This window comes from Dendropsophus ebraccatus, chromosome 2 (genome assembly GCF_027789765.1).
Source record: "Dendropsophus ebraccatus isolate aDenEbr1 chromosome 2, aDenEbr1.pat, whole genome shotgun sequence".
NCBI lineage: Eukaryota > Metazoa > Chordata > Amphibia > Anura > Hylidae > Dendropsophus > Dendropsophus ebraccatus.
In genome coordinates this window covers 23,446,968-23,519,056 of record NC_091455.1, presented here as the reverse complement: position 1 = coordinate 23,519,056, position 72,089 = coordinate 23,446,968, and the positions used below count along the sequence as shown (strand labels likewise).

At 44.0% G+C, this 72,089-nt stretch overlaps 1 protein-coding gene across 1 annotated transcript; it reads left to right on the top strand.

Annotated features, from left to right (window-relative positions):
- Window positions 1-30,064: 30,064 nt before the first annotated feature.
- MED30 (mediator complex subunit 30) lies at window positions 30,065-35,076 on the top strand. The gene is made up of 4 exons (XM_069959847.1): window positions 30,065-30,379; window positions 31,174-31,332; window positions 32,261-32,371; window positions 34,907-35,076. The coding sequence occupies exons 1-4, from the start codon at window positions 30,173-30,175 to the stop codon at window positions 35,000-35,002; spliced, it is 573 nt and encodes a 190-aa protein (XP_069815948.1). The 5' UTR covers window positions 30,065-30,172; the 3' UTR covers window positions 35,003-35,076.
- The last annotated feature ends 37,013 nt before the right edge of the window (window positions 35,077-72,089 follow it).

Here is a 72,089-nt window from a genome sequence, read left to right as displayed (position 1 = left end):
TTCCAGTACTTATCAGCTGCTGTATGTCCTGCAGGAAGTGGGTTATTCTTTCCAATCTGACACAGTGCTCTCTGCTGCCACCTCTGTCCATGTCAGGAACTGTCCAGAGCAGGAGCAATTCCCCACAGAAAACCTCTCCTGTTCTGGACAGTTCCTGACATGGACATGACTGTAGATTTTTAAAAAGAAGTAAATTGCAAATCTGAATAACTTTCTGACACCAGTTGATTTGATTTGTTTTTACCCTATGATTACTACTCACGTAGTTGAATTACTTACTGCAGACCCCTATTAAAAAAGCCCCCTCATCTGAACTCTGCTGCCACCTGCTGTTTATACTCAAGCATACCACATACACCCGAGACGCAGCACACTAAAGGGAAAAGTAAAATCGCAAAGTGATCGGGTTTTTGCCCGGTGCCCCAGATCTGCCTTCTTCAGCTGTATGTGTCATTATTAGTGGGCATCCATTACTACGTGGGAAGCACTAAGATGCATTAATGCTGAGTGTGTGTGAGGGCCAAGGGGCATTAAAGGGGAACTCCAGGTAGAGGTTAAAAAAATGAAACTTCTGCAAAAGAATATAGCATTACTTACCTATCCATTCCAGTTTCGAAACTACCAAAAATCCATTTGTTGGGGGGGGGGGGGGGGTTTGCTCTGTATTGTGTTTCTGTCCTTCCTGGTTGCGCAGTTCCCAGAATGCAATGCTTTCCCTCAGCTAATTATCACAGTCCCCCACCCATCACAATCAGTAAAATTAGTGCTGCTCCTGCTTCTGGCCGGTCAGAGATGGTGGATCACTCAGACGTTTGGGGGATCCAGCCAAGCCTCTTGTGATATCACGCCCTGCCCCCTGTCTGCATCATCAGCCTGTCCTCAGCAAACACACACAATGTGAGACAGAGGCATGTAAGATATGTCTCCTATGGTGGGAGAGCAGAGGGAGCAGGAGACAATGTGAATTGGCACAGAGGCCATTTTTCTTCACTTCCTGGATTTCTATCAGCTACCAGTGTGGCAGAACTGCACAGATACGGTAATACATTATATAGACACATCTATATAACTTTTAATGTACTTTTAATAGAAAAAAAAATTTTCTTATCCGGAGTTCCCCTTTAATACTGAATAGGGGGAGTAGGAGGCACTAAGGGGTAATGTTACACTGTTCCTTTGCACAGTGTTGTGGCCGATGCTGTGGCCGATATTGGCTGAGCCGGCAGTACACGCTCTGATGACAAACACAGAAAGTGATCTGCAATGGGAGAATGGTGGCAGCAATGAAAAGAAGGTAAGTATAACACTGGTCGTGCATTTTTAGGCACTTGTTCTTTTTTTCTGGAGTTTTTTCAGATTTTTTTTTTTTGCACTGAAATTAATGGAGAAAACACAAATGTCATTGTAACTCCACATCGCAAGCAAAAATAGGTATATACCATTGAATTCCATATGTATCAAAGGTATTCTCCAATGGAAGTATTGCTTTTAGGGGAGGCTATGGCCAGACATTAGGGAGAACCCATTAGGATGTACAGAACATGCATAGCGGTGCAGTCACCCGCAGTAAGATTCTTCTATTTTCTTCCAGACAATAAATCAATACTGCAGTTACTAACCTTAGCCACTAGATGGGGCAAGAAGCCTCCTTTTTTGCCTTTTCCGTACAGTTTCGCTCCCCGTTCGCCATTCCCCATGTCAGCTTTTTGTTAATAACTATCACTTTAATTGGTTCTGTGTGAAGTTGAGATTCTAAACAGCGAGTGTGGCAGATTTGTATCCAGATATGCCGACTCTATGAGTCATCACATGCAGATAAGTCTCGGCGCGCTAAGCATCGAATCCCAACAAATTCACTACTTGGAATTTTCAGAAACTAAATTAGATGATATCGTCGGAAAATGTGATAAGCTCAAGTCACCATGACAACCGCTAATGCTCTGTCCAACAACTGCTGGCCAAATACACCACGGCTTAGCCCGGCGGAATCACAAAAGAGACGGCCGGGCTGCTGTGTGGGAGAATGTCAGGGTGTCACCGATGGATTTATGGCAGATAATTGATACAAAAAAATGGCATAAGTGGGAAAGACGCTTAAATATTGTAAGAAATGTCAGCAAGTTGCTACCATAAATAGTCATCACTCTACATATAACCTGTGCGGAGAGATATATATATATTAACCTGTGCATGCCTCACTCTGCCTGTCTAGGTAAAACCCTATAGCATCATGTTTAGATGGACCAGGAACCAGCAGAATAAGAAAAAAATAGGGCACAGACCAAAAAAAGGAGGTGCTTGCTCACTGTGGTTGCTGACAAGTGGTTGAAAATAAGTGGAGTTTAAAGAGGAGTTGCTGGTGATTCAGTGGGTTTGGAGTGACTGATATATTGTTGTTTTTGTGCAATTGTGTGGTGTGCATTGCTGCAGCGCATAGATAGCTAGTACCATAGCTGCTTAGGCTAGGTTCACACTGCGTTTTCAGCATCCGTTTAACGGATCCGTTTTTTTTATAATGGAAGTCAATGGAAAAACGGATGCACACAAATGAATCCGTTTTTTGCAATCCGTTTTTCATGCGTTTTTTGCAAAAAACGGATGCGTTAAACGGATGCTGAAAACGCAGTGTGAACCTAGCCTTAGTTAAACAGGTTCAACAGTTTTTTTTTTCCTCTGGTCTGCTCTGCACCTGGGGGTGGGGTTAATTGATCTCAGGTGCTTAAATCAAGGCTCAGCACTCACTGTGCTTGCTGACAAGTGGTTGAAAATAAGTAGAGTTTAAAGAGGAGTTAAAAGAAGGAGTTTCAAGTTCTGGTAAGTGCTAAATCTTTCTTTTTCACAGTTTTTTTGCACTGAGGATGATGGCTAGTGAGATGGAAGGATTCATTCAGTGCACAGTCTGCCGCATGTACGCACAACTGGAGCAGGTGTTCCAGGGTGAGTACCGCTGTGACAGATGTGAGCATGTTGCCCATCTAGAAGCTCAAGTTAGAGATCTGGAGAAGCATATTGCAACACTGAGGGAACTTGGCCACCTTGAGAGGGAACTTCGGCTCACTGAGCAGGAAGTTAGTGGCGTAGTGATGGAGGGTGGTGATATAGATGAGGAGGCCCAAGTAAGTAGCTGGGTTACTAGCTACTGTATGCCCAAGCAAAATTGCCAAGTTAGGTGATGATGCGAGGGCATCCGTGTCAGAAATGGCAGCTCTAGTGGAACCTGTTCTCCCTAACAGCCAGGGGAACCGTCCAACTAGTAGTGGGCGGGATGGTATTGTAGGTAGGCCTAGACAGTTAGTGGTTGTAGGGGATTCTATAATCAGGAAGACGGATAGAATAATTTGTCGCCAAGACCGCCTCAACCGAATGGTTTGCTGTCTCCCTGGTGCCAGGGTTCGGCATGTGGTGGAAAGGGTGGATAAATTACACAATCCTGGATACCTGTTTTAACCACTAGGGGCAGCATACGAAAGACTTATTATATGGTTTGATGGGAGCTTTTAAAAACGGCATGCCTTGAGCTCCCTCTAGTGGAGACTGGCGGCAGCTATAACTTTATTATTTTGGACTAGGGAGCTAGGGTTCCCAGCATACAGAAGGTGAATATTTTTGTACATGCCACATGATGTACAAGTACAAAATCAAATACAAATCCAAGTAGCATGGTCAAGGTACAATAAGCCAGATCGGAAAACGAGATAGTAGACAGAGAGAAAAACACAAGATATACAGCTTTACAAAGAAAGACTAACAGCTTGCAAAGGGTTAACCGTAAGGGTATATATAAAAGGTCAGGGGTCCGGTCCAGCACGTGATTGGACCAGAGACTCAGACGTAGCACGTATTAGGGTGCCTTTACACAGACAGATTTATCTGACAGATTTTTGAAGCCAAAGCCAGGAATGGATGTGAGAAGAGGAGAAATTTTACTCTTTCCTTTGTGATCTGTTCTCTGTAAATAGTCTGTTCCTGGCTTTGGCTTAAAGGGGTAGTGCGGCGGTAAAGAATTATTCACAGAATAACACACATTACAAAGTTATACAACTTTGTAATGTATGTTATGTCTGTGAATCGCCCCCCTTCCCTGTGTTCCACCACCCCCACCCGTGTACCCGGAAGTGTTGGTGCATTATACATTACCTGATCCGTGTCGCGCATGTCCTCCATCTTGTGCCAAACGTCATCTTCAGCCGGCCAGCCGAATCGCTGCAGCCGCCCCCCCTCCGCCGCGTCATAACTGTGCTCAGCCACGATTGGCTGAGCACAGTTATGCTCAGCCAATCGCAGCTGAGCATCGGACGACGCTGCAGAGGGCGGCCGGCATTCGGGACAGTCGGACAGCCGTCCGAAGAAGATGTCACTGACTGAAGATCGGAGACGGGGGTCAGCACGTGACAGGTATGTATAGCGCACCACACTTCTGGGTACACGGGTGGGGGTGGTGGGACACAGGGAAGGGGGCCATTCACAGACATAACATACATTACAAAGTTGTATAACTTTGTAATGTGTGTTATTCTGTGAATAATTCTTTACCGCCGCACTACCCCTTTTAACAAATCAGTCTGATAAATATCTGTCTAAACACACAAGCAGTGGAAAGACAAGATGTTGATCACCTAGGCAAAACAGAGGTGAACTGTGAAGTGGCCAGAAGGAACTTAGCAGAGAAGAGACGGGTGTAGCAGACAGATCAATCAGCACAACAGAAGGAGTAGGACATTGTTCAGACAGAGCTCAGACAAATGCACTATATACATTTGTGGAGAGATTTATTAAAACCTTAAAGGGGTATTACCCTCAAAACTTTTATTCCTTAATAAAATGTAGCCGCATACTTACCTGCTTTCTGTAATATGCTTCCAGTTATGTTTTTTGCTTGCCTCAGCTTGCCATGCTGATTCCCCCCCTCAGATGAAAAAAAAATCATCTTCTATCTAGGTCCCTTCTGACATGTTCCTCCAAGATGGGATCATATGATCAGTGGGCGGGGTGGGCGGATCAGTGGCCGGACCTCTGCCGGACCAAAGAAAGCGATTCCTCCTGCAGCTGCTGGTGAGTATGATACATGCCCCCTTAGCCATCCAGGCCCCCCACCCCCCTGCTTTCATGAGCTCCGGACCCCCACCACCGCAAACCTCTCCCCCCACACCTCAGCCACCAGCCGCCACAGTCCCTCACCTCATCAGCCAGCCACAACCCCCCCTTACATTAGCCACCAGCCGACAATGACCATTACCCCCCCCACACACACACACGTCTGCCACCGCACCCCTTCCTCAACCTCATCAGCCACCAGCCCTAAACCCCCCGACAACCCTCTCCACACCACAGTCACCGACTGCAGCCGCATCCCCCCCCCCATACAGGTCTCAGATCTCACAGATGTAATGAAACATTCATCCTAGGGATATGTGCACTCCATTGCAGACTATTAAATCCACCCATGTAGTTCTCGAAAAACTGGAATGGAAGCCAAGATGAGTAAGCCATATTCTCTTAAAGTGGACATGTATTATTTATCCACAGGACAGGTAGTAAATGTGTGAGTATTGGGCGCCATCCACTTATCTATGTTTTGATATTTCATTCAATATCTATGGGACTCGTTTAATACCTATAGATATAAGACCCATAGATATCGATTGGAGCAGCAGGATGCATGGTTGACCACCACGCCAGGTGGTGAGGACATGGGACCCCCATTCTTATGATAGGTCATAGTAATAGGAACAAACTTATCACCCATCTTGTCTATACATATAGGAAAAAGTTGATTCTAGTAGGAAAATCTCTTTAAAACCAAACTTCTCTCCGCACATGTAACTAAGCAGCCATGTAGAAGATTTAGGATGTCGAGTAATGTCCGCAATCCTCAACCACAATAGGGGAAATCAAATCCAATTATATGTAAGAAAGCCGTGACAAAGAGAATTCAATTTCCTCCGGCATAGAAGGCGCAGGAAGCGCTGCCCTCCTGTCCGCATTAAGAAGATCAATACCGCCAATCTCCATGTTTATTTTACCTGATTGTCAATTCCATAGGAAGCCCCGGCCCTATCTGTAATGATGTACTCCATTAAAATCCTCCTGCAGACATCCCTCTGTATCGAATACTGATCCTGATTAATTAATGAATTGCTGTAGCTTATTGGTTTTATTGATCGTAATTAATTTATGAATTGCAGCAACTTATCGATCTCTCTGGTCATCATGACTAATTTATAAATTGCTTGATCCAACACTGGAATTGATTTTGGTAGCGGTATGTAATAAGGCAGGACATTGATTTTTTTTTTTAACGCGTTGTTGTTGTTATGCAATAGCAATCGGGGTCACTATGGAAGTAAATATACATGTGGTCTATCTGGGGTCGTGTGGCTTTGGGTCAGGGTCTCTACATTTTGGCAGTAAGGGTCTGTTTATCTGGGGCTTGGATATGGCCTATGAATCCCAGTGCTCAAAAAGTAGTCAAAAAGTAAATTTTTTCTGTCGAATACTCTAATAGCCTAAAATCGTTTAAGTTCTAACAATGCAATTTTCAAAAAAAAAATTTTTAAAATTGGTCCACCAGAATTTTCTGAAAAAAAATTCTCATTCTGAAAAAAAAACTACAAAAAAAAAAAGAGGGATACGTCCTCTTCTATTCCAATTGTACCTGTTCCCTTCTGGTCAACACAGGAAATCAATGGTGGCAGCAGGGACCCACCCCTGTCCCTAATTGGCTTGGCCGAATGGGCTTTATTATTTCTGTTGAGACATAAACCAAGAAATCAAAATCAAATTTCTAGACGTCAACAGCGGTAAAGTTTTCTGTTTGGCTGCTTAGCAGTCAGCAGCCTTTCAACAAACTTTGGTTCAGGGAAGAAACAGAGTGCTGCACCTCACACCTATGGCTGACACTAGTGCCGCTAGGCTAAATAAAAAACACATCAGAATTTTGTGTATGAATTGATCAAGCCATACTGCCCCATGTACCTCGTGCCGGTATCTGATACACATGGGTCCCTACACTAAATCCACACTGTGGCGGTCAGTGGCCACCAACCCCGCAGGCGTGCATAGCCAGGGAACGGGGGCCATGGGACGGCCCTGCGACCCCCATGCCACAGGACCAGACCCACAAACACCACTCCAGAACCCGGCCAGCACCGCCGGCGGAGAAGGTCGCCCCCAAACAGCACAAGTCTGGATGAGGTATTGCGCTCACCATAGCTGCAGCAAACAGAATGGGAAAAACAGGAGGGATTAAAACCATGTGCACTCAGGTGTCTCCTGCTAATTGCGGTCATGTGGGTCTCTCAACAAACTTTATTACTATGATGAAACACAGATTTGTGCCCAGAAATCCTTGACAGTCTGGGTCCGCTCATCACTAGTAGAGACAGAACTAGATCAGCACAGAGCTGACTGGTCCGATGACATTCTACACTGGGCCCCTGACACCATAGATTGAGCATAGTTTAGGGCAGATGGACAGATGGAGGAAGTGGAGCGCCGGGGAGCAGAAGAGGAAGAACCTTTTCTATTTTCTGGATAATCCCTTAAACCTTACATTCTAAAAAGTGTTGGATTATCAGAAAATTTCAGTTAGCAAATTACATAAAAGATTCTTGTAGGAGTAGAGCCACCCCAAAGCAGGACAGCCCAAAATAACATTCCGATGCTAAATCTGGTACCATGACTCAGAGGAGACTTTATATTAGCACAATCTTCTACTTTTTCTGATTCTCTTCTTATTAGACTACAAGATTCCGGAATAACAGCATTAGCTTGGATTTGTCAAATTTTATGTAGAATTTTAATTTATCGAATAACATACAGCTAGGATAAGATTCGTGGTGGTACAACCGCTAGGACTTTTCACTAATCCTATGATTGCAAACCCTCAAGGGCCGCATCCGCTCTATGTACCAGTTTGTTATATTATTTATGTTGTTTTCTTGCTTTTTTTGTTACATACTGTATGTTAACCCCTTATTATATGTAGAGTGCTCTGGAATCAAGGGCTTTTTAAAAAATAATAATAATAATGGGGGGGGCACAGCTCTCCTTTCATGCTGCATCCCCCTTCAAAGTTTTCCAGGACAGGATTTTCCCAGGGTGCTCCCATCGCCCATACAGTCCATTATATTGTACCAAAGCCTTGTTTACTTGAATAATAACGGATGCAGTTTTCTGCACAGACAGGTGGCCCATCGTTGTACCTAGAAAAACAGAAAAGAGTACTAATCCAGGATCCTCCCCATATACCCTTACTTTATAACATAGGAATAAGTCTTTAAACCTTGCCCTTGTTTTTTCCGCAGCAAATCTTTTTTTCTCCAGTTGTCCTACTAAATCTCTGACTGCACGGTAGTATATTAGCTCTTCTCATGTTAAATTGCCCTCGGAGGTTACTCTCCACCTTTTGTCATTCACGCCAGACAGCTCCCCTGTTAGATCACATTGTCGGTGCCCTTGACTTGCCACTCTTCTACTGTCACATCAATACTTACCCTCATCTTCTACAGTCTCATCCCAAGACCTACAACCGCGGCGTAATCATTTATTTTGACTTTTGTTCAATATGGCAGAGAACAATGACTGCGCGTAAGAGGAGATGATGAGCAGTATTCATCATGGTGTCCTGGCCGTCCTCATCATAAGTCTACTTCACAGCTGATTATATATCTTCCCAATTACCTGTTGTCCTATATCTCCTCGCTAGATGTGCTTGTGATTACTCTACCCCGCCGCTCGCTATTTGCAGGGAATATTTGCATGGTTTCCATCATAGGTTTTATTCCGTTGGAACATTGTTATTCTGAACGACACAGTGGGGACTGCGCCTTTTTTTTTTCTTCTGCAACGCAATGTACGATATAAATCATGTCACCAAAATCCACGACTCACTGAGCCAAAATAGAAAACAAGTTTCCATTTTAAAATGGTTCCTAATGACTTTTTGTCACCAGTCAGAAGACGGCCGCGATGCAACGCCGGGAGATGCTATACATCATTTGACAAGAATTGCACCCGGAACGTTAAATCATTTACATTTACGGAAGAGATTGTGAAGGTGAAAAGGAGCTGTATACAGTAGCACAATTAACCGGCTGAATCCTAATGCAGCTACGAAACACTAAGAGGAAGAACGGGGAGAAAGCCGAGATGTAGATTCCTTTGTGTGCCTTCCACTATGAACATCAATGAGTTTCACCAAGAGAGCCGATCGCCTTGGTCTAGATTCTGTAATCCCCGGAGATCAGCCGATTCTGTTTTGTCTTCTGGCTTGAGGTGTTTGTACATTAATCTTTTGAGTTACTGTATATCTATGTCTTATTCTTTTATGACTTTTTGTATATTCTGTAGTACAACTACTTCTTTTGATTTGTCAATCTAGTTATATGCTGCCTCAGCCAAAGTTCGGTCCATTGTTTTCTTCTTGTGAGTTATAACCTGTGGGAATCCGGTAATGAAGTCCGGAACAGCTTGCAGAGTTTAGGTGTGACAATAGAGGCCTAGTCTGCCCCAATCTGAAGTTGACACAAATGGCTCCACATGTAACGGAGTGATAATCGGCCGAATCAGACAATTAGCGCTCTGTGTTATAGACACAATGATCAGCCGATGAAACGATCATTGGCTGATTGTTCCTTTAGGTCCAGACCTAACATCTTCGATGGTCAACTGTACATCGATACATGTGATAACCATTAAATAAACTGTTTATACATTACCTCTCCACATTCCCAATCCCCTCCTGCCTTCTGCTCACTTCCCGGCACCATGCGCTGCAGCTTCTCTAAGCTGACAGGCCTCTTAGCCAATCACTGATTGCAACCGCCTCGGCCAGTGACTGGCTGAGCAGCCTGTCAGCCCAGAGAAGCTGCAGCGCATGGTGCCGGGAAGTGAGCAGAAGGCAGGAGGGGATTGGGAGAGGTAATGTATGAACAGTTTAGGGCAAGGGCTGCATGGACATAATTAACGATGTTTGTGCAGCACTTGCTTAACAATAATCAAGTGCAGTAAACGAGTGCCAATCTAGAATATTGTGCGCGTTTACATTATTGATTGGAATCTCATCGTCCCCTGTAATAAAGCCGTTAGATAAAGATTTTCTAATGTGATCTGCGTCTTTAGTTCATTTTCTTGTATTCAATCTCAGTCGCTGTTATTGGTAGCTCCTAGTAAACGACCTAGTACAAGATATCACAAAATGTTCCCGAATCTCTCATACTGTTGAGTTCTCGCTCTACTGCATCGGTGCCGTTCAGAAGATTGTTGGGACAAAAAGACCCCCTGGGCCTTGGGACTAGGGATGGTCCGAACCTGCCGAGGTTCGGGTTCGGATGAACCCGAACGCTCGGCATCGGATTCCCGCTGTCTGCCCGCTCCGTGCAGCGGGCGGATCCAGCGGGAAGACCGCCTGGAAAAATGGGATACAGCCTATGGCTATGGCTGTATCCCATTTTTCCAGGCGGTCCTCCCGCTGGATCCGCCCACTGCACGGAGCGGGCAGACAGCGGGATTCATTACCGAGGGTTCGGGTTCGTACGAACCCGATCCGAACTCGGTTCGGACCATCCCTACTTGGGACCTTACTACAGGCCCTGGGCTGCAATGACAGCGGATGAGCTTTATGTAATCATATTGTAGGGAGTTGATGTTTGACTATATCACAAGTGACGCCCATTTACTGTGTTTAAATGCCATTGTCAGTTTTGACAGAGGCATCTAAACACTCAATAACCCACTCCGAGCGATCCGTTCATGCAGGATGATAGCGGCTCCTCAACCCACTTCATACATCCTTAATGGCTTCATGACGTATTGATAAGGGTCCTATTAGACAAAGTGATTTTTACTGATTACCAATCACAAACGATACTGTTTATCATTAACCTGATATCGTTCACCATATTACACAGAAGGATAGTTGTTAGTTATGATCGTTACTACAATTGTTTGCTCCATCTGACCCCAGCATATGAAGGAACGATGAGGAATTACAGTGAACGATTAGTGAAGTATTGCGGAATTACACTGAACGATTAGCAATGATTTGGGTGTCAGCACCAAACAAACGATGAAGGATTTCTCGTTGGTCGTTTGATCGTTGCCTGCATTTTCACAAAACGATTATTGTTTAAATTTGAACAGGTTAAAAGGGGGATAAAAAGGGGTTAAAAGTTGCAGAATGTAAATCGATGTAACTTTAGTTTTTAAAAGTTAGAATTATTAACTGAGGCACAAAACCTTAATGGTTACATTCACACTAGGTGACACAATGCTTAACCCTTTAGTGACCACCTATATGCCTCTTTACATTCAGTGTATATGAAGCTGTACACACGCTGCAGTTGATGTCTGTCTATTACAGCCAACCTTTGCCTGTAACTGATGGGAAAAGGCAGTTTAACCCTTTAATTGCTATGATCAATACCGATCCCGACATTAAAAAGACTAAATGACAGGTGCCGCCCCTATTAGGGTCCCCTGCCGTGCAATTGTAAGGTGCTTATTAGTTATCTGAAAGCCTCCAGTGTTTTTCTATAAAGTCTTCTAATAGATTCCGCCTCAGGCAGACTTTGCTAGCCGTGTGCTAAGATGACAGATCAATGCAATACAGCAGTATTGCATCAATGTGTGTAAGCAATCGAATGATTACTTATGAAAGTCCCTAGGGAGGACTATAAGAGTGTAAATAAATAAATAAATAAATAAATAAAATATGTTTTTCAAATGTAAAATTTCCACTACAATTAAAATTCCAACCATTTATGTAAATTAAAAAAATAAACATTTGGTATCACTGTCAAACTATTACTATATAACATCAAAAATGATAATATCTGTGCATATCACAGACCTACAGATCATGGAGCAAAAATGAAAAAATAAAATAAAATAAATAAATAATAATAATAATAATAATCATAGAGGTAGATTTGCTACTCAAAACTGTCCTGACCTACTGCCTGTTACCTGTGATGACTATACTCTGCCTGTCCCAATCAATTGCTTGTTACTTGGGATAACTGAACTGTCCTGTTACCTGAAATAACTGACCTCTGCCTGTCCTGACCTATTGCCTATTAGCTTGAATAACGGAACTCTGCCTGTCCTCCTGCTTGTTACCTAGGATAATGGAACTCTGGCTTTTACCCATTTCAAATTAACTCTGCCTGCCCCAACCTACTGCCTGTCACCTGGGATAACGGAACTGTGCCTGCCCTCTCCTCCTGCTTGTTACCTAGGATAACGGAACTCTGCCCGTCCTGACCTACTGCTTGTTACCTAGGATAACGGAACTCTGCCCGTCCTGACCTACTGCTTGTTACCTAGGATACCGGAACTGTGCCTGCCCTCTCCCCCTGCTTGTTACCTAGGATAACGGAACTCTGCCCGTCCTGACCTACTGCTTGTTACCTAGGATAACGGAACTCTGCCCGTCCTGACCTACTGCTTGTTACCTAGGATAACAGAACTCTGCCCGTCCTGACCTACTGCTTGTTACCTAGGATAACGGAACTCTGCCCGTCCTGACCTACTGCTTGTTACCTAGGATAAAAGAACTCTGCCCGTCCTGACCTACTGCTTGTTACCTATGATAAAAGAACTCTGCCTGTCCTGACCTACTGCTTGTTACCTAGGATAAAAGAACTCTGCCCGTCCTGACCTACTGCTTGTTACCTAGGATAAAAGAACTCTGCCCGTCCTGGCCTACTGTCTGTTACCTGGGATAATTGAACTCTGCCTGTTAACCATTTTGAATTACCCTGACCTACTGCCTGTTATCTGAAATATCTGAACTCTCCCTGCCTCGACCTACTGCCTGTCACCCGTGACAACTAAACTCCACCTGCCCCGACCTCTGCTTGCACGTCTACATCTTCTGCCTACTCCTTCACTCTCCATCATAGATTATGCTGCGCATAGTACACTGTAAGAAAGTCCCCGACTCCTTCCAGGTGTTCAAGATTGAAAATCCGAACATTCTCTTAGACTTCACTCTCTGACATGACACTATGCCAAATCTAACGCCAATCAGCCTTTGTCAAGTAGGCCTTGTGTGAACAGTGTCCTAATGCGCACATGGGTTTTGTACTGTGAGTATGAGAGTATACTGTAGGTATCCAGTCCTCATATTCACTTTGCGCCATGGTACTTCAGTCAAGTACTTAAGTAACAAACTGCACAAGGCGACCAGTTAGTGGCTGCACTATAGCAGGATCGGAATGGCCTCTTAATAGACATTGCTAAAGACATGAATTGAATTTTCCTCTCTGCTGCGTCGCTCATTTATTATTTACAAAGTGAAACCGAGAATGTTTTGGTTGAACACACCAATTAACGGAATATAATTATAGGAGGAAACGGTATGTAGGAAGACCTCGCGGAGGAGCGCTAAAGGACCGCCGCATCTTCCATCCTCCGTTATGATAATCTAATTAGACTTTTATGAGGTCCTGAATTTCATATTCTATTCTGTGACTTGTTTCCGAAAGTGCGTTCACCAATCAGCCTTTCAGTGGTTTTGCTGAATGAGCTAATAATGTACGTCTTTCATCACTCACTTCCATCTGATAGACACGGGCATTGAACCCACGGGCCCTGGTAGAAAGAAGCCCATTCATTTACAAGATAGATTCAATTATGCTTAACACCGCGCTTTTTGCATTTTCTAATTCCTTATTAACTCCCCGGTGACCAGTTTTTATGCTAAACTGTAAAGTTGGAGATACAGTGAAAGAATCAAAAAGTTTAAAAGAATCAAAAAGTTTTTTAGAAGTTGTCTCGCGAACACAAAGTCAGCGTCATATACTGGAGATACGACTTTTCAGGTATGCTCGTTCAGTCAATGATGGATATAGAAGTTGGGGTGAGTATAGTGGCATTGCTAAAGGAAGGGAGCTCCTTTTTACTGCTAAACTTGGGACCCTAGACCTAATAAATGTTCTTAAGGGTATATTCACACGGACGGGCGCGCAGCGAGATTCTCGCTGCGAGCCCGGCAGGTCCTGGCAGTTCCCATACACTACATACTTGCTGCGGTCTAAACGACCGCAGCGAGTATGTAATTATACCGCCCTTAACCCCTTCTGCTCCCGCCCGGCTCCCCCGCTGTAAGCCTACTTTACCTGTCCTTGCTGCACGGGTCCGGCGTCCTGCTCTCCTGTCCGGCCAATCAGTGTGTTGCCCAGCCGCAGCCACTGATTGGCCGGGCGGGAGAGCAGGACGCCGGACCCGTGCAGCAAGGACAGGTAAAGTATGCTTACAGCGGGGGAGCAGAAGGGGTTAAGGGCGGTATAATTACATACTCGCTGCGGTCGTTTAGACCGCAGCAAGTATGTAGTGTATGGGAACTGCCAGGACCTGCCGGGCTCGCAGCGAGAATCTCGCTGCGAGCCCGTTCGTGTGAATATACCCTTAAGGAGTACTCAAAAATGTTTTTAAATCAACTGGTGTCAGAAAGGTACACAGTTTTGTAAATGTCCTCTGTTTAAAATTCTCCTGTCTTCCAATACTTATCAACTGCTGTATGTCCTGCAGGAAGTGGTGTATTCTTTCCAGTCTGACACAGTGCTCTCTGCTGCCCCCTCTGTCCATGTCAGGCACTGTCCAGGGCAGCAGCAAATACACATAGAAAACCTTGACACAGACAGAGGTGGCAGCAGAGAGCACTGTGTCAGACTGGAAAGAGTACACCAAAGTTTACGCCACCCCATTCCGCATTTTACATTAAAATTATGTAAAAAAAAAAATTTATAATCAGAAAAATAATTATAAAAAGCTATCAGAAAAATAAAAGTGTTATAGATCTTAGAAGGCGTGGAGGAGAACACTGCTTCATTATGACCTGGACATCCGTGCATCAAAGACCTTTGGTCATGAAGGGGTTAAAACACAACATGATGGGTGTTTCGGTTTTTAGAGATTTTTGTGACGCATGATGTCAATCTGGTAAAGCCATTATGTATAGAAAATTTATACCATACAAAAATGCGTGGAAAATGGAGACGTCAATAAAAAAATAAAGACAAAAGAATAATGAATAAATAAATGTGTATATGTTGCCTTTTCGGTATGATGCCTCTATATGTCTTGTATAGAGACATAGCATGGCAGCACACAGGGTGCCCATCGACGTCCCCTTATATCCTTATTTCATACTCGTAACTTCATACTGTACATTACATGTAGAGATAAATGTAAGGTGGAAATTGTTTGGTGTCATTTTCTTCCCCCTCTTAGTAAATTCACTTTCCAGGCTTTTTACATTACTCCTGTTGGTCGGGTCTGCCAGTACGTCTCTATGATGAATGGGACTCTACTATGAATAACCCCATAAGCCCCTGCAGGCAAGTCCTGGGAGAGCCAGCACCACTGACCACCAGGGCTTTGCCCTCCAGACAAGGCATGATGGATGTGCGGCTCCTGCACTCTAGGAAACTCTGCATACAAATCATGTTGCTGGTGTTGGCTTTTTCTGATCTTTTTATAATACAGATTTTCTTTCAGAAATGTGAAAAGATGGACTTATCAGTTGTGATAATTTGTGATGTTTTTTCGTGCTAATTCTCCATTGAACTGCCTATTTTATTGCAGTTTGTATTCTCACCACTAGGCCTAACACTAAGCTGAGACTACCTGTTCTATTTGTGATGATAAGGAGGAGGCTGCTGTAACGTGATCTGTTCAGTATTACACCAAAAGGTGACACCTGGATATAGAGCAGATAATTGCTTGTACTCTTTCCCTATGGAACATTTTTACAAACACAAATGGTATATACATAAAGTATGAGCACATAATGGACGTCCAAATAGACTTGTCACCATTGTCATGTGGCTGGCAACAAGGCGCTCTATAGATTTATTCATAGCCAAGGGGGAAAGTGGCGTTCTTTGTTTTCTAGCGCTCCAGCGGTTTTTTTTTTAAGGGGTGGCCGCTACCCACACAGGGACCACATTTGTTTAGGAACCTAATGTCCTCTAGCCACAGAAGTCCAGCTTCCACCTTCAGGAGCAGAGTAAGGAAGGGTGGAGACCTAGAGGGCACTAAGACTCCACTTCCTGCCGTGGCCCCAAGTCCAATCGGTCAGGTAACACTGCGGGTCCACATATTTTTTCGATTACAGGTACAATGTTATCCAGATCCTGAACATAATGTAGGCCAATACCTAATCTACACCTATACTCCATGGGGGAGATTTATCAAACATGGTGTAAAGTGAAACTGGCTCAGTTGCCCCTAGCAACCAATCAGATTCCACCTTTCATTCCTCACAGACTCTTTGGAAAATGAAAGGTGGAATCTGATTGGTTGCTAGGGGCAACTAAGCCAGTTTTACTTTACACCATGTCTGATAAATCTCCCCCCATGCGTTTTGTGATAAAACTGTGATACTCCTCATTGGCAATCAATGACACTATGAGAACTTACACCCACGAGCTGCTGACGGTACAGGTACATCAGGTTATTACACTGTTGCTTTTATTACATGATGGTTTATCAGGATTTCTTAACAGATTTGTAAATTTTTCTTATATACACCAATATAAATATGTGACCATAAAGCATAATGATAATATAGGAGAGATAAAAGGAAACCGGATGTCACCAGTCTAAACACACACAATGGATGTAGCGGAAAGAACAATCAGCAATATGAGAACATTGCTCCTTGTAAAGAGAGTCATTCTGATAATAAGAACATGAAGGCGGCTTCTGCCATGTAAAGTGATACTTGTCGTGTGCCGAGATAAGAGCAGTATTGATCAGGAGCAGGACAACTTGACTTCTCTATGTCTTCTGGGATCTCCTTATAACACAATAATAGGCTAATATGGGAGATGCTGACAATGCTGTAATACTGAGGTCTAGATACAATTTACAGGGGTTATCCAGGATTAAAAAAATAATATAGCTGCTTTCTACAAAAACAGCGCCACCCCTGTCCCCGGGTTGTGAATGGTATTACACCTGGACTCCATTCATTTCATTGAGATGCAGTACCATGGCACTGGTACTGTTTCTGGAAGGAGCAGCTATGTGTTATTTTATCCTGGATAACCCCTTCAGGCTGGGTTCACACTACGTATATTTCAGTCAATATTGTGGTCCTCATATTGCAACCAAAACAAGGAGTGGATTAAAAACACAGAAAGGATCTGTTCACACAATGTTGAAATTGAGTAGATGGCCGCCATTTAATGGCAAATATTTGCTGTTATTTTAAAACAACGGCCGTTATATTGAAATAATGGCCGTTATTTACTGTTATATGGCGACCATCCACTCAATTTCACCATTGTGTGAACAGATCCTTTCTGTGTTTTTAATCCACTCCTGGTTTTGGTTGCAATATGAGGACCACAATACTGACTGAAATATACGTAGTGTGAACACAACCTTAAGCTGGACCATACATATTGGACATATGCCAGCTGGACCTGCTAATGTCGATGGACGGGCTGACGATCTCATGTGTATGGGGGTCTTCTTGCTGAAATCTAATATGGTCACTGCTGCTTTTCCCTTATACTAGTCATAGGGGTGGTGACTCCCATACACACCAGATGGTCAACCCCATATAAATAAGTGGGTTCTGCCAACATTTACCTAATGCGTATGGCACCTTTAGACCTTGTACACCACTGTGCTGGCTCCAGGTTTAGGGGCCCCTTATGCCTTTATTACAGAAAAGTATACAGGAACTGATCTTCAGTATTATAGGATACTATTTTTCGACATCACGCGGGCACAATTAGGAAGTACTACTGGGACAATACATACTACATGGCGACATACACTCCCGAAAGTTATCCCTAGAAACTTCATAAGTTTATTTTAGTCCATGTTAAAAACAAGAAATCCCAGGCAGACCCATGGCTAGATGTGTAGACATGTGCTGGACATATAATTGTTGTTGGATGTATAGGGGTATATGTCCAAAACTTGTCTACATATCTAGTGTAAGGTTTTCTTGTTATGAAAGTTATAAAGGTTTAGGGGACTACCAGTAGAGATAGGTAGAGCATGCTCGAGTCTGATCATTCTTAGAGCTGCGGTCCATTTTTTTCCAGCTTTGGCGCTGTTTACGAGTCAGATCATTCGGCATTTGATTACCGGTGGCTGGAGATGCAGCCCTAGGGAGTCAGGGAAAACATGGACACAGCCTATGACCTATATATCCATGTTTTCCAGGACTTCCTAGGGCTGCATCCAACTTCTTCAAACACCAGCAATCAAATGCCAAATGATTGAACTCGTAAACAGCGCCAAAGCTGGAAAATAAATGGATCGCAGCTCTAAGAACGATCACACTTGAGGATGCTCAAATTGTACTGATCTCTAACTACTGGATCTGCACTTGGATCGATCACTGAAGTACCGGCATATATGGGAGGTAAGTTCACCTTCTTGTTTTACTTATGCATGTTTTACTTATGTAGTGTTTTGGTGCATTATCTCGGCACTATATGGCGGTATTATGGAATTGTGGCGCTGCGGAATCTGTTGGCATTGTATTTAAATAAAAATTATTATTAATACTGTGGCAATAGGGGGGACCTTACTTTGCGTCTTCTGTAAAACTCTATCTGTATACTGACTAGAAAAGAGGGAGATCTGCCAGTAACCTCATAGATGTATTTCCCAGCAGAACAGAGGACAAAGCAAGTTGAAATCTCCCATTAAGAGGACAGCCAGGACGCCCCATACCCATTAGGTAGACGATCGCTCCCTGCGGGATTGCGGCAGTGGCATTTTCTGCCGTATTTGTTCTCGTCTTCTAGTCATTTCCACCGTACAAGTGCGAGAAGAATAAATAAGATTTAAGGTGCAGATCCCCTCCAGAGCAGTGAATGTTAATGCAGACAGAAGCCGATTGTCCTTAGTTTCATGTAGGGCGTTCTGGATTCCGGAGTGGAGATAACTTATTTGTACTTATTATCCGCAGTTACCTTCCTGCTGTTCCCTCTGTGAGGACCGGACCCACCGCAGAGCTGCAGCCTGTCACCTGTTTATAGGTTGGAAACCCTGTTCCTTAAAGGGGCTGCAGACCGAGCAGACTGGAATACACGAAACACTTTGCTGCAATTTAAGAATATGTGATGAAATGCCATCCGACGTGATTGCCACGCTTCTTCCATCTGAATGCCTCTGATTAGCGCCACGCTCATTATCTGCTTCATGCCTGATCTCCGCCTCGCAGTGTGTTGTTTCTCTGCTTTTTATATACTGATACTTTGCAATTTTACTAAAAACAAAGAAAAAAAAAACCCAGGAGTCTAAAGCGGCGGTACAAGTTCACTGACAGCTATCGCGCCCATTTACCCCATATACAAACAGGCATGGTTCAATGTGAATGTGTTTTTCATGGAACGCAAGCATTGATACGCATAGATTGTATCCATGTTTTCCAGGCAGCCCTAGGACGGCATCCATCTTCTCCGGCCGCCTGGACTTTTTAGGGTTTTGTGATCCCGAATGTACTGTAAATTCACTAATCTTTACTTATGTTACTAAAAACTTTTTGTTTGTTTTTGATTGGGCAATTGAAATCCAACTGCCTGATTCCTATCTCTGCTGGGGGAGAGCCGGAGAACCACCCCATATACAGACAGAAAGCCCCCATATACCAAAGGATTTGGCAACTGAAATCCCACTTCCTAATCCTTATCTCTGCTGGGGGGTTGGAAGGCCATGCCATAAACAAAAAGCCCCCATATACAAAAGGATTGGGCAACTGAAATCCAGGTACATGATCCCCACCTTCAACTCTGTCGGGGAAATGCTGAAAGACCTCCCCTGTGTACAGAAGGTCCCAATAACAGAACCATTGGGCAACTCAATTTCAATTGCCTGATCCCTATCTTGCCCTCTGATGGGTACAGTTAAAAGGCCCCAACATTGAGTTAGAAGGCCCCCCCGATATACAAAAGGATTGGGTAACTGATATACCAAGGGCACCTTTATACAAAAGTATTGGACAATTGAAATCCAACTCCGTGGTCCTTATCTTGCCCTCTGCTGGGGAGGGTTAGAAGGCCCCCGATATACAGAAGGTACTCACATACAAAAGGATTGGGTTACTCAGATTCAAATGCATGATGCCCACCTCCAACTCTGTCGATGGGAAAGATGAAAGGCCTATCCTGTATACAGAAGGTCCCTAATAACAAAAGGAATTGTCAACTTAAATCTAATTGCCTGATCCCTATATCCCCCTTAGCTATACAGAAAGTATGTCACCTATATAAAAAAAATTGGGCAGCTGAAATCCAACTGCCTGATTCCTATCTTCTCCTCTCCTAGGGGAGAGTTACAATGCCCTCAATACACAGAAGGCCCCCATATACAAAAGGATTGGGTAAGTGAAATCCAATTGCTTAATCCCAACCTCCAACTCTGCTGAGGAAACGTTGGAAGGCCTCCCCCCCAATAAGAAAAGGCACCTATGTACAAAAGAATTGGGGAATCCAACTACCTGATCCCTATCTCCCCCTCTGCCAGGGTAGAGTTGGAAGACCCATGATATACAGAAGACCAGCAAATACAGTACCATTAGGTGCATCGCTACACTATTTTTCTTACCCTAATTGATCGGCATTGGCTGGTGGCCCACTCCTTCTTCTGAATTACTTTCCGGTTCCCATGCTCAGCGAGGGTCTTTTCCCCAGCACCGGCCTGGAGCACTGGGGGAAACATGCCACCTCCCTGTGTTACGAAACCCCCTACCCTCTGTGACGTGGTGCCATTAAAATCAATGGAGCCACATCACAGAGGGGATTTTGCCTTACTGGGGAGAGGCTGGCCTGTCCCCAGTGCTCTGGGACAGTGCTAGGAAAAGACCGCCGCCGAGCATGGGAACCGGGAAGTAATGCTGATGAAGCAGAGGGCCACCAGCATCCCTTCACCAATGCCGATTAATTAAGATAATTGGTACATTTGCTTTACGCCAATCCCACTTAAATCGTGAAATTTGGCCAACACTTATCTTATGTGTAAGTTCCATTTTACAAAAACAAGAATTGGGAAACCATCTGCCTATGTATCGTGAATCTCCGATCCTGGTCATGCATCTGTATAAAGGCTTACTGAATTATAACATGCAAATTCTCCTCCTCTCTGACTTGTCCTCCAGCGTTACAAAATCCATCAGATAGGTGAAGGAATTTATTCCTAGAACATACACTACAATAGCTGTAATGATGAAAGGGCCATCTTATGATCATAACGGGAGGCGCTAATGTCCTGTACGGAAATTGTAAGGTGTCAATGGACCATAAGACATGGCTGAGGCTACCGGAGGCAATTCTCAATCTGAATAAGGAAGAGATTGGCCTTTCCTCTGGCAATAAAAGGAACGACTTTGAAGTGACATTTCACAGTTCTCCTCAGTGTACTGTATGTTTCCAGTTATAACTACAGTCCGGGGCAAAGGCTACACAAAGGCTGAGGGATTGTAAAATAACAAAAAAAAGCGAGATCAAGGCGCCGTCCGTGGCTGCAGGATGAAACTTTTCTACAAACTATAAAAAAAAGAAAAACTGGTATGAAGTTAAAGAGTTCCCAGGGCTACTTTTTTTATGAAGGATAAGAAGGTATTACAAATCCATGTTCTTAAAGGGGAACTAGGGACATGGGACATTGAGGAGGTAGGTATGTCTGTTATGGTATGTCTCCGCTCCGGAGCACCCTTAGGAGCACTGCTGCGTCATCCGGCCTGCCCCTTCATTGATTATCATTAGAAAGAGCGGATTGGATGATACGGCAGTGCGCCTAACAGTCACCGGAGTGAAGATTACTCTGAACAACAGCACAGGACTGGCGCCAAGGAGGAAGGTAAGACACACCTTCTTCCTCATCGTCCCTGGCGCTATAGGGGGCTATCAGCAGATTATATTTGTCTAACGTGCTGATAGCTCCCTAGTGGGCAGGGGGGTGCTGAGAATAAAGGTAAAAGACACACCTTCATCCTCAGCGCCTTAAAGCCCACTAGGGAGCTATCAGCAAGTTAGATTTGTCTGACCTGCCGATAGATCCCCTTTAAAAAAAAACAAAACCTTTTGAATACACTTTTGTGTAAGTACAATAGACATCAGGTTGCAGATAGTATTTGTTTCATATTTGTGCCATCCGTTGTGTGACAAACAGTCCTGATCGGTCTTATTAGACAGAAAATATAACATCCACTTATTGCATTACCTGGTCGCTGACCAAAAAGTTTTCAATCTCTAATTTTAGCCTCTTGTATATTATAGTCGGAGTGTTATAATTCACGGCAGAATTTGTGTTCTCATTAACCTTTAAGCCAGAAGCATTGAATAGTATTGTGTAGCTGAACGATCTGCCCTTTAGTACACTGAATATTGGTAAATAACATTTCTTTTTCCCCTTCAGGAATACATTGTGCTCGGTCTCCGGTGTGCGTCAGACTGGAGTCATCTTGGGCGCACACAATTAGAGAGTCACATTTATAATATGGCTGGCGTGGATAATACGCTACCAGCTGAGATCCACGACAACGAAAATCTTTTCACTAATCCTCAGCAATTACGCTGGTGAAGCTAAAAAATAAAAAAAGTTAATAATAATAATTAAAGATAATTAAAACGGGAACAGTTTCGATAAGAAAATGTCCTTCTGCGATAGGAAATAAGAAATAAAATCGTTGCAATAAAGTTATTAGCACCCAGAACACTATGTGCAGCATATTCGGGCCTACACAGCCATATGATTAAGAGCACAGCGACAATATCAATGCCAGGAGGGTGCACAGAAAGCCGCCCTGGTTTTCTGATGGTCATTGGTGTGTTCTGTAATTGGTTCGCAGGTGCTATGATATACATAGTATTTTATTATGTGGATGAAGCATAGTCCCTGGCAACGGTGCCTAATAATATAGGGATGGATACCCCTGCTGCATCTGTCATCTGTATAGTGTCATACAGCTCGCTATGCAGATCGCTGCTATATAAGGATGATGCACTAATGAGAAATATAGTAGTTAGTGCTTGCAACGCTGGGGTCCTTAGTTCGAATCTGAACATCTGTCTGGCGTTTCTGATTTTCCTTTGTTTGCATGTAATTAGTCTAATGTACCTTATCTATGCATGTGTGTGAGTATCTGTGAATGTGTGTGTATCTATGTGTTTATATATATGTAGTGTGTGCGTGTGTGTATATATGTATTTATATAGTGTGTATCTATGTATGAGTGTATGTGCGTGTGTATGTATCTAGCTGTGAGTGTATATGTATGTAGTGTGTGTATGTCTATGTATGTGTATCTTTGTATGTACTGTATGTGTGTGTGTGTATATGTATGTATACATGTGTGTATCTATGTATGTGTGTGTATCTTCGTATGTAATGTATGTGCATGTGTATGTAATGTATGTGTGTGTGTATGCATCTAGCTGTGACTGTATATGTATGTAGTGTGTGTATGTCTATGTATGTGTATCTTTGTATGTACTGTATGTGTGTGTATATGTATGTATACATGTGTGTATCTATGTATGTGTGTGTATCTTCGTATGTAATGTATGTGCATGTGTATGTAATGTATGTGTGTGTATGCATCTAGCTATGAGTGTATATGTATGTAGTGTGTATGTCTATGTATGTGTATCTTTGTATGTACTGTATGTGTGTGTGTATATGTATGTATACATGTGTGTATCTATGTATGTGTGTGTATCTTTGTACGTAATGTATGTGTGTGTGTATCTTTGTATGTATGTATGTGTGTGTGCACTAAAGAAAGGAGCCGCATTAGATGGAGGAGAAGCTCTAAAGCAATAGAAAATTCTGAAAAATAGCACTAAAGAAGGGAGCTATGCTTAAAAAATGAAGCAGTACTATATAGAGGAGAAGTTCTTGTGGAGTAAAAAAAAAAAACAGAGAAATTCCCTGGCTGCTTCCATGTTAGAGGGCACCTGGGAGATGATGTGCCGGGGCCGCTCAGCCAGTTAGCGGCCGTAGTGGAGTCCCACCTTGGCTGCTGACTCACTGAGTGAGCCTGGCAAATCTCTTCCCATGTCCTATTTCTAGCCAGGAAGCGGCCGGGGACCAGGGGCAGGATACCGGCATCAGCGCTGGAGCGGAGAAGGTAAGTCCATGTTATTTCTTTCATCCTCCCCCTCCCCGGCACTTTGCGAGAAATCCCCCCAGCCCGGAATTCTCCTTTAAGTAAAATATATGTTCATTACTGCCCCCTTCTGGAGACTAACAATCTGCGCAATACTTGTTATTACCTTATGAGTCTCCTTCTGAGTCTGCTCCTTCCTGCTCTCCTTCCCAATCTAAACACCCTCTTCCCCCCACCCTTCCCCTCCTTTCAGAGACACTCATGTCAAGAACGTCCCTGGCTGGCTGTCTCCGCACTCTCCGATACCGACTGTCCCCCTCTGAGGTCAAGTTGCTGGCAAACTCACTGCAAATAACCTTCCAGAAGTGGCCAGCCGACTTCACAGAGTTCAGAGACAGACAGCCAGGGACGTTCTTTACATGAGTGTCTCTGAAGAGAGGGGGAAAGATGGAGTTCACAGCAGGACAGAGAGGAATAAGCAGACACTGTTTTCTGGGCCATGAGCAGAAGGTAGCAGACTCAGAAGTCAGGAAAGGAGACTGACAAAGTAATAAAAAGTATTGAGCAGATTGCTTTAGTCTCCAGGTGGGGGGAATTACTCAACATTTTTTTTACTTAATGGGTATACCCCTTTAAACTAGTTGCAACACTGCAAAAGTGTATTGGTATTGACCTGATATCCCGCTACCGTCCTACATGTAACCTCCGATCCTCCAATGACTCCCGTCTGTCCTGCACACTATGGAATCCCAGTGGATCACCCGCCGCGGATTCCGCAGCTGGCCCCCTCTCGCGGACACTGGCAGATGCGCGCATCTCCACTGGTCACATGGGCTTTTTTCTATGGTTTGCCAGATTCCGCCGTCCGCCAGAAGAATGAGCGGGTTCATCCTTCTGGTTTTGGAGTCTTCTCTTCATTCTGCTTGCATTGTCCAGCGTTGTGAGCGGCTGTTTTTTTGTGTGCTTATCCCACCTGTTTCCCATACGTATTCACCAGTGAAGAACAACAGGAAATAGAATGGAGGTAAAATATGCACAGAGGGCTGTTTGGACTATCTCGGTGAAGGTGGCACACCCATACGTAAGCCAAACGCTAAGTAGACCTGGATGGTTTCTCCTACACAGCAGCCTAACTTGCTAAACATGCAGAGTGGAAGAGAATGAGATTCCAGGATCTGGCATTGAAGATCGTCCTTGTGCCAGTTAGACCCAAATGACCTTGTTAAAAAAAAGTGGGGTCCCTGCCATTACAAGTTGTTAAGTTATATTCTTGTCATCTCCTGTTAAAAGTTAAGGTTAAAGCACACCCTGCCGGATTATTACATTATAGCAAATGTTCCACATGGGCTGGCATTTTTTATGGGGGTGTGGTCTGTCCTTGGGGGAGGGGTTTGTAAAGCTTAGTTGAGGTTTCGTAATGACCGCCTGAATAGTATATTTCACTTCTTTAATAACCTCACATCCCCTTGTACACTAACTAACCCTTCTCCTACAATGCAAAGCAAGGGGTCCCCAACCTGCAGCTCTCCTGCTTGATGCAAAACTACAGAATTTGGATGCAGCTCTTGGGAGTCCAGGAAAACATGGATACAGTCTATGTCAGTGCTTCCCAACCTTTTCCACCTCGGGGCACCCCTTGGGAAAAAAAAATTCCCTCGGGGCACCCCTACTAAATAATGTTCTACAAAATAAGAAAACCATCATACATTGACTCACAGGTGATGTCTTCTTTGATCTGAGGCGTCACTTTCCCTTTTCCTCTCCATCCAGTCCAGTCCTCCAGTCCGGTGCCACCATGAGCTAATAATGCCCCCAGAGGTGCCCCCATATACTAATAATGCCCCCAGAGGTGCCCCTATGAACTAATAATGCCCCCATATACTAATAATGCCCCCTGCTCTGCCCCTAAAAAAACAAAACATCCTACTCATCTAATCCGCGCTGTGGCTGAAGCTCTCCTCCTCCTCTTCTAGCTCTATCTTGCGAGCCGCGGGGTCGCATCATCACGCCTGCCGGAGAGGTCACGTCCCGGCCTCCCATAGGCAGTGTGACTGCAGGGGTCTCGATCGGTAAACTGGACCGCCGGAGGTCTCTCACCTGCCTCCGTGCGGTCCGATCGGCGCTCTGGTCACTCAGCCTGCACAGGCAGGCTCAATGAGCAGAGCGCCGATAACACTGATCAATGCTATGCCTATGGCATAGCAATGATCAGTGTATTAAATGAAAGTAATCAATGTACAAGTCCCCCAAAGGGACTTAAAATGTATAAATAAAAAAAAAGTTAAAATCACTAACACACTACCCCAAAACCCCTCCCCCAATAAAAGTCTAAATCACCCCCCTTTCCCATTATATAAATAAAACATATAAAAATAAATAAATAAACATATAATATACCGTAGCGTGTGTAATTGTCCGATTTATTAAAATATAACAAGCGTTATTGCGAACGGTGAACAGCGTACACGAAAAGAGGGAAAAAAGTGCGCAGATTACCGATTTGATGCTACATTATATATAAAAAAAAGTAATAAAAAGTGATCAAAACGTCCGATCTTCACAAATATGTTATTAATAAAAACTAGAGGTCATGGCGGGAAAAATGACGCCCCATACAGCCCTGTAGTGAAAAAATAAAACCGTTATAAGCGTCACAATAGGCCCATTTTATTAATAACTAATTGCAAAAAAAAAAAGGATTTCATTAAAAAAATATATAACATTAGAGAATCTGTGTAACCTGCATGTGGTTGTGTTCGGACTGACCTATAGAATAATGGTATCATCTCGCTTTTACCATATAGTGCATTACGTAGACACAGGAACCCCCAAACGTTACCATATTGCATTCTTTCTTACGATTTCACCAATTTATATCTTCATAAATAATATATTTGGGATTCCATCATACATGTTATGGTAAAATGAAAGACGCCATTACAAAGTACAACTATTCCTGTAAAAAACAAGCACTTACATGGCTTGTAGATAGAAAACTGAGAGTGCTAGAGCTCTTAGAAGGGGAGGAGGGAAAAACAAAAGCGCAAAGATCAAAATTTGCGTGGGCCACTGGGTCATTTTGGGCCTGGTCCTCAAAGGGTTAAACTCCTAATAACACAGAAACAGCGCAGAGGATGAAAGTAAGAAAATAAGCTTCATCCTCAGCGCCCTGTGGGCTATAGCAACATACCAGCAGGTTAGATGACACTAATGTAAATCATAGCGTTAGGACATACCTCCCAACTGTCCCGGATTCCGCGGGACAGTCCCGTTTTTGGGGTGCTGTCCCGCGGTCCCGGAACGGCCCCCCGTGTCCCGCATTATACGTGGCCCCAGCTAAAAAAAACATAAACCAGTAACTCACCTGTCCTCCGGTCCCAGCAGCTCCTCTCCCGGCAGAGCGCGCACTCCCGTCATCCTCCGGGGCGGGCAGCGGGGTATACAGACACTGACTGTGCCGGAAGTGACCTGCAGCCTCTGTCATGAATCACTTCCGGCACAGTCAGTGTCTGTATACCCCGCTGCCCGCCCCGGAGGATGACGGGAGTGCGCGCTCTGCCGGGAGAGGAGCTGCTGGGACCGGTGGACAGGTGAGTTACTGATTTATGGTTTTTTTTAGCTGGGGCGGGGCCACACTAATGGGGGGATTGGCTACTATGTGGGGCGCTATATGGGGGATTGGCAACTATGTGGGGCGCTATATGGGGGATTGGCAACTATGTGGGGCGCTATATGGGGGATTGGCAACTATGTGGGGCGCTAGATGGGGGCATATATGTGCGCATTGTCTACTATGTGGGGCATATATGGGGGCATTGGCTACTATGGAGGGCACTATATGGGGATTGGATAATATGTGGGGCACTGTATGGGGGCATAGGCTACTATGTGGGGCACTATGTGATTGGCTACTATGTGGGCACTATATGGGGATTGGCTACTATGTGGGGCACTATATGGGGATTGGCTACTATGTGGGGCACTATATGGGGATTGGCTACTATGTGGGGCACTATATGGGGGGATTGGCTACTATGTGGGGCTCTATATGGGGGGATTGGCTACTATGTGGGGCACTATATGGGGGGATTGGCTACTATGTGGGGCACTATATGGGGGCATTGGCTACTATGTGGGGCGCTATATGGGGGCATTGGCTACTATGTGGGGCGCTATATGGGGGATTGGCAACTATGTGGGGCGCTATATGGGGGCATATATGTGCACATTGTCTACTATGTGGGGCACTATGTGATTGGCTACTATGTGGGCACTATATGGGGATTGGCTACTATGTGGGGCACTATATGGGGATTGGCTACTATGTGGGGCACTATATGGGGATTGGCTACTATGTGGGGCACTATATGGGGGGATTGGCTACTATGTGGGGCTCTATATGGGGGGATTGGCTACTATGTGGGGCACTATATGGGGGGATTGGCTACTATGTGGGGCACTATATGGGGGAATTGGCTACTATGTGGGGCACTATATGGGGGGATTGGCTACTATGAGGGGCATTGGCTACTATGTGGGGCATATTTGGGGGCATTGGTTACTATGTGGGGCACTATATGGGGGCAGTGGCTACTATGTGGGCACTATATGGGGGCATTGGCTACTATGTGGGGCACTATGTGGAGGGATTGGCTACTATGTGGGGCACTATATGGGGATTGGCTACTATGTGGGGCACTATATGGGGGGATTGGCTACTATGTGGGGCGCTATATGAGGCATTGGCTACTATGTGGGGCACTTTATGGGGGCATTGGCAACTATGTGGGCATATATGGGGGCATTGGCAACTATGTGGGGCACTATATGGGGATTGGCTACTATGTGGGGCACTATATGGGGATTGGCTACTATGTGGGGCATTATATGGGGATTGGCTACTATGTGGGGCACTATATGGGGATTGGCTATTATGTGGGGCACTATATGGGGGGATTGGCTACTATGTGGGGCGCTATATGAGGCATTGGCTACTATGTGGGGCACTTTATGGGGGCATTGGCTACTATGTGGGCATATATGGGGGCATTGGCTACTATGTGGGGCACTATATGGGGATTGGCTACTATGTGGGGCACTATATGGGGGGATTGGCTACTATGTGGGGCACTATATGAGGCATTGGCTACTATGTGGGGCACTATATGGGGATTGGCTACTATGTGGGGCACTATATGGGGATTGGCTACTATGTGGGGCACTATATGGGGATTGGCTACTATGTGGGGCACTATGTGCGGGATTGGATACTATGTGGGGCATATATGGGGGAATTGGCTACTATGTGGGGCACTATATGGGGCATTGGATACTATATAGGGCATTTTTGGGGGGATTGGATACTGTATAGGGCACTATTCAGTCAGCAGCATGTGGTGACTGTAGGGGCGTGGCTATGGAGGGTTACTATGGGGGCGTGGCTATGGAGGGTTACTATGGGGGTGTGGCTATGGAGGGTCGCTATGGGGACCGCGGCGCACATGTCCCTCTTTGCTCTTTGCAAAAGTTGGGAGGTATGCGTTAGGACGTTATCTGACCCTCAGCGTTCGGGGAATGATGAGGGTTGAAGTTTTGCAATCGCCAAAGACTGAAGGAGAACTAAAGTCAAACAGAGAGCAAAAAGTGATGTGAGCCTCCGCTTGGCTGGGATACAATATCACATGACCACAATCTATCTGTATCATTTCTAAACATTCAAAAAAAAAATCATATTGCTTTAAGAAAAATAAAACTTTATTAAAGTGTATTGAAAAAGACAGAGATGCTATAAGAGGTATAAGCAGACCATCAATTATAATAATAAATAATAATAATAAAAAAACTCTTTAAATTAATTTACGTCCAGTTGCTATTTTACACTCCTTACTTCCGGTTTCAGGCGGCGCCATATTGTGGCTGTCAGAGGCGCCGTCATGTGACTGATTCGCGCAATGGTCGCCATCTTGGAGGTGGCAAAACAATAAGACAAGTCATAGAAGGCCGCCATATTGGGAAGGTCACTGAGCGGTTCCGTAGCTGCGGTTGTATCCGGTACCGGTAGTGCTGCTGATCGCTAGTGTAATCACCATGTCCACGCCGCCGTTATCCGGAGCAGGGATGCCCGGAGCTGCCGCAGCCGCCGGTGGGTTCCCCGGTCCTCCGCCCCCTGCAGCAGCCGCCGCGGCCGCCACCCGGGAGGTGAACACGGCGTCCCTGTGCCGGATCGGGCAGGAGACCGTGCAGGACATCGTGTTCAGGACCATGGAGATCTTCCAGCTGCTCCGCAACATGCAGGTGCCCGGATCTATCGTCTAACCGGTCCCGTGCGGCCCCCGGGATCTATAGCTGCTGCAGAACTACAACTCCCAGCATGCCTAGACGGTCACGGCTATAGGGTTGGCTGGCAAGGCATGATGGGAGTTGTAGTTCTGTAACAGCTGGAGGACTTGCACTCCTCCTACCTCTCCTTGCTGTCTATGAATCCTGAGCTGCAGTTTCTGTAGATTTTGGGGCCACCATTAACCCCTTCCTTGCCTGTAACCCCTTCCTTGCCTGTAACCCCTTCCTTGCCTGTAAACTCGGTGACCATCTTTTCACTTACTCATCCCGCTTATTTTTTTTTATTTTTCAACCTGTATTAAAAATATTACTGCAGCGTTCCTATGAGTATGCTAGGAATGGCGGCAATAATTTTATTTAGTGCGATGGCGGCCGATACCCAGGATGTAGGTTTACTTATGTGTTTTTGTTTACTTAAAGGGGTAATGATTTCAAATCAGTTGGTGCCGGAAATTTATATAGATTTGTAATTTACTTCTATTTAAAAAAAAATCTCAAGTCTTCCAGTCCTTATCAGCTGCTGTATGTCCTGCAGGAAGTGGTGTATTCTTTCTAGTCTTTCTGACAAATGAGACTGTGACAACCTGCTAAGCCAATCAGTGATGGAGGCGGGACAATGCTGTAGCCAGTGATTGGCTGACTGGGCTGTTCTCTTCTATGTCTGGTAGTGATGGGAATGGTGGTGCGCCCGCTGGCAGTGTGATGTCTCACCGGATCTCATTAGTGATCAGACATGCTTTCTCTTACAGCTTCCGAATGGCGTCACCTATCACATGGGAACCTACCAGGACCGGCTGGGGAAGCTACAGGAACACCTGCGGCAGCTCTCTATACTCTTCCGTAAGCTGAGGCTGGTGTACGACAAGTGCAACGAGAACTGCGCTGGACTGGAGCCCGTGTCTGTGGAGGTGCGAGCCCCAAAGGAGGAGGAGGCATAGACCAGAAGGCCAGGTGGTGGGGAAGGGTCCTCCTCGATAGATAGATAGGAGATAGATAGGAAATAGAGATAGAGAGAGAGATAGATAGAAAGAAAGAGATAGATAGAAAGAGATAGATAGATAATAGATAGGAGATAGAGAGAGAGAGATAGATATATAGATAGGAGATAGACATCGCATCAGGTCATGTATATACATTGGTAGACATCGCATCAGGTCATGTATATACATTGGTAGACATCACACCAGGGCATGTATATACATTGGTAGACATTGCACCAGCTCATGTATATACATTGGTAGACATTGCACCAGCTCATGTATATACATTGGTAGACATTGCACCAGCTCATGTATATACATTGGTGGACATCACACCAGGTCATATATATACATTGGTAGACATTGCACCAGCTCATGTATATGCATTGGTGGACATCGCACCAGGTCATGTATATACATTGGTGGACATCGCACCAGGTCATGTATATACATTGGTGGACATCGCACCAGGTCATGTATATACATTGGTGGACATCGCACCAGGTCATGTATATACATTGGTGGACATCGCACCAGGTCATGTATATACATTGGTAGACATCGCACCAGGTCATGTATATACATTGGTGGACATCGCACCAGGTCATGTATATACATTGGTGGACATCGCACCAGGTCATGTATATACATTGGTGGACATTGCACCAGCTCATGTATATAGATTGGTAGACATCGCACCAGGTCATGTATATACATTGGTAGACATCGCACCAGGTCATGTATATACATTGGTGGACATCGCACCAGGTCATGTATATACATTGGTAGACATCGCACCAGGTCATGTATATACATTGGTGGACATCACACCATATCTTATATCTTTTCTTTTCAGCAACTCATTCCGTACATAGAAGACGACTACTGGAAAAATGACGACCGCGGGCCGGCCAGTCAGCTCCGGTACGCCAGCGAAGAACGGAGGGAAATTCTGGAAGTAAATAAGGTAAAGTATAGAATGTGGAGCTGAGGAGTGTGTGGTGTTATTCTTAAAGGGATTATCCATGTTTAAAACCCCTCTGATGCCAAGGTGTCCTAGTGTGTGTGGGTGTCCTGGTCTTTCTATTCTAGCGACCATCATGGGACCGCCGCAACCAATCATTGGCCTCAGTGATCACATACCATAATACTGGATACTGACATCACCACACAGCAGCGGGAGCCATGATGGAGAAACTAACCAGATGAAATCTATTTGTTCCTAGCCTTACACACATTAGATGAGAGCCCATTAGATCTAGGAAGACTCTCAGTAAAATAGATAGAAGCTCTTGATCGATGCCCTTACAGGTTTAGACCCTGAGAGCTTAGGGGAACAGGGAAATATTTAAAGGGGTTATCCAGAATTAGGAAAAGCACAGTTTTTTTTTTTTTGTTTTTTTTTAAACAAGGCCACCACTGTCTTCAGGTTGTGTGTGGTATTACAGTTCAGCTGCATTGACATCAGTGGTACTGAGCTGCAATATCACACACAAACTAAGGACAGGAGAGGAGCTGTTTCTAGAAGAAAGCAGCCATGTTTTTGTAACCCTGGATAACCCCTTTATTCCTTTAACCCCTATGCAGCAGTTCCCAGCTCTCTTTACTATCATGGGGTGTAATACTCTGACTTTACTGTCAGGATTGGAAATAAATCAGATTCTGGCAGCTCATCAGGTTCTGGCAGTCACAACGCCACCTATGGGCCCACCAGGGCTAGCTGCCAGCTGTTGTTGCCATGGCATCTGGGCCCCTGCCATAGCTGCCTGCCTGATATCTCCTGCCAGAGTCACAATTAATAGACGGTTATATTTTTTATATTACACAATATTTTTCTATTGCTACCCAGTAATATTGGACATGGAAACTATATATTATTGTAATGGATTATCCAACAACCTCTGGTTAGACATCCATCATCTTATTCTTTCAAATTTTTATTAGATTAGATTTTTATTTATTACAGTCTTTGGGGGAGATTTATCAAACATGGTGTAAAGTGAAACTGTCTCAGTTGCCCCTAGCAACCAATCAGATTCCACCTTTCATTCCTCACAGACGTTTTGGAAAATGAAAGATGGAATCTGATTGGTTGCTAGGGGCAACTGAGCCAGTTTCACTTTACACCATGCTTGATAAATCTCCCCTTTTATATATAAAATGTAATGCGTTGGGTCCTGGTGCAATGTAAATTAAATGGCGTATAACAGGTATATACTATTATGTGGGTACAGACAGCAGTTTCCATTGGGGTATGGTGGATATGTATGTTTACTTTAAGGGGCAGTGTTGTCAGAAAATGACTTATTGTTTAAATGTTTTTATGTTTAACATATTTTTTAAACATTTTTGGTGACCACATTTTTTATTTTCCATTGTCTATCTATATTATAAAATAATCCTGATATCTTGCTGTTTTCATTCTTACCACTGGGGCTAAAAATAAGCTGAGACTTCCTGTTGTGTCTGTGGGGATAAGAGGAGGCTTTTGTAAAGTGATCTGTACAGCATTGCAGCGTCATGTGACACCAGTAGATAGAGGAGACAATAGCGGCTCCCTGTGGAATGACCTCTTCGCGGGTCACAGAGGATGCTCAATGATGTTTTACATTCATCTCAAAGAGACAAACTCTTATCTATTGTCATCTTTGTCCATGAGGCTTGCTGTAAAGCATGTCAATAAATGCTGTTAAGAACAGCTCAGGCAATATGGCAGCCCCCATAACAATGTTCAAATAATAACATTAAAAAAAAATTACAGTCAGAACATAGAAACAGAGGAGAATAAAAGAACAAGTTTTAGTATCTGACTCTAATAAGTAAAAGAAAATTTAGGTGACACATTCTCTTTAATAGGTTGCCTGTCAATACTACTTTGTTATACTGAGTGTACAAAAGTATTATGTAAGTGGTCAGATGATCACATTGTGACGTCTCCTTAAAGGGACTAAAAAATAAAAAATAAAAACACTAAAGCACAAGAATGTAATAAACCACTTTCTAATAACTGGGATCAGGGTTCCAGATTCCCATCAGCAGCTTCTGGCACTGAGCTGATCAAACCGGCGAAAATACACCTAAATTCATTACACATAATAAGTCCTTTGATTACAGTAGCTTCTGCACTCATTCAAGCAGTATGTAGGAGGAAGAAGGGCAAACAGCCAAGCTATAGAGCAGGGATGGGGGAACCTTTGGCTCTTAAGCTTTTGCAAAACTGCAATTCCAATCATGGCTGGGCAGCCAAAGCATTGGCATTGGCTTTCCAAGCATGATGGAAATTGTAATTTTGCAATAACTGTATGGCTGCAGGCTCCCCATCCGTGCTCTATAGCTTGGCTGTTTGCCCTGCTTCTCTGCACAAGGCTTGATAAATCGACTCCCCTGACTTCTATCATGACAGTCGTTCTATATGTCTTTTAGGTGAATCTTGTTACGTTAGGGTCATCCTTTTCTTATTGTTATTATACTTTTGCCGCTTTTTATTATTTTTCCCCTGCAGAAGTTAAAACAGAAAAATCAACAACTGAAACAGATTATGGACCAGTTACGGAATCTGATCTGGGATATTAACGCCATGTTAGCCATGAGGAACTAAGCCGGGGCGCTGATGATTTGTATTTAATGTTATATAGAGTGCGGTTTTTCTGTGTAATAAATGTTTTTCATAAACCTGGTCTAGAGATTTATTATTCCGAGCTGTTCTGCATCAGGAAGAGAGGATAACCCAGTCTGTCATCCAGGACAACACCCTATAAAAGGGTTATTCATTATTAAAAAAATATATAGCGCCACTGCTGTCCTAAGGTTCTGTGAGGTATTACATCTTGGCTCCTTTCCCATCAGTAGAACAGAGTTGCAGTACCATACACATCCTACAGAAAAGAGTGGTGCTGTTTCTCTAATCCTGGATAACCCCCTTTAGGTGTCTGCCCACAAGTGTTACTGTGATGTAGTCAAAGGCCCATCCCATGCTGTAATTTTAACCTCATGTCCTGACCACTAAATATATTATTCTACGGTAAGAGAAGGTCATAGTATGTAGCACACCCAGTTTTGCTGCAAGATAATGGAACCATTTTCACAGGAATGTGAACCACGACCGCTATTGAGCCAAATGGCAACAGAAACGTAAGTTAAAGAGGTACTCCTGTGCCTTTTTTTTTTCAAATCAACTGGTGTCAGAAAGTTATACAGATTTCTAATTTACTTCTATTTAAAAATCTCAAGTTTTCCAGTACTTATCAGCTGCTGTAGGTCCTGCAGGAAGGTGTATTCTTTCCAGTCTGACACAGTGCTCTCTACTGCCACCTCTGTCCATGTCAGGAACTGTCCAGAACAGTAGCAAATCCCCATAGAAAGCCTCTCCTGCTCTGGACAGTTCCTGATATGGACAGAGGTGGCAGCAGAGTAAAAGAATACATCACTTCAAACAGGACATACAGCAGCTGATAAGTACTGGAAGAATGGACTATTTTAAGTAGAAGTAATTTACAAATCTATATATATAACTGTCTGACACCAGTTGACCAGTACCCGTTTAAATATATGGTTTTGCCATGGTTCTGGTATTGCAGTGGCTTTCTGTAAGAGAATTTCCAAGTCATCTGTAAATATTGTTCAGACCCATGATCCTAATGTGTACTGGTTTCTAGAAATCTATTGGATGATCCTGTTCAGCTACCTTGATGATGTGATCAGTGGTGATTGTGGCATCTAGGCCGCCCCATCATGTGATCACGCCAAGCCTTGACCAAGACCCACATGCCATTTACTGTACTTCACCTTGTTGCTTTAAAGAAGATTGGTTGATTGGAACGTCCTACTCTATGCCATAGAACTATGTCAGCAGTTTGGATCAGTCAGAGTCTTGGTGCTGGGACCCCCACAATCCCTCGAAGGACCTGGGAGAAGAGCTCAGCTAAGCGCTTTTCTCCCAATCTCTCTTCTCGCTACAGGGGACGAGCTCCATAGCCTTACTATAGAATTAGAGATGCGCGAACTTGGATTCCGTCGTAGGGAGTCCTGAAAAACACGGATACAGCCATTGGCTGTATACATAATTTCCTGGCAGCCCTAGGGCTCAGAGCGTTTGTGTTCAGAGAACGTTGCTGAACCCGAACAGTTCTGCAAGTCAGCAAAACAGTTTCACAAAAAGTTTTAAAAAATTCCGTATTGTCCCGGTGTCCATTCAACTCATTTGATAGATCAGTCTTTGAATGGATCTTAAAGGGGTTATCCAGCGCTACAAAAACATGGCCACTTTTCCCCCTCTTGTCTCCAGTTCAGGTAGGGTTTGCAGTTAAGCCCCATTTACTTCAATGGAACTGAGTTTGAAACCCCACCCAAACTGGAGACAAGAGAGGGGGAAAAGTGGCCATGGTTTTGTAGCACTGGATAACCCTTTAAATCAATCATTGATTATGGAGTCCGACAAGTTTCTGTCAGTTTTTGTTTGGAGGTCATGCATCTAATTGTGAGAGTGTTGGGACCAAGCAAGGTGTCCGTAGTCCATGAGGAGAGTGATGCCGGTTCCGATGCGATTCACTCTCACGGGTTGGAAAGAAAATCTAAACTCGGGAAAAGCTTCACAGCTGGCACCTGTTAGAAAATCATTTTGTAAATCATCTGTGCTATTACGTGCTCGGCGCTCCCACGGGGAACCATGTGTCAGACGCACTCGCGTTCTGCGGGATGGAACATTTCTTCTCTTCAGGGACCTCCATGTGTTCGTCTTACCATTTTGCCAAGAGAACAAGGAGGAAGAACAAAGTAAAGTCCATTGTGCAAATGCTCAGTCCAGATCTTTACTTTTTTTTTTTTTTATTCCGAAATGATTGTTTTTTCATTTAATTATTTTTTATTAATTTTTTTTATCTTAAAAACAGTTGTCTGAAATTTTTTAAAATTGCGTAAGGACAAATACAGATTTTACCCACTAGATCTGGCAGATAACTAGACAGCGTGTCCATAGTATAAAACCTGCAACATCTTATGGCTGCATTGGTAGTAGTAATGATATATGGTTTTATTTCTAGATGGAGGACTTTATTCCTCTCCAATAGTCAGATTCCCCCTATAAGGACCTTTACAAAAGGGTGTTTATTGGCCAAACAGGCCAACAAGAATAGTGTTGAGCGGACCTGTCAAACTGTTTGGGTTCGGCAGCATTCTCTGATGCTGAACATCCGGCATTTAAAGGGGTTATCCAGCGCTACAAAAACATGGCCACTTTCTTCCAGAGACAGCTTCACTCTTGTCTCCAGCTTGGGCTGGTTTTTGCTGCTTAGTTCCATTGAAGTGAATGGAGCTTAATTGCAAACTGCACCTGAACTGGAGACTGGAGTTGTGTTGTCTCAGAAAGAAAGTGGCCATGTTTTTGTTACACTGGATAACCCTTTTAATTCCAGGCATTTGGAGATGTTGGATGCAATCTTAGGGAGGCCTAGAAAACATGGATACAGCTATAGGATGTATCCATGTTTTCCTGGCAGCCTTAGGGCAGCATCTAACTTCTGCAGCTAATCAAATGCCGAACGTTCAGGCTCGGAGAACGTTGCTGAACCTGAACAGTTTGACAGGTCCACTCGATACTGCTTAAGATCATTGATGAATGGCCACACATTTTCCATTATAAACATTGGACATGCAGTCAACAATGATGAAAGTGAAGGTATCCACAAATGGCCCCTGGCTACACAATCATTGGGCCATGTAAATAAGCGCTAGCTTTCTAGATGCTTCTAGACCAGAGATGGGGAACCTTCGGCCCTCCAGCTGTTGCAAAACTATAATTCCCATCATGCCTGGACAGCCGAAGCGAAAGCTTCGGCTGTCCAGGCATGATGGGAATTGTAGTTTTGCAACAGCTGAAGGGTCGGAGGTTCTCCATCCCTGTTCTAAATGCTTTTAGGTGCTTGTATCAGACACAGACCTGTTTGTCTAAACTCTTAAACAGAAACTAAACCAATATATCATTGTAGGAATGCTACTATCCAAGGCAGCCCTAAGATGTAGCTGCAACACAGCAGCTCTGACTCCGGAAGTCTTGTTTCTGCATTCATCTCTCCACCCGCTGCAAACACGCCTCCTACCTGATTGACAGCTGATGTCACAGCAGGGAGGGCCATCAATCAACAGGAGGTGTGCTTGCAGCAGGTGGAGGTGAATGCAGAGGGATGACTACTTGGCTCCAATGACTCAAGATTCATCATTTACAAGCAGAATAGTTTAAAATCTGAAAACACCACTCAGAAACTGTACAACTATTTATGTTAGTAAGGACTGTCTGTCTGGGAGCTTCTAGAGGAATCTGCAACATCTAAAAAAAAAACCAAAATAGAGCACGAGGACGGCACTCCAGTAGTGTATAGTGAAGATTTATTCACCCAATCACAAATAGCGACGTTTCGACTCTAACATGAGTCTTTCTCAAGCAAGTACAAAGTGGTATCATGGTGATATTTATATGAGGGGGAACACCCCCAAGGTGTGTATCTCAATTAGTGACATCATAATGTAAACATAGGTATAGAAGTGTTAATCTACTCATCAGTGCCAAAATATACAATGATCATATATCATACTTATTACATAGTGTATATACATTTCAGTGCATAACAAGTGCATATGAAATTCCTCCCCGAATCCATATATAATCACTAAAACATATTCTTCCTTCTAATCAATGGTTAAGATGGAGGTCGGACCTGACTCACCCTCCGTCCGTTCAGCCAATCCCACTGTGTTGAAGGCATGCCGCATATCGCTTGTAAACAGAGCATCTGCGCATATCCGGATGTAGGCATGTCATGTGACCTGTCATCTGCTCACAGTCCGGTAGCGATCACGTGATAAATTATGCGCATGCGCAAATAATCCATGTAATACAGCGGGCGCCATCTTAGGAGAGGTAACAACACCTTCCAGCGCGCGCATGTGCAGAATGTCCGTGTGATACATCGGGCGCCATCTTGGGAAAGGTAACAGCACCTTACATCGCCCATACCTCCTACAAATGTCAAAGAGGTATACTGCAGGACTAGTAGGAAAAGGGGGGAAGAAAAAATGCTCACAAAATGGAGTTTGTCATAAACGAGGTGTCTAAAGCAGTCACAGCAGTGCCACACTCTTCATGGTGAATTCATCACTCTCCTGAGCGCACGGGCTCTGCCAGATTCAAAGACTGCCAAATTACCTTATATGACTACTCTTCTTAGAGCGACCTCCCCTAGATTCCTACAAATTTTGTCCCACATTAGCTTCACACGGACCCAAAGGTGGTTGAGATAAAAACTGGATAACGGTTTGGATAAGGATTTGAAGAAAATTCAGTCGGAAAGGTGAGTATAAGGTCCTCGCTCCATCTGTGTAGATAAACAGAAGAAAAAAAACCACATTACTCACAAGTATACATAGGACTGCCAGCGGTTCACTACGATAAAGCTGCTGACAGGTTCCCTTTAACTGATGGTGGCAGCTCGGCCTTCATTGCCTGATGTTCAGTTGTTATTGCTGGGGGGAGCAGCTTCTACTTGAGAATTTCCCTGCAGCCATAGCATTGCAGATCACATAATATATAGATGTTCTGGCACATAGAGGAGGGTCTGATATGAGACAACCCCATTTGTGATGACTATATGCCATCTGGCTTCCTATAGATCTCCCTAGAAAGAGTCTGGTACCGACTGATACCAGGATCACATTAGTTTTTGTTTTTTTTAACTAATATCATTCAATGACATGTATGTCATGTTAGTTTGTTATTAGAAACAAACACTAAAGTAAAAAAAAGTTTTTTTTGTTATTTTTGTACATAGTTTTTATCTAAACTATACACATAAAAATGGATCATAACATATTGCAGTTTCCATACTGGCCACTAGATGTCAGTCCACATTAGAAAAGCATCTCATTTTACAGTCTGCTGTGAAATCGAATCTTAGTATCCCAGTTCAGATCCTAGTATCTAAAGTCATCAAATGACCAGAAAGAAAGGAGCTGCTGGGTGTCTTAGTGTGGACAGTCATGCTGGTGGTCTTTTGGCCATCCTATTTGTTGTCTTAAGAGAGCTTAATGTTCCCCTTTTTTCTGTATCAGCAATGTTGCCACTGGTTAATTTCCTCTTTTTTTGCGCAGTATACGATATGACGTACCTAAGATGCACTAATAGGAATATTAACCAGGAAATTTCAGAGCATACTGTATCCCAGCTATAGTGAGGGGTCGTTCACTGGAGAAACTCAATTCTTCTCTTCAATATCTCCTATCTCTATATCTTTGCATAAGAAAAAGCCTATAAGGGAATGGATCCTTCCTTAAGTCACGTACGGCTAGAACCACGCCGATACAAGAAGCAATGAGCACTTATTTTGGTAGAAATCAATGGAGCAAACTAAAATAAGTGGTTCCTTTTTTTACACGTACATGTTTTTTTTTTTTTTTTTGGGGGGGAGCACCCCAATACCATGGCAAAACACATGGGGGGACATTTACCAATCAGTGCACGGCAGCACTGATTGGCTGAGCGGGACCGAAGCCGGGAGCCTCACATGCAGCCACGTCGCCGAGCAGGTAAGGTATGCTCTCGGCGGCGGGGGGTTAACTCACATACTCACAGCGGGATGTCAATCTCACTGCGAGTATGTGCTCTCGTAGGCACTGGATCCGCAGCTGGTCTCGCTACGAATCCGCAGAGTGAAATCGGATCCGGTAGGTGTGAAGGCACCCATATAATAGATTCTTTGTGTTGCCCATAGCAACAAATCACAGCTCAACTTTCATTTTACCAGCGCAATGTGAGAAATAAAAGGTGAGCTGTGATTGGTTGCTATGGTAAATGGAACTGGTTGCCCTAGGAGGTTCCCATAGAGGTTCTGCACTCGGCTTTACAGGCTGGGTGCTGTAAAACAAAAGAAAGAAAACACAAAAAAAATAGTTATGGGCAAATGTGCTGAATGTTCGGGTTCGTCTGAACCTGGAGAAGTTGGATGCAGCCCTAGGGAGTCCTATGGCTATGACTGAACTCATGTTTTCCAGGACTCCCTAGGGCTGCATCCCACTTCTCAAGGCAGCAGGAGTTTACTGTTCAGTGTTTGGGTTAGGGCAAACCCGAACATTCGGTTTGCTCATCACTACCACTAACCCCATATCATTCAACATGGCCACTTCAGTCACTTTCAAAAGCAACCGACGACTGAGGCTGAGCATTCCCCCTCCACAATAAAGTCATTGTGGCAGCCGCACATTAAGCAGCGTAACTCGTGATAAATGTGACAGGAATCCACAATCCAGTTTAACATGAATCCGGCAAAACCGTCACAGGGAAGCGCCGTCCATGCTTTGCTGGTTTCAGTAGTTAACAAACCATTTCCTCCTATACTGTAGCCGGCAGATTCCCATTTAGCAACAATAAGAAAAATATCCCTCCAGAGTCAAAGAGTACATAAAATATATAAAATACGCCAGTAATGCCGGGTTACAGCAATGCGGTCACAGAGCAGATGATAAACGTTCACCGCGCCGCCACTTTATGCTTAACTATAAATTAATTGAGAATTATATAGCGGAACAAGCTGCGAGGCTTTAGCGCTGCGAATCTCAGCAGACGCGGGAAGTACTGCAATATAATAAGGTCAGATCTGAGCAACCCACCGGGCCGGAGGCTTCGGGGGCTTACACCGATGTGCGCTCGGTTATGCTCACAGTTTTCTTTCTTTCTGGATTCGGATGGAAATAGAAATTATAGATATTTTAGTTTCCTATCATTTTCTATTCTGTTTTTTTTTTCCTTTTTTATCCATTACAATCAGAGATGAGAAAATCAATGCGCCAACGTACTTGCCCGCAAGGTGCCCAATTCACCAACCTGTAGACTGTCGTAGAATAATCACCAATTATTTTTCTAAAGTTTGCAGAAAGAAAACCGACTAGGCCATATCGAATGGAGAGAAAGCATTGGCTGAATGAGTCTTTGGCTAATAGACCAAGGCATATTATTTTGGGGAAAATACCACCAGAAATCTGTGCGTTCTGATTGGTTGTTATAGGTATCAATTTAGTATACAGCTGCGATGAAAACCTATGTGTCTCCATGGTTACAGACTACCAGTTGAACCTAGGTCACAGCCTAACCGTAAGAATGTGGGGCTAGGGGAGGAGACCACCAAACTGTCCTATGGAGTCTATCGGGCAATGCAATCTTCCATGGGAAAAACTAAGCAAAGTAGAAGGATATGGAAAAGAACTACTTTGCTCTACAAAGCCCCCTATTGGAGGTAGTGTACTTAACAAGAAATGTCTGATCCTTAAAGGGAATCTCTCACTAGGTTTATGCTACCTTAACCCTTAAAGGACCGGGCCAATTTCAATTTTTTCGTTTTCGTTTTTTCCCTCCTTACGCTTAAAAGGCCATAGCAGTTGCATTTTTTCACCTAGAAACCCACATGAGCTCTTATTTTTCGCGCCACTAATTCTTCTCTGCAATGACAGGCTGAATTTTTCCATAAAGTACACTGCAAAACCAGAAAAAAAATTCAATGTGTGGTGGAATTGAAAAAAAAACAAAAAAAAAAAAACAAACGCATTTTTTTTTATTTGGAGGGTATTTTTTACGCAGTTTGCCCTGGGGTAAAACTGACTTATTATATATGTCCCTCAAGTTGTTACGATTGCAACGATATGTAACATGTATAACTTTATATTATCTGATGGCCTGTAAAAAATTCAAACCATTGTTAACAAATATATGTTCCTTATAATCGCTCCATTCCCAGGCTTATAGCGCTTTAATCCTTTGGTCTATGGGGCTGTATTCAGGTGTCATTTTTTGCGCCATGATGTGTTCTTTCTATCGGTACCTTGATTGCGCATATACGACTTTTTGATCGCTTTTTATTACAATTTTTCTGGATTTGATGCGACCAAAAATGTGCAATTTTGCACTTTGAGATTTTTTTGCGCTGACGCCGTTTACCGTGTGAGATCAGGAATGTGATCAATTAATAGTTCGGGCGATTACGCGCACGGCGATACCAAATATGTTTATTTATTTATTTATTTACTTTTATTTAAAACCTGGGAAAAGGGGGGTGATTCAAACTTTTATTAGGGGAGGGGGCTTTTTATTAATAATAACACTTTTTTTTTTACACTTATACTAGAAGCCCCCCTGGGGTTAGGGTTATTCCCCCTGGGGTTAGGGTTATTCCCCCCGGGGTTAGGGTTATTCCCCCCTGGGGTTAGGGTTATTCCCCCTGGGGTTAGGGTTATTCCCCCCTGGGGTTAGGGTTATTCCCCCCTGGGGTTTGGGGTTAGGGTTATTCCCCCCGGGGGTTAGGGTTATCCCCCAGTGGTTAGGGTTATTCCCCCCTGGGGTTAGGGTTATTCCCCCCTGGGGTTAGGGTTATTCCCCCTGGGGTTAGGGTTATTCCCCCCGGGGGTTAGGGTTATCCCCCAGTGGTTAGGGTTATTCCCCCCTGGGGTTAGGGTTATTCCCCCCTGGGGTTAGGGTTATTCCCCCTGGGGTTAGGGTTATTCCCCCTGGGGGACTTCTAGTATAAGCACACTGATCTCTCATTAAGATCTATGCTGTATAGTTAGACCACGGCCTGAGCCGGAGGGTGGAGCAATTCACCCCACTAGACACCAGGGAAGGGCCCCGCTCTGGATGCCCGTAGGCAGCCCTGAACGTACCTGTACGTCCAGGGTCGTCTAGGGGTTAAATGAAGGCAGCATAAACTAGTGACAGAAATGCTGAGCAGCACAGTGTATCACATCATTCTATGAAGCCGTTCTCCTGATATGCAGAACAGGCTTTGTGCCACACTACTCCCTCCGACTGCTAATTGACAACGCTCTGCCTATAGTCAGCATAGATAGACAACTGCTAATCAGTGACTGTGTGCTGGTGCTCATGAATATTCAGGACCACAGAGCACATGCTTGTTATTTAGGAGGATATCTCTGAATCAGCTGCTCAGAGCAATGTAAGTGATACATCATTCTGTTCAGTTTCTGTCACTATCTTGTTCTACCCTCAGATAGGACAGCATAAATTTAGTCAGAGCCTTAAAACATGATTAGGGATTATATGCCAAACCAGAATCTCCTCTAAAAGGGAGGGTTACCTCTCGTTAGGATGTTGGCTGCAAGGTGAGAGGCAGCGCATGACGAGGGTAGTGGTGCACCAAACTGAACCCAAGATCCCTGAAACAGCGGCCTACAGATGGGTAACTCCCCCTTAGGAAGAAGAGTCTGGCTTAACATATAATCCCTGATCATATTTTAAGGCTCCTTAAAAGGGTACTCCGGAGAAAAAAAGTGTTTTTAAATCAACTGGTACCAGAAGGTTATCTAGATTTGTAAATTACTTCTATTTGAGAATCTCAAGTCCCTATAGAAAACCTCTCTTGCTCTAGACAGTTCCTGACATGAAAGAGAGCAGTGTGTCAGCCTGGAAAGAATACACCACTTCCTGCAGGACATACAGCAGCTGATAAGTACTTTAAGTAGTTTTAATAGAAGTTATTTACAAATCTATATAACTTTCTGATACCAGCTGGTTTAAAAACTTTTCCCCCCCTCCAGATTACCCCTTTAAGGGCCAGTTATTGATTGTAGGGAAAGTTACCCCCCCTGTAGGTGGCACTGTGGAGCAAGTTAACTAACTAGGCCTGCATAGACATGGGATAATTTTAGTTGGTATAGCGGTAGTTGCAGAGTCCTGGAGCCTAGGAGTTACTCAGGCTTCAGAGCTGTATACACAAAATGATAGACAATTTTCAATCAAACTTCTTTGCAAACAAACCTGTTTTTTTTTGAGTGATAGAAAAATGTTGCAATATCATCTATAAAGCCTTCAGTTATTTTTTGTTTTCTAGTCTTCCCATACTTATCAGTTGCTGTATATCCTGCATTAAGTGATGTATCCTTTACAGTCTGACACAGTGCTCTCTGCTGCCACCTCTGTCCATGTCAGGAACTGTCCAGAGCAGGAGAGGTTTTCTATGAGGATTTGCTGCTGCTCTGGACAGTTCCTGACATGGACAGAGGTGGCAGCAGAGAGCACTGTGTCAGACTGGAAAGAATACACCACTTCATGCAGGACATACAGCGGCTGATAATTACTGGAAAACTGGATTTTTTTTTTTTAAAAAAGAAGTAAATTACAAATCTGTATAACTTTCTGACACCAGTGGATTTGAAAAAAAAAGATTTTTGCTGGAGTACCCCCTTAACAAGCAGCAAAAAGAAATCTTTTGGGTTGAAAGTTAGTAATCTCAAGCAAGCATCGGGGGAAATCTGCCCGAAATCCTCTGGAGTCTCCTTATCCTGTCTCCGCGCTGCGAATTTCCCCGGTTCAATCACCTTTCTCACCGGGCTTTAAACAGGTGGAGAACTTGATAACCTCATTTTCCTCTCCGGTTAATTACTACTGTAAAACTTTCTCACTTTTCTTGACCTAGACGAAGGATTAAGAGCGAAAATCTTGAATTTTAAAAAAATCACGAACTGGGAAAAAAAAAAAGAGAGAGAGGAATAAACTCTGAGATTCGCGGCAATGACCTTAAACAAGAGAAGTTGATTGCGGCAATAGCCATTCGGTAATTACCGGAAGAGATTAAGTTTTTACCAGGATTCCATAAAGTCTCCATTAACAACTGGGCCAACGGGTGGGGGAGGGGCGGAAGCATCCGGATCCTGTTTTATTGTAAATAATTGTATAATGAAGAAGCGGTGGTGCCTATAGCTGAAGGTATAAGATGATATCTACACAAATTATAATTGCTCTCAAGGCAACAAAGCAGCCGTAACGTATCTTAATGAGCGCTGGAATCAATTTCTACGATACCCTTAGGTGGCAGCATAAAGCAGAGAAGAGGCCTGGAAATAGGTTACGGCACACAACCCGACTCATCTGTAATAGGAATCAGCCTACTAATTGGTTTTTTGAGGTGCACCCATTGTTTGATCGCCTCCATTTATTAAATCAAAGCCCGGCGCTCATTTACAACCCATGATATATTGGACATTATCTGGACGCGGGAAAGGCTATTTTTATATTTATGCCGAATGCTAAATGACTGGAATGGACAGAAAAGCTTAATATTATGCGGCTGGCGGGGGGAGGGGGGGTATAGGCGTACGTCTGTCTATAGGCTACATGTATCGTGAGATTATTCACGGCTCTACTCTATAGATCATTCCGCCGTTCCCTGCCGTATAATGAAGTCCGCTATTAGCATTTTAGTTATAAAAATGTTAAGGATTCTTGGCAGCGTGCTGCTACGTCGCACTCAGATCTCCACTGCATATAGGAAGGGGGTGGAAATATTCTGCCTGGCTGGGGACGGACTCTGCGCGGGTCTGATGATGGAGGGGGCGACGGTGGTTTTTTTTATACAACCACCATGAAGCTGAATAATATATAGTGGTATCCGGCTATCTTCACATTGGTAAATTTTGGGTATTCTTATTCTTTCATGTACCTGAGTAGGAGGGGGTTAACCCTCAAAATGCGTTTTGTTCCTAATTTTACCAAAACATTAACCCACCTAAAGCCCATGGGGGAGATTTATAAAACATGGTGTAAAGTGAAACTAGCTCAGTTGCCCCTAGCAACCAATCAGATTCCACCTTTCATTCCTCACAGACTCTTTGAAAATCAGATTCTCTTTGGAATCTGATTGGTTGCTAGGGGCAACTGAGCCAGTTTCACTTTACACCAGTTTGATAAATGACTCCCCATACGTGTATTCCTGAAGATTTTAGGATCCATCTTCTATCGCACTATGAAATTCCATCTTTTTCCTCTTCCAGCCAAAGCAAATCCTGCACCGCATCTTCCTACCATTTGAGATTGAGAATCTGGACAGGTGGAGGCAGCAACCTGACAATTCCATTCTAATACTGGCAGTGCCGTGTCGGGCTCCAGGAGTTCTCCTTTAGTACTAGTAAAATCCACCTGGTACCCTGACATTACGGCACAGATAGCGCCCTTTGGTGTGCTTCCACTAATACAGATTCATTGGTACTATAGACTAATAGATCTCTTGATGAGCGACCCTTAAGTGCTCGGGTCTGTCCAAACCCGAACTCTTAGCATTTGAATACCGGTGGCTGAAGAAGTTGGATGGAGACCCAGGGAGTCCGGGAAACCATGTATACAGCCATAGGCCATAGGCATATCCATGTTTCAACTTCTTCAGCCACAGCTATTCAAATGCAGAGAGTTCGGGTTTGGACAGACCCAAACGTACTCGACATTCGCTCATCTCTAATCTTTTCCTGTTGGAGTATTTTTTTTATCAATAAAAAATGAATGCCCTGATGACTTGTGGTTTGAGCAGCATGAAAGTGACGACAGATTCCCTTTAAAAAATGTTATAAACTTTTTACTTTTCAGCCCTACTAGGGAAACGGGACCACTTAGAGATGTTTGCTAGAAGAATTAATCACTGTATGGCGGTGTATGGGGCTTTAAAGGGGTTATCCAGCACTACAAACACATGGCCACTTTCCCCCTCTCTTGTCCCCAGTTCAGGTGTGGTTTGCAGTTAAGCTCCATTTACTTCAATGGAACTGAGTTTAAAACCCCACCCAATCTGGAGACAAGAGAGGGGGGAAAGTGGGCATGTTTTTGTAGCGCTGGATAACCCCCTTTAAATGCAATTCTATCACATTCTGCTTCTGCCAGGGTATAATAAGAGGTAAATGGTAATGCCATCTTGGGAATTAATGCCCTGTCCCCAGTATCCACTATAGAATTTCAGGGGGGTCAAACCACGGTGGCCCACCATGATCGTATTATTACCCCTAACATCTCTGCCAGATGGAGCTGTGGACTGCATATTTGTGCTAACTAGAGATGAGCAAACCGGGTTCAGGTTCGAGTCCATCCGAACCCGAACGTTCGGTATTTGATTAGCTGGGGCTGCTGAACTTGGATAAAGCTCTAAGGTTGTCTGGAAAACATGGATACAGCCAATGATTGTATCCATGTTTTCCACATAGCCTTAGGGCTTTATCCAAGTTTAGCAGCCACCGCTAATCAAATGCCGAAAGTTCGGGTTCGGATGGACTCGAGCATGCTCCAGGTTCGCTTCATTCTCTATGGAGCCACCGGAGATAGATGAATGCAGCTTTTGGCTATCTTGGTGACTCGTAGAGAATGAATGGAGCAGTAAGACCCCTACAATCTCTTAGGCTGCATTCACACGTTCCGGGAAGTTGTCCGTGCTCACGGATCCGTGCGCACGGACAATTTTACAGCCCATTGCTTTCTATTGGGCTATTCAGATGCTCCGTAATTTCACGGATCCGTGATCCGTTCCGTTAAAAAATAGGACATGTCATTACTCGGAACGGATGCACGGAAAGGATTCCCCATAGAAGTCAATGAGATCCGTGTTTTTCACGGATGTACACGGATGTGACATCCGTGTTCATCCGTGAAAAACACGGATGTGATGTAATCAATGTAATTTAAAATGCTTTAACACAGATCCATAAAAAAACGGATGCAAATCGGATGAAAAACTGACTGTTTTGCACGGATCACGGAGGTAGCTGCCGGACCACAATCACAGACCGGGAAAAACACTGAACGTGTGAATGCAGCCTTAGTTATGTCCTATCCTGTGAATACTGTGTATAAGACATTTGTCAAAATGGGAATACCTCTTTAATGACTACAGCATTTTAGTAGTTTAATGGCTGGGATCTGAGTCATCTCTGATTCTAGCCACTGCCAGCATGTGTCAGCTGTACTATACAGCCAGCACCCACCGGGTATAGAGCAGATTTAGCTCCTGAACCTATTCTGTATTCACCTATGTGACATCCTGACATGTCAAAGGGGTAATTTTATTGCTTATAAGTCAACTAGTGTCATAAAGTTATATAGATATGTAATTTACTTCTATTTAAAAATCTCCAGTCTTCCAGTACTTTTCAGCTGCTGTATGTCCTGCGGGAAGTGGTGTATTCTTTCCAGTCTGAAACAGTGCTCTGTGCTGCCACCTCTGTCCATGTCAGGAACTGTTCAGAGCAGGAGAGGTTTTCTATGGGATTTGCTACTGCTCAGGAGAGAAATGGAAGATAATAGCGGTAGGGACTGTAGGCCTCTCGATATTAGAAGTTTGAAAGTTTCTCCGTTCCCGTCCTATAGAATATAATTGACGCTTTTAGCCACCACCACTTCCTGAAAGCCTCTCCACTTTGATGAGCCTCAATGCGTCTCTCCAAGAGGTTATACAGCAGAACTGTCCGGCAGAGATAAATGGCCGCCTGCCTTCCCAGACATCATTAGCATTAGAGGGCCGACGTTCCTTCTGCCGTTAGATCGGAGCATTACAAAGATAGATTTCCCTTTTGTAAACAAAATAAGCGGCATGTCTGGCTGTGATAAGAGACACATGGAGATGGTGCTCTTCTATATTACCATAAAATGGACTTAACAGCGCTGAATATTCTATTTGCAAAAAACCCAGTAGGTTCTTATGGTGTTTTAATGAAGTGAACAATCAAAAAACATTAACCGCAGCGTCTGCGCAGCCCGGGGACTTATAGAGCTTATAGAGTCCCGTATAGACCCAGCATAGATAGCAGATATTATTGGTGAGACTGCAGTTCTATGGGGTCCTCCTGGTTGGTAGCAGGCAGAGGGTGGGCATATAGCAAAAAAACTACCCTGCCTGGACAATCCCTTTAATGCCTTTAAGAAGGTCTTTGCATGGTCAAAAGTCTTTAAAAGAGGTACTACAGCGCATATATATATATATATATATATATATATATATATATATATATACATACACATATATATATTTACTTCTATTTAAAAATCTCCAGTCTACCCATACTTATCAGCTGCTTTATGTCCTGCAGGAAGTGGTGTATTCTTTGTAGTCTGACACAGTGCTCTCTGCTGCCACCACTGTCCATGTCAGGAACTGTCCAGAGCAGTAGAAAATCCCCACAGAAAACCTCTCCTGCTGTTTACACGTTGTAAGAGACCGGCCATTCTCTGAAAAGACCATCCCGGCCGGTACTGCAGTACCGGACGGATGATCTTTTTGTCCGCAGAGTTCTCATACGGGCGCATCCTTGCGCATACGCATCAGAACTCCTCATAGCACACTATGGAGCGAGCAGCCGGAGCCGCTCGCTCTATAGTGTGCACTGACATGGTTTTGTACGGCCGCTATTTAATGAATAGCGGCCACAGAAAACTGGCATGTCAGTTATTTGTGGCGCCGCTAGGGATAGAAGGAAAGGTAACATATATCCCATAGAAGGAAAGGTAACATGTATCTCTGTAATTGTAATCTGTGTTGTACAACGGCCGTGATTTTACGAAAATTTACGTTGTGTGAACATAGCCTCAGACTGGAAAGAATACACCACTTCCTGCAGGACATACAGCAGCTAATAAGTACTGGAAGACTTGAAATTTTTTTAAAGGAAGTATTTTACTAATCTATATAACTTCCTACCACCATTTTTTTTCTCTTGGGTCCCTTTTTATTACCTCGACACATGAAGACGGCTCAATGACTTTTTACTAGTCATTTTTTGCTCTTTACCGTCTTCATTTATTATGTTCCTGTATGGCACATGAATTAACCAGTTACAGTAATTGCTCTAAACAGACCTCTCCTCACAGTGTGTCATTGAGTTTCCCTTCCACCCAGAATACATATTCCATCTGCAAATGATTACATTCCCATTCATTCCGAATGCAGATAAGACGTACCCCATAAATGTCACCAAATGTCACTCTTTGGTTTTTACACCTCGGTTATGATAAATGCTCAATACCTCGTAATGGGCAAAAGCCACGAAAGGTCTTAAATGAGGTTTTGTTTACTTCGCCTTTTTTGTTATATACGGCTCTCGCCTCCGATACGCATCTACATTTACCTTCGTATAGATTTTTAACTTCAAAATGAAAATAAAATTTGCAATTCAAAACAGGGCGACAATGCGCAGCGGCTGCACGGGAAATGCAGATTTCTAGATTTACAATCTGGAACTTTTAATCTGCTCAGCTAAAGAGCAACTAATATCTGGAAAGGGAAAAGGTCATCTTACTTAGAGGGATTTTTTAAAAATTTTACATTAGACATAAAAATGTATCCGCAGCTGTCAAACGCATGAAGATTTCGGTAAAAATGGTGCTGTAGCTGTAGTATCCTATGTACTATGTTATGGGCTGAATCCTTGGAGCAGAATGTAAAAAAAACCCAAAATGACTGATAAAGCCTCTTAGGGTTTTGTTTTTACAAACTTCTCCATGTGGGATAAAGGGCATGTTCATTTTATTCTATGATATATTATGATGATGATAAGGTAAGAGTGCAACTGGAGCATGCTCACGTCCAATCATTTGGCATTTGAATACCGGTGTCTGAAGAAGTTGGATGCCGCCCTAGGAAGTCCTGGAAAACCTAGATACAGCCATTGCCTGAACAGAAGAACCCGGCACTCAAGTCAAACAAAGTCAATTTGCTTGTTTATTCACAATGTAACATGCATGGGTATATACAGGACACGTTTCGGCTAATGGTGGCCTTTGTCAGCTTAGCTCATGGTGAAGGCCACCATTTGCCGAAACGCGTCCTGTATATACCCATGCTTGTTGCATTGTGAATAAACAAGACAATTGACTTTGGTGAGTGACGGGTTCTTCTCTTTTACCCCTTCCTTCCATCGACCACGAGCACCACCTACTACCGGAGTGCCATCCTTCTACCGTCCCTACATAGCCATGGCCGTAGACTGTATCTGTAAGATACTTACCTGACAGCACACCAGCGATGCCCTCTTCTGCTGCTTGAGTGCCGCCCCTGTTCTTCCAGACGCTTGCAGGGGGATGACATCATGGAGACCTGAAGGCGTCCCCGGCAGGAGTTTTGAATCTCTCTGACTGGCAGGTCTCCCTGCCAGTCCTTTATGTTTAAACCTGTCCTATTGTAAGGATCATGGGCCTGGTCAAATTACCTCCTGGACCAGACCCCTGGCCTCCTATACAACCTCCCCAGCCAGTTAACCATTCACTAGCTTTTGGACTAGGTTCTTAGCATGCTAAGCCTCCCTGGACTGTTTCCCTGTGTTTATTTCTGGCTTTTTTGACCCTTGTTTGTTATCTGACTATTCCTTGTTATCTGGCTCCCCTGACCTTGGTTATTGTGACCCGGCTATTCTTGAGGATTCTGATTGTGTACTTTGTTGCCTGTTTGGTTCTGACCTGGTTTTCTGACTACTCTTTATTGTTTGTTTGTCTAGTCCATGTTCTGTGTTTCACGTATTCACGTCAGGGACTGCCACCCAGTTGCCCGCAGTCATTTAGGGCTATCCAAGGCAAATAGGCAGGGACAGTGGGTGGGGGCAAGTTTAGAGTTTACAATCTTTGTCCTCCCCATCCCTTCTCTGACCGAATACCATCAGCAGTTCTGTGACAGTATCCATGTTTTCCAGGACTCCCTAGGGCTGCATGCAACTTCCTGAGCTGCCTGCATTTAAATGCTGAATGATCGGACTCGAGCATGCTCCAGTTGGGCTCTGCTCATCTCTAGTTCTGACATGGGACCCAGCTCATTCCAAACACACCCTCCTGACTTACATAAATGGGCACTATCGTGTTCTAGAGACGTGTCAATGGCTTTGATTGTTGGGGTTGTAGAGATTTAGGCCTTAAGTGATCATTAGAAAGAGCCAGAAGTATGTGCCAAACACGTTCAACAAAGATGGACGCCCAATGTCCCCATGGGACTATCTGGTGTTGCCCAAAGAACAGGGCATCTCTTCCCATTTATTCCAATGATCGTTTAGGGTCTGAACTCTTAACCCCGACTGATCAAAAACTTTCGATTTCTCCACAACATGGTGACATTTTTTTTTAACTTGACCTGAACCTAACCTAACCTGACTTCAAGCAGTAATATCAACTACAGTATGTTTAATTTGTTTTTAATATTGTACATAGGAAGCACAGGAGGTAGCTGCAGGTTAGAACCAGAAGGGAACATAAAACCAGAAACCAGGGGTGCAGTTCACTGCCTATACACAGCATGGATAGATAACTGCCAATCAGCAGCTGGTGGGCCGAGTTTTCTGCTTCTCATAAATATCCAGGACTACTGGGCTCATGCACATAATGGAGAGGACTACTTATTGTCCAGGTTATTCAGGAGGATATCTCCGAATCAGCTACACACAATAATGTGATATATCATTGTGTTTAGCTTCTCTGTCACTACTTTATGCTACCCTGAGATAGGACACCATACACCTACTGACAGAGTCTCTTCAAATCTGGGTCCACCAGGTACAGTGGGATGCTGGCATGAAGCCTGATTGGCACAGCATCTGAGCTTCCTAATAGTATAAACAGCCCAAATGTGATCGGGGCAGGTCACTCGCGGAAAAAAGTGGGGTCACTAGCACCGTAAGAATGAGGAAACTGGAACCGCCACTGCGCAAGGTGAACTACCATGTTAAATGATTGGCACCCCATGATCACATCATAGACAGGCAAAAGGGTGACAGAGAGACCCCCATCTAAAGCTATAGACCAGGGCATCTAAATGGTTATATGGTTGGGACTGGAACTATCTCTGATCTCTTAAGCCAGTACCCACCAATGCTGATCCACCTCCATACTCTTCCGCCTATGCTGTATCCATGTTTTTCAGGAAGTCCTCGGGCTGCATCTGCCTTCTCCAGGCAGTGAAATTCAAATAAATGCCAATTGTTTAGGTTCATGCAAACCTGAACTTTTAGCGATTTCGCTCATCTCTAGTGGCCTTTCATGTACATGAGGAGAAGCCAGGAGAGGTGTGTGCCCAACATGTTCTCTCCATGTGCCGAGATGGACTCCCAATATCCCTATGGGACTATCCCAGCCATTGCACTTGTTGGGTTTGGGTTAATAATTTTTGTGCATTCTGTGTCTTACTCCCATATTATTACAGGCACTATAATGATAGACATCTCCGGGTGGACGTAGTAGACGGATACATTGTTACTTGGTTCCACACCAGTAAATCTCTGTGTACAATATTAAAGAAATTAAAAACAAACCTTCATTTATGTCGAGATTTTGTTTCCAGCTGAACCGATGCGTTGGCAAGCGTGGTGTTATTTTTGCGCACGCAATTGATCCTTATGGGTCTAAAGCCATGCACAGTACAAACAGCCAAGGAGATGTTCACAGAGGTGGAAAACTCCCCCATTAAGTTTTCCTTTTGAAATGTAATGTAGTGTAAAAACATGAACAATGCGGGGGAATGTAGAGGGGTCCGATGGATGACCCAGGTTCTACGATGCTGACTATCTCCAGTTCCAATATCTGTATGCTTGTTTATTTCCATCCCTATACATCTCAGATGATGTCCATTGGCTATTGTAAACTAAAAGAAAATCCGGTGTAAATCAGGATAAATCTGGTGCGGGAGGAGGCCCACCTTGCCACTCTCCCCCTGCCGGCACATCAGGTGAGCGGGGTATATGGTAGGCAAACACCAGGTAGAAGAGGTCAATCTACGCCTTCTCCCTGGCGTACACTGGGGGGCAGCTTTTGTAAATGCCCCCCCTTTGACTCCCCCTAGGAAAAGTGCAGGGCAACATTATGGACCAAATTGCTAATGGTTTTCCTTGAGGTGAGCACCATAAAGAAGTGTGGAAACTTACAGGCCTTTCATGCTCCACTGAGAATTTTGAGGTGAAAGATATACAAATTAGCGTACAGTATACTTTTTGCCTAATTCTTAGGAAAGCATAAAAGGCCTGTAAGTCTCCACTAGAGATGAGCGAGTATACTATTCACACGAGTATCGGGGGATTCCAAAGTACTCCATACTATAACCAGTACCGCATGATACTGGTGTAAAATATCAAGTCTCATGATGTCCAGAAGCACTTCCCCAGAAGCACCAAACATCACCGTGTAACACAAAATACTTCCCCAGAAGCACCAAACATCACCGTGTAACACAAAATACTTCCCCAGAAGCACCAAACATCACCGTGTAACACAAAATACTTCCCCAGAAGCACCAAACATCACCGTGTAACACAAAATACTTCCCCAGAAGCACCAAACATCATCGTGTAACACAAAATACTTCCCCAGAAGCACCAAACATCACCGTTTTATTGTGTTATATACTATATGGGAGGGGGAGCACACAGGGGTCTGTTTAACTGGGGGAGTGCACATCGGGGTCTATATAAATGGGGGGAGTACACAGGGGGGCTATATAACAGGGGGAACACACAGGGGGGCTATAGACTACTGGGGCTTCACAGAGGGGTCTACATACTACTGGGGGCAGCACACAGGGGGTCTATATACTACTTGGGGCTATATACTACTTGGGGCAGCAGAATGGGGTCTATATACAACTTTGAGAGCACACAGGAGGTCTATATCCAAGTGGGGAGCACACAGGGGGGCTATATACTACTGGGGGAGCACACAGGGGTCTATATACTACTGGTGGGGCACACAGGGGGTCTATATATTACTGGGGGAACATACAGGGGGTCTATATACTACTTGTGAGGCACACAGGTGGTCTATATATAACTGGGGGAGCACACAGGGGTCTGTATACTACTGGGGCAGCACACAAGGGGTCTATATAATACTGGTGGGGCACACAGGGGGTCTATATACTACTGGGGGAACCACACAGGGGGTTTATATACTACTGGTGGAACACACAGGGGTCTATATCCAAGTGGGGGAGCACACAGGAGGTCTATATCCAAGTGGGGGAGCACACAGGGGGGCTAAATACCCCTGAGGGAGCACACAGGGGGGCCTATATACTAGTGGGGGAGCACACAGGGGGTATATACAACTGGGGGCAGCACAGAGGGGGTCTATATACAACTAGGGCAGCACACAGGAGGTCTATATACTTCTGGGGGAGCACACGGGGGGCTATATATAACTGGGGGAACACACAGGGGTCTATATACTACTGGGGAAGCAAACAAGGGGTATATACTACTGGGGGCAGGACACAAGGGGTATATACTATTGGGGGCAGCACACAAGGAGTATATATTACTGGCGGTAGCGCACAAGGGGTATATACTACTGGGGGCAACACACAGCGGTCTATTGTTTTGGAACAAGTGTCGAGGGGGGGGCCCCAGACATAACTTCACTTGGGGCCCCAGAAATGCCAAGACCGCCCCTGCCCAGAAGCACCAAACACCACCGTGTAACACAAAATACTTCCCCACAAGCACCAAACATCACCGTGTAACACAAAATACTTCCCCAGAAGCACCAAACACCACTGTGTAACACAAACTACTTCCCCAGAAGCATCAAACACACTGTTTAACACAGAATACTTCCCCAAAAGCAACAAACATCACTGTGCAACACAAAATACTTCCCCAGAAGCAACAACACCACAGCACAATACAAAATGCTTCCCCACTGCACTAGACTGTATGCAAGCCCTTTAACTCAAAGAGAGCATAAGGCTGGGTTTACACTGCATTTCTGCTGTTTGTTTAATGGAAAAAAACGTTAAAAAAAGCGTATGAAGAAAAAATTGATTATTTTTCAAATAATAAAAGTCAATAAAAAAAGTTATCAAAACAGATGCATCAGTTTTTTCAATAAAACGGACAGCAGAAATGCAGAGTGAACACAGCCATAGGCTGGGTTCACACTACGTTTTTACCATCTGTTTAACGTATATGTTTTATGCAAGAAACGAATGCAATTGCGTGTCATACGTTTGGATCCGTTTTTCCATCGACTTCCGTTGACTTAAAAAGAAACGGATCGAAACGGGTGCATTTTTTTTTGACGTACACAAAAATAGTGTTGGCTACGTTTTTCTGTCTGTTAAAGTAACCAATGAAAAGCGTATATGTTGAACAGATAGGAAAAACGTAGTGTGAACACAGTCTTAGGCTGGGTTCACACTGCATTTTTGCAATCCATTTTTTTTTTTACATAAAACGGATAAAAAATGGAAGCATTTGTGTTCATCAGAAATCAGCATCAGAACTCAGCAGCGCTAGAGATCATCCGGCCAGTACTGCAGGGATGATCTTTTCTGAGACTGGCCGTTCCGTTACCGGTTCACGGAATGGGCGGTCTCATAATAGGTGTGAACATAGCCTTATAATGGAAGTCAATGGAAAAACGGATAAAAACGGATGCACACAAATGCATCTGTTTTTTCATCCTAACGTGTAAACATAAATCTTTTAGTAAATTCAGAGCTGATTGGATCCCTCCTGCATGAATTTATGATGAGACCAAGTATTTTACACCGGAGGTATCACTGACTCTGAAAATCCTTATCTCCTATGACAAAATTAACAGGCGCCAAAAAATTTAATTTTTTTCTTTGCAACAACAGATAAGCAGGTAATGTGTCTGTTATCCGGGCAGTCATCTCCTGGCTGGCAGCTTTGTTCCTTGTGATGAGGATCTTCTTTTGTGCCATAAATCCGTCCTGCAGGAGGCTGTCGGCGGTATGTAAAATCATATGGCGTTGTTTGCATTGAAATGCGTCTGCTTCTTTGAAGTCCCTATTCCCTTCTGTTCTGTGGATTATCACAGCTACAATAATTCCGGCTTCATGTCATTTGTTTTTATTTGAAAAAGCTGCACTTGGGACGGATAGTGAAAGCCAACATTTTGTTTGCATTTCTGTCAGATACATCATATTGACAGCGCAGTCACATACCGAATGGCCGTAACAAACCACAAGAGGGATACAACAAGCAAGATCAACAATATCTGGAATTTTCATTTCATTGTGTTGATTTTCCAGGCGGTACGTCCAGGGGCGGCAGCTTGTCATGTTTGCCTTTGAACGGTTACAGATTTCTCTTTGAGTTTCAATCTCGCTATTTGCCATGAAACGAAAATACCCTTTCTAGGGGCTATTAAGGGGTCAGACGCTCGTGGATAATGCTCCGCATCAGATGCCCTTTAAGAGACTCGTGCCAGAATAGCTGAAGCTCGTTCTCAGCCTAGGAGGATGGAAAACACTTTAAGGCTAACTAGTGTGTCTTGAATTGTATGGTAGAACGTTCATGTCAGCTTCTAAACATGGTGGACATAGATAAACCTGCCATATGGTGGATGGAATAGAATAGCGTACTAGACTGGAACGTTCCTGTACGGCTCCTTCTTACTCTATGTAAATTCCTATATTAACTCTATAACAGCGCCAATTATGTAGTGCCCATATTACCACCATCATTGCCAACCAAATGCCAGAGTGCACATAATATCTCCTAACAACACCAGCAGCACAGTATACCTCCCCAGCTGTGCCAAACACTATAGAGCAGCACAGTATACCTCCCCAGATGTGCCAAACACTATACAGCAGCACAGTATACCTCCCCAGATGTGCCAAACACTATAGAGCAGCACAGTATACCTCCCCAGATGTGCCAAACACAATAGAGCAGCACAGTATACCTCCCCAGATGTACAGAACATTATAGAGCAGCACAGTATACCTCCCCAGATGTGTCCAACACTAAACAGCAGCACAGTATACCTCCCCAGCTGTGCCAAACATTATAGGGCAGCACAGTATACCTCCCCAGATGTGTCAAACACTAAACAGCAGCACAGTATACCTCCCCAGCTGTGCCAAACACTATAGAGCAGCACAGTATACCTCCCCAGATGTGCCAAACATTATAGGGCAGCACAGTATACCTCCCCAGCTGTGCCAAACACTATAGAGCAGCACAGTATACCTCCCCAGATGTGCTAGACACTATAGAGCAGCACAGTATACCTCCCCAGATGTGCCAAACACTATAGAGCAGCACAGTATACCTCCCCAGATGTGCCAAACATTATAGAGCAGCACTGTATACCTCCCCAGATGTGCCAAACACTATAGAGCAGCACAGTATACCTCCCCAGATGTGCCAAACATTATAGGGCAGCACTGTATACCTCCCCAGATGTGCCAAACATTATAGAGCAGCACAGTATACCTCCCCAGCTGTGCCAAACACTATAGAGCAGCACAGTATACCTCCCCAGATGTACAGAACATTATAGAGCAACACAGTATACCTCCCCAGCTGTGCCAAACACTATAGAGCAGCACAGTATACCTCCCCAGATGTGCCAAACACTATAGAGCAGCACAGTATACCTCCCCAGCTGTGCCAAACACTATAGAGCAGCACAGTATACCTCCCCAGCTGTGCCAAACACTATAGAGCAGCACAGTATACCTCCCCAGATGTACAGAACATTATAGAGCAACACAGTATACCTCCCCAGATGTGCAGAACATTATAGAGCAACACAGTATACCTCCCCAGCTGTGCCAAACACTATAGAGCAGCACTGTATACCTCCCCAGATGTGCAGAACACTATAGAGCAGCACAGTATACCTCCCCAGATGTGCCAAACACTATAGAGCAGCACAGTATACCTCCCCAGCTGTGCCAAACACTATAGAGCAGCACAGTATACCTCCCCAGATGTGCAGAACACTATAGAGCAGCACAGTATACCTCCCCAGATGTGCCAAACACTATAGAGCAGCACAGTATACCTCCCCAGCTGTGCCAAACACTATAGAGCAGCACAGTATACCTCCCCAGATGTGCCAAACACTATAGAGCAGCACAGTATACCTCCCCAGATGTGCCAAACACTATAGAGCAGCATAGTATACCTCCCCAGCTGTGCCAAACACTATAGAGCAGCACTGTATACCTCCCCAGATGTGCAGAACACTATACAGCAGCACAGTATAACTCCCCAGATGTGCAAAACACTATAGGGCAGCACAGTATACCTCCCCAGATGTGCCAAACACTATACAGCAGCACAGTATACCTCCCCAGCTGTGCCAAACACTATACAGCAGCACAGTATAACTCCCCAGATGTGCCAAACACTATACAGCAGCACAGTATACCTCCCCAGCTGTGCCAGACACTATAGAGCAGCACAGTATACCTCTTCAGATGTGCAGAGCACTATACAGCAGCACAGTATACCTCCCCAGCTGTGCCAAACACTATACAGCAGCACAGTATACCTCCCCACATGTGCTAAACACTATAGAGCAGCACAGTATAACTTCCCAGATGTGCCAAACACTATAGAGCAGCACAGTATACCTCCCCAGAAGTGGAAAACACTACAATGAAATACATAATATCTCCTCAAAAGCAGCAAGCTATACTGTATAATATAAGAATCTTCCCTAGAAGCACCAGATCTCAAGGGTACAGATTCTGTCTGTTGTCCTCTATGACCATGAGCATGTCACCAAATGCTGTTAAGAACAGCTCAGGCAATATAGTTGCCAGTATAACAATGTACAAATAGTGAAATGAATAAAAATTTATGTCAGGAAATAGAAACAGATTAGAATAAAAGAACAAGCTTTAGTATCTGACGCTAATCAGTAAAAGAAAATGTAGGTGCCCCATGTTCTTTAGGATCTGTTGTGTGATCTCGGACTCTTGATACCCTGCCTCCACCTCCCTCGTCTTCTCTTTACTGCCCGGTTTTAATGATGTTTACTGATTAACTGATGTTTGTTTCAGCCAATTACTCTTTTATTAGTAGTTTACGCTGGGATCCTCTCTATTACTACCATGATCAATGGTTATTAGTGTCACTATTATAGCTAGCTACATTGAGGATTCATTTACACGCTGGTTATTTGTAGATCATTATTTAATGGTCCTGTAGTAGTAGCCGCTTCCCAATCTCACTAAACTCATTGCTTCAAAAAAATAATCGAGGACGTTCCCTATATAGGACCCTCATCTATTATCCAGAGCAATAAAAGGCTACAAAGAGAGTCTCTTGGCCTGGGGGTCGCAACACATCAGTGCTAAACATGGACAGCCTGCTCATTTAAAGTGATATTGTCACCCCCTTTCCACATAAGCAGTTCTCAGCACCATTATTAAAGGGGTACTCTGGCAAAGATATATATATGCCTATATATATATATATATATATATATATATATATATATATATATATATAATTTTATTTTATTTTTTTCAAATCAGCTAGTGTCAGAAAGTTATAAAGAGATTTGTATTTGACTTCTATTTAAAAAATCTCCAGTCATCCCATACTTATCAGCTGCTGCATATCCTGCAGGAAGTGGTGTATTCCTTCAAGTCTGACACACTGCTCTCTGCTGCCACCTCTGTCCATGTCAGGAACTGTCCAGAGCAGCAGCAAATCTCCATAGAAAACCTCTCTTGCTCTGGACAGTTCCTGACATGGACAGAGGTGGCAGCAGAGAGAACTGTGTCAGGGTTTAGGCTATGTTCACACAACAAAAATGTTCGTTGTTTGATATTAACGGCCATAAATTATGTTCAAGAACATCCCTGACCTGCTTAAAAGCTGGGTTCACACACAGTATATTTCAGGCTGTATTTGGTCCTCATGTCAGGTCCTCATGGCAACCAAAACCAGGAGTGGATTAAAAACACAGAAAGGCTATGTTCACACAATGGTGAAATTGAGTGGATGGCCGTCATATAACAGTAAATAACGGCCATTATTTAAATACAGCAGCCGTTGTTTTAAAATAACAGCAAATATTTGCCATTAAATGGCGGCCATCCACTCAATTTCAACATTATGTCATCGGAGCCTTTCTGTGTTTTCAATCCACTCCTGGTTTTGGTTGCAATGAGGACCTGACATCAGGACCAAATACAGCCTGAAATATACTGTGTGTGAACCCAGCCTTATAAAGGTGTATAGTGGTTCCTCTTGTGTAATGTTCTTCTTTGGTTAGAGCTCATTCTTCTTCTCTCTCACTTTCTGGCACCAGTTGATTTGAAAGATAAAGGGGGAGATTTATCAAACATGGTGTAAAGGTAAACTGGCTCAGTTGCCCCTAGCAACCAATCAGATTCCACCTTTCATTTCTTACAGACCCTTTGGAAAATAAAAGATGGAATCTGATTGGTTGCTAGGGGCAACTGAGCCAGTGTCACTTTACACCATGTTTGATAAATCTCCCCCCAAATTTTTGGGGTGAACAACCCCTTTAACTGTTCACACAGTGCCATCTGCTGTTAGTTCAGTATACTCACTCTAGCATATAGTAAGTCTGCAGCTGTTGCTGCTATTTCAGCCCCAGCAAGACCATAACAGCCATATGCCTACTTTGTTAGAGCCTCTTCCATTTCATTGATCATCTACTATGTTGTTTGTTAAAGGGGTTATCCAGCGCTACAAAAACATGGCCACTTTTCCCCCTCTCTTGTCTCCAGTTTGGGCGGGGTTTGGAACTCAGTTCCATTGAAGTAAATGGAGCTTAACTGCAAACCACACCTGAACTGGAGACAAGAGAGGGGGAGAAGTGGCCATGTTTTTTTAGCGCTGGATAAGTATTCAGAACTGATATCCCAGTGCAGAAGAGGTAGGCGTAAGAATACCAAAGTTTCAAGGTGATTTCGATGAATCTTCAGGAACTCCACACCTGCACTGCACAGTTTTAGCTGTAAAGTGATGATTACCACATACTAACAAGCTATCCAGGCTGTTACTACCGCGTAACCTACAGCGGAGTATTCACTGGAAGCGCTGACATCTGAAGTATGAGAGTAGGAGTAAACAGCGGGAAGGTCACTTTTTAATGAGATATTATGGCGGGATAATTTATGATGCTGTAAGCACGGCTCCTCCAGGTAATTCTCTTTTTTGCAGATATATAGATCAAAACCTACAATAAAAGAAAGAAGCGCTTGTATGTTTAACATTGCTTTTATGGCGTCGGCTTGTATTTACCGCGTATAATTGCAGTCCTGAGCTGAAATAATAAGCTGGAGAGTTCATGGTCAAAACGAGACGAGCGATGGGGTCAATCTGTTTTATGTTCTGGTGAGAAGGAACGGTAATTAACATCTCTGTCATTGCCGCGTGGCGGCGGCTCCCACCGAAGTTACCAAAGTCACATCAAGTCAGGATTATACAGGGAGCGCTTTTTTATGTCCAAAAACATCACTTTGTATATGACAGATCGTATTGTAATGAGGAGACTCCGGTGTTACGCTACCTGCCTGCAAATTGAGTTTTTTTTAACAAGAGGATAACTATGGGATTTATACTCGGCCTCATTACGATTTCGGTCATTTCTCAGCTCCATCTCGGCCAGGATAAACTTGACCTTAGGTTCAGATTGATGTCTAAATCTTCATGTGATGTTTTCATATTGATTTTGGTTACTTAGACGTTTAAGATGGGGCCACTCAGTAGTGTCAGGTAGCTGTGGCCAAGGCAAATAGGATCATGAGGAGAATCAAATTAGACAAAAACAGATTTCTGCCACGTTACAGATCACTAGTTGACCGCTACGTGGAGTTTTGAGCACCAGTATACAGACATAATAGAGGGTCCAAGCAGCCGTAGTAATAAATGGACGAGGGTAGGAGCAATAGTAATATTGTCAAAATTAGTTTAGAAAAAGGAGACTTAGGGTTGACATATTTAGGCTGCGTTCACACAACGTAAATTTTCTATTAATCGTGGCCGTTGTTGCCGATGTAAAGAAAATTTACATTGTGTTGCAGTCTATGGAATCATTGGCGGAGTGTATACGCTCTGGCCGGGATCGCTAGTGGATGCAACGAGAACTGACATGTCAGTTTTATGCGGCCACTATTCATTGAATAGCAGCCGCACAACCCTGACAGTGCACACAATTGAAAGTGTAGCTTCTGCCGCACTTTCCATTGTGTGCAATGGTGAATTGGGATGCGATCGCACATGGATGTGCCCGCATCCCACTTCAATAGAAATGAAGTTTATCCTGGCTAATACTACATTAGTGGCCGGGATAAGCTTCACTGACACCGGGTGTTCTGTGACACGGCCAGGTCACAGAATGGCCGATGTCATACTTTGTGTGAATGTGGCCTAAAGGGGTATTTCGTCCATGTACTCTCTAGAAAAACTGTCCCAAACCCCACTGCCCACCGCTCTTCACACAACTATGCTACACAGTAAGTGCTGCAGGGGAAGCCGGGTCAGAGGACGCTGATGTCAGTGACAGGCTTGGCTTGCAGGTTCCAAGCTAGGCCCACCGGTAAGACGAAATCCCAAATTTGTTTGAGGTCTGACTTGATCAATTTGCCCATTGGATATGATTTGGCCAAATAAATGTAGTCCAAATCAACAGTGCCCTAGGTTAGGACAAGCAGTATTAGGGCCTCCAACAGTAACCCTAACCCTTAAGCTTAGTAGGGTTAGGCAACCTTTAACGTCTTCTGATCACTAAAATGTAAGCACTAATTTTGATCTATTGGCCTGTGGAGATTGGATATGGAAAAAAGTTCTCACACTACTTAGGCAAAGTGGTGTCCCTTCAAGTCAGCGTTTTGCTCCCTCTCGGAGTCTTAGAACATTGACTGGAGAAATATTCTAAGCCAAAAATCTCTCCAAAAGGAAATACTTGAAGGGACACCACTTTCCTTAAGTGTGTGAGAGCTATTTTTTGTATCCTTTCTTCCTAGAATTCTCAGTGGAGCAAGAATGGCCATTAGGTTTCTCCACACATCTTTATGTCTAAATCTGAGAGTGTCTAGCCTGAAATCAAACTTTTTTGGGACATTTTGAGCTAATATAGTGATGGTGGTGGTGGCGGGGGGCCCTTATAGAGTTTGCATTGAAGACGCTGGGAAACCTTAGCCAATCATCTGTTGGATGAGGTTATAGCAGTCATGTGATTACTGCAGCCTCTGCTGTTTGTCCACTAGTTGCAATGTAATATCGATGGCCTATCCTCCGGATTACCATCTTTAACAAACCACCCCGGTTCTGTGATCATGGTTGGCTCTCTCTGTAGGTTGAGCTTACAATCATATAGATACGTCACTCTTCATGTCATCATACAATGATACATTCTAGCAGCAGGATCTACCGTTCCTTGAATAAAATCCCCGGAATTACATTCTGTACATGGAATTGCATGTTGTATATTATTGACACCCAGTAAATGGTCTGCATTGTGAGTAAACCGATTGTCCCGGGGACGCACAGCTCCTTTATTAATTCAGAGAAGATGACCTTGGCGCCGTGTACTAAGTCACTTGACAAAGGTCAGTAAATAAATTACAATGAATAATAAAGATTACACGGCCGCCGAGGTCTCTGAGGTTTAATACAAAATCATCGTCACTCCGAAAATCAATGTCATTTTGGGAAAACATATCTTCATCTAAGAAATTTATTAAAGTGAAAAATAAGAGCGATTTTCTGGAAAGGTTACACCACGCTAAATATGTCTTATAAAGTCTGTCACATCCTGACAAAGGAGTGGAAAGATTTATTCCCTTAATTTGTGTTAAGGTTATAGACGCTGCCACATTGGGAAATTTAATTGCCAAAACTTTTAGTATTGAAGTTGTATTTCTAGTGAAAAATAAAAAACTTCACGGTGCTCTGAGAGCCCCATGTCCGCTACCTTTATGAAGTCTTTCCTTGCCATCTGGTGCTCATCGGTTATACAGTTACACTGTAGCCTTGTCCACATTTCTACAAGCCATTCTGCGCTCTCTCCTACAGACTGCAGAGGCTGTTGGGATCAAAGGACTTAAAGGGGTATTCCCCCAAAATCATTGTTGCATTAATAAATTGCCCACCCATAGCTTTCCAACTCTCCTATATCAATCTATTGTGGATTCTGCACAGTTTTGCTGTTATCTAGGCGCACTCACCACCTCTGATCACATAAAATCATCAAAACTTAGTCCAACCCGACACCTCTCCCTGCTCCTGGTCCCCACCCTCCGTGTCAGGATCCTCAGTTTCTTCAATGGCCTGGGTTATGGCTTCTAACCCTGCCCACAGAGGTTACCAAGGACAGGTGAGGGGGGCCATTAATGATCACTGTATGGCACACTTTGTTTCCCTCTCCGCTACCACCACCCCACCAATCACCGTGTGGCCCCTTCCAAGGTGCTTCTCTGACTGCCCCCCCCCCCCCCCCCGCAGCTCACCAGCGGGCGTTTGCAGCCCCCCTGACTTCCAGCCCCCCCCGCAGCTCACCCATAGCCTCCGACTGTGCCCCAGCACCCCCTCCCACCAGCTTTCACCCACTGCTACCCGCAGCCCCCCATTTCACCCCTTACCCCCTGCCTCAACTCTGCTATGTCACTACCTCAACTCTGCTATGACACTACCTCAACTCATAAGCATTGCATGATGGGAGATGTAGTTTCCTTGCTGACGCCATCTTGGATTTAGAAAAACTTGTAACTCAGGAATGGCGGCAGCTACAAAGATGGAACATGGCTCAAAATACTCAGGGGGACTTGGTGAGTAAGACCAGCTAGGTTTGAGAGCATTTTATTTTATTTTATTAGCTCTTGGGGGAATACCCCTTTAACTAACTAGCAAATTCTGTACTACTGGACAGACCTCCAAACCACCAGTTTGGTTTTGATATCCTTGTCAAGGCATGTCCAGTCCGGGGGTCTGTCTATCTCTTGGGGATGGTGTTCAGGGTGAAAACAACTTTTGTTCTGGTGGAGTGGTGGGGTGTCAATGAGGCGGGGCTTAGAGCATCTGTGCCCTAGGCCTGCAGTGCCTCTCTCCCTGCCTTTCTTCTTTTTCAGCACACTCCTGGGCTGGATCCCTAAGCTGATCTTCAAGGTGTACCTATCATGCCACCTGCTGCTGGATCAGTGGCGGGTTCCTCTATGAATCCTTGGAAACCAATACACAATCAGACCATAATGCGCACAACCCCCTTGGATCCAATGGGGATTGCGTGCATTATGGTCTCATTGCGTGTTGTTGGACTGCAGAGGTTGCTGGAATCACAGAACTTAACAAACTAGCAAGTTCCTATAAAGTGCACCTGTCATGCTGACCCACTACGGCTAAGCATTGAGTTCCTCTATTAATCTGGAAGTTCGGGCCTCCTTAGATACCAACATGCAATGAGACTGTTATGTGCACAACCCCCATTGGATCCAGTGACTTGCATTGTTGTCTAATAGAGGAACTCAATGTTGATCTGGCAGTGGGCCGCCATGACGGGTACAAATTGACAACAGATTGTAATTCCCTGTTTTAGCAAAAGTTTTTTTTTTTTAAATCTTTTTCTCTTACTTTCTATTTATGTCCTTCGGCAGCTGACATCAACAGGGAGGAAGTAAAGGGCTCTAGTAATTAAACATTACTCCTTCTCTATCCCATACAGAAATGAATTACATTTACAAGCTAGTTGAGGCTATTAAACATTATACAGCATTGTGATATATAGCCTAACCTTTTTTTTTTTTAAATTAAATCACTAGAGATACTGGAGGTGTTAGAGATACTGGAGATACTGGACCTGCTGGAGGGACTGTAGATACTGGAGGGACTGGAGGTACTGGAGGTGCTGGAGATACAGGAGATACTGGACATACTGGAGGTGCTGGAGGGAGTGTAGATACTGGAGGGACTGGAAGTACTGGAGATACTGGAGGGACTGGAGATACTGAAGGTGCTGGAGATACTGGACATACTGGAGGCACTGGAGGTGCTGGAGGGACTGGAGATACTAGAGGTACTAGAGGGACTGGAGATACTAGAGGTACTGGAGGGACTGGAGAAACTAGAGGTTTTGGAGATACTGGAGGGGCTGGAGATACTAGACGTACTAGAGGTACTGGAGGGACTGGGGATACTGGAGGGACTGAAGATACTGGAGTTGCTGGAGATACTGGAGGTGCTGGAGATACTGGAGGTACTTGAGATACTGTAGATACTAGAGGTACTGGAGGTGCTGGAAATACTGGACGTGCTAGAGGTGCTGGAGATGCTGGAGGGACTGGAGATACTGGAGGGACTGGAAGGACTGAAAGTACTGGAGATACTGGCGGGACTGGAGATACTGGAAGTGATGGAGATGCTGGACGTATTAGCGGTACTGGAGGGACTAGAGATACTGCAGGGACTGAAGATACTGGAGATACTGGAGGTGCTGGAGATACTGGACGTACTAGAGGTACTGGAGATACTGGAGATACTCTGTCAGAAACACTAAGTTGTAAATGTTAATATCAGGGTTTCTAATGTACCTCTCTTGAGTTTACTGGTCATAGTCTTCTGCATTCATTTGTCAAAAATTGCACAAATCTATGACTGGATTTCAATGTGTGAACTCAACATAAGGATCTCCCATAGAGATTATACCTGTGGCTCATTCATTGATACCTATTCTTATTTTTTATTTTATTTGCAAAATAATTTGTAGTTTCATACACATTTATAAAAAAAATTTTTTTATTACTATAAGTGTCAATATACATGTATGTGTGTACTCTTTAAAACATTTAGGGGGATTTATGCCAAAAGAAGAGGGAGAAAGCTGTCCATCTGCATTAGGAGGATTTGGGGGGAGGTGTGTGTGTGGGGGGGGGAGTTGACAAATCATGAATACATTGAACTCTTGTCTCCCGGCCTTGGCATTGTGCTGCAATGACATCTCCAAAACAATTGCATATTCACTGGTAAGTGACAGAGCCGCTGAAGTCAGCATGATGCTGCCCTCGGAGATGGTCTTGGGGGTTGTCACCAACCTGAACTCATTTCTGGATGCAAACGATGATCTAACATATAGATCAGGAAATTACACTCATAGCTAATATGCAGGAGCTCTATGCTGAACCTATGGGAGCAGGTGCGGAGAAGTCCTACTCCCCATGGCTACTCTCCCTAGAGAGAACAACTGTAATAGAGGAGAGAGGCCGCGGTGCTGATCATAATAACAACCTTCTCCTTTCCATTGACAGATTATACAGAAGCAGCTCATGTACTGTATTCTGTTGACCATGCCGAGCAGCTGTGGGGACTATGATCTCTATGCACCAGTACTCTACTATTCACCATATTACTAGTAGTTGTAAAGGGAAGGATTTTATATATGTTGACTATTATATATGCAAAGCCAACATCTACCGCAACCTCTGTCTCCCTTGGGGTGCGCAGAATTATCCCTGATGATTTACATTTCTTTCTACCTTGCATTTATATGAAATTATGTAAAGTACATCTGCAAAAAAAATATTTTCCTTTAAATCAACTGGCTTCAGAAAGTTATATAGATTTGTAAATTACTTCTATTTAAAAATCTTAAACCTCCCAGTACTTATCAGCTACTGTATGTCCTGCAGGAAGAGGAGTGCTCTTTCCAGTCTGACACAGTGCTCTCTGCTGCCACCTCTGTCCATGTCAGGAACTGTCCATGCAGCCCTTGCCCAAACACCTGATGTGCGGTCGGCGATGGACAATTATAGGCCCAAACTGAAGGGTCCATTTACACTGAAAGATTATCTGCCAAAGATTTAAAGCCAAAGCCAGGAACAGACTATAAACAGAGATCAGGTCATAAAGGAAAGCCTGAGATTTCTCCCCTTTTTAAATCCATTCCTGGCTTTGGCTTTACATCTTTTGCCGATAATATGTCAGATAATCTTTCTGTGTAAATGGACCCTAAACCAACGATCAGCCAATGAGCACTGTCATCGGCTGATCGTTGTCTCTATTACACAGAGCGATAATCAGCCCTATTCGGACGGTCATCGCTCCGTATAATAGGGTCCTTAACACTTATATAATCACAGGAGAATATATTTTTTTTTTTAACAATTTCAGTTTTCAAATATAGTTATGAGCCATTTAACCCAATTTATATTTGAATTTTTCCCTGTTTTTGAAAAAATCAACACAAATTGAATTTTTTTTTTTTAAAAAAAGCTAACAAAGCAAACAAGCAGAAAAACTGCACAGCAAAACAAAACGAAAGACACAAGAGCAACAAAAGTGTATTGATTGCCTGCAACCTGTATCCGTACAGTGAGGTGGATACATTCAGGATTATAATTAAGTTTAAATTGGCGTATTCCCTGCCTCCCCTCACCGCAGGAAAGATGTTTCTGTCCTATCATTATTCATTTTCATTGATTTGGATTGTTTTTCCTACCAGATGTGACTCCAGCTGGCTGAACTACGGCGCATGACAGTCAGCATAAACCGCCGCTGCTCTCTTGACATTTCAGTCTATAACAAATGGTAAAGATGGCAGCTGCTCAAATTTCAAATGTTTCCCAAAAAAAATATGTAAAAGATTCCCGGGTGCCAGAGGCTGCTCTACCCCGTGCCAAGAGCTGGGAGGACTCTGGATTCTCGGAGCATCTGACACGGATATTGGTAGGTGCACAGCCTCATAGGAGAGAATTATTTCTATTCTCGCTATACTTAATGCAGCGTCATATCCGATAGGATAGATGAAGAAACTCATTGTCACCTGTAGTTCAGGATCCAGAAAGTTTTGTATCATTCTATAAAGGCCGCAGTTTGCCTATAAAAATATAAAAAAAGTACGAAAAACTTTAAGGCTATGTTCACACTACATAAAACTACGTCCGTAGTTCTCGCCGCAGAACTACGGCCGTAGTTTTGCGGTGTGTGACATAGCTTTATGTTAAATGGGATCCCGGCCGGAGCATACACACATCGTATGCGCTCCAGTCGGGATCCCATACGGCGCCGGAAAAGACTGACAGGTGAGTTTTCTGCGGCCGGAATTCAGTGAATTTCGGCCGCAGAAAGACCTGTCAGTGCACACAGTGAAGCGAGCGGCTCCGGCCGCTCGCTTCACTGTGGGCTATGGGAAGCTCTGATGCGGGCACGCACTGATGCGCTCCGTGGCCGGACGGATCATCGGGCCGGTACTTAAGTATGATTATAATGATCCGGGCACAGACCGGCCGTTCATGTGAACATAGCCTAAAACTGTAAAAAAAACTTAGGGGGAGATTTATCAAACATGGTGTAAGGTGAAACTGGCTCAGTTGCCCCTAGCAACCAATCAGATCCCACCTTTCATTTTCCAAAGGGTCTGTCAGGAATGAAAGGTGGAATCTGATTGGTTGCTTTTTTTTAACAATTTCAGTTTTAAAAAATAGTCCTATCAACCAATTAGATAGCCCCTAGCAACCAATCAGATTCCACCTTTCATTTTCCAAAGAGTCTGTCAGGAATGAAAGGTGGAATCTGATTGGTTGCTAGGGGCAACTGAGCCAGTTTCACTTTACACCATGTATGATAAATCTCCCCCTTAGGGTATGTGCTCATTGAGTAAATAGGACGGAATGTCCGCCGCGTAATCCGACGCTCGCACCCGCTCGCGGAACAGCGGTGGGCCCGCGTCTCCCTCCGTGCCATAGACTTCATTCTATGCATGGGAGGATTCCTTCCTTCACCCAAAGAATGATCTAGTTCATTTTTTGTGCGGAGGAAGGAATCCGCCCGTGCAAAAAATGAAGTCTATTGCACGGGCGGAGACGCGCGCCCGCCACTGTCCGCAAGCGGGTGCGAGCATCGGATTACGCGACGGACTTTCCATCCTATTTACTCAATGAGCACATACCCTTAGGGTAGCTTCACACGTTCCGTATTGCTGCGTATTTATCGCTGCGTTTTTATAGCTGCGTTTTTATGGTTCAGTGTTTGGTGCGATTTTTATATGCGAGTTTTGATTTTCACATGAAAATCAGGTAAAAATCAAAACTCGCTTGCAAAAATCGCACCAAACACGCAGCGATAAAAACGCAGTGATAAATACGCAGCGATAAATACGCAGCGATACGGTACGTGTGAAGCTACCC

Excerpts from the sequence above, each read along its gene's own strand:
- MED30 (XM_069959847.1), top strand. The coding sequence starts at position 30,173 with ATGTCCACGCCGCCGTTATCCGGAGCAGGGATGCCCGGAGCTGCCGCA. Across the intron at positions 31,333-32,260 it reads TGGAGCCCGTGTCTGTGGAG|CAACTCATTCCGTACATAGA; the intron begins GTGCGAGCCCCA and ends TTTTCTTTTCAG. Across the intron at positions 32,372-34,906 it reads AAATTCTGGAAGTAAATAAG|AAGTTAAAACAGAAAAATCA; the intron begins GTAAAGTATAGA and ends TTTCCCCTGCAG.